The sequence below is a fragment of the Mesoplodon mirus genome (genome assembly GCF_964341445.2).
Source record: "Mesoplodon mirus genome assembly, chromosome: 19".
Taxonomy (NCBI): Eukaryota; Metazoa; Chordata; class Mammalia; order Artiodactyla; family Ziphiidae; genus Mesoplodon; species Mesoplodon mirus.
This window is the reverse complement of record NC_138995.1, coordinates 37791902-37863653: the sequence shown is the minus strand read 5'-3', so window position 1 is coordinate 37863653 and position 71752 is coordinate 37791902. Positions and strand designations below refer to the sequence as shown.

At 46.0% G+C, this 71752-nt stretch overlaps 2 pseudogenes across 2 annotated transcripts in view; both read left to right on the top strand.

Annotated features, from left to right (window-relative positions):
* Window positions 1-31883: 31883 nt before the first annotated feature.
* Window positions 31884-67314, top strand: LOC309794758 (zinc finger protein 541-like; annotated as a pseudogene). The gene is made up of 16 exons: window positions 31884-35057; window positions 38982-39225; window positions 40886-41321; window positions 41795-42733; window positions 44472-44530; window positions 44739-44898; window positions 45056-45223; window positions 46116-46440; window positions 59041-59104; window positions 59698-59840; window positions 60246-60349; window positions 61588-61663; window positions 62223-62311; window positions 65907-66047; window positions 66231-66412; window positions 66530-67314. The product of its transcript is annotated as a zinc finger protein 541-like (transcript).
* Window positions 67315-70139: 2825 nt separating this feature from the next.
* Window positions 70140-71752, top strand: part of LOC309795684 (zinc finger protein 541-like) — a 141490-nt pseudogene continuing 139877 nt past the window's right edge. Inside the window, exon 1 of the transcript XR_014296230.1 lies at window positions 70140-71752. This exon is cut by the window's right edge and continues 896 nt beyond it. The product of XR_014296230.1 is annotated as a zinc finger protein 541-like (transcript).

Below are 71752 nucleotides of genomic sequence, written 5' to 3'. Positions count from 1 at the left end.
CCCTGGGCCAGCCGCTGACTCTCATTTAAACCTCAATTCTAACTTTTTTGTGTGGAGAAACCAGTACGGGGAGGGTAAGAAACCGGATCAATGTCACACAGCCGGGGAGTCAAACCCAGCTCTGTTTCTCCCGAGTCCAGACGTTATGAAGGCTATGGAAAGGATGAAATGGGACGAGGCACATAGAAGCTCTTATGGGACAGGGACAGAGCAGCATCCAGATGTGAGAAATTAGGTCGGGAGAAGATGCACCCACCTTTTCTCATCTACCAAATACGCTCCACCTCTGTGCTCAGCTGGGCTCTGGACACAGGGTCCTTGCCTGCCAATAGGGAACTTAATCCCATATAGGTCATGATATTTTCTCTCTCCTAACATAGGTCTGGGCAGGAGACAGACACCTCACAAATATTTGCTGAATGAGCTTGGATTTCTGGACCCCTCATCTCAACGTTTAATGGACTGTTTTAATTATAACCGTGCAGCTGAAAAGGAACAGCAGGAAACCCATTTGCTGTGGAAAGTCCAGGACACTGGAGAATTAACCTGCCCTCTCCCAGGGGCTGTGATGCCTTGTTCCACTTTTAGCCCACCGGCTCCAAGTCCCCCTGGTCCTCCCAACCCTCCAGCCCAGAAACCTCCCCTCTCCCACCCCCAGTACCAGCGCATTTTCTAACCCCTCAAATTTCTAGTCCCCTCCAATTTCTAGTCCTTCCCCACCCCACCCTCAGCTCTCCCAACCAGATCCTAATACCCTTTATCTCTGACTCCTACACCTCCTACCCGTCCAACAGCCCAGTTCCTACCCTGAGGGAGCCCGACCAGAGCCTGGCCTGATTCCCGGTTCTCTACAGAGGCGTGGTTTTCCTTTTGCTCCCTCCCTCCCTCCCTCCCTCCCTTTCTTTCTTAACAAGTCGTTTGTGCCTCTGAAAGTCAAAAGAACGGCCTTCGCGGCTCCTCCGTCGCACCTGCAACTGCAAAGTCTAAAACTTGGCCAACCCAAGTTCTGTTTCTTGATCTGGCAAGATGTTTCCACGGGTGTTTTTCGTTTTCAGTTGAGCAGCACGCTTAGGATCCGTGCACTTTTCTGGAGGCATGTAACACTTCAATAACAAGAAGGAACAAAGCAAGAAAAAGCCTTGCCCAAAACACCCCTGCTGGTCCCTCCACTTCTCGTTCAATCCGACTTCAGGGGAAAGTTTTCATCAAAGACCTCTCCAGGATCCGAATTCTAGCCGCCAGGAGGGGAAAAATAGGAGGACTAGGAGAGCACTGCCTCCGGAGCGACCTGCGCCCTCTGACCTCGCCCTTTAAAGATGGCTCATAGAGCGGGACAGTGCTACTCCAGCACGCAGCTACGCTGGCTCGCCTGGAGCGCCAAGACCGCGAGCGGCGGCAAATCAGGCAGCTACAAGCCCACCCGGACCTTGGGTCCTCAGAGCGGCAGGGGCGGGGGGCGGGGCCTAGTCGCCCGTTGGCCCACGCCGGGGGGCGGGGCCACATCTCCGTCCCGCCCCCATCCCCCGCCTAGTTAAATAGGCTTCGCGCCGGCCCGGGGAATTATTCATCGTGGGGCGGGCCTGGGTTTGTTTACACGCTGCCATTGGCTGGATTTGAATCGGCCCGACTGCGGGCCGGCTGCGGGGCGGGGCGCCAGAGGGCCCCGGCCTGCGCCTGACAGCTTCAGCTAGGCAACCCACATAAGACGCGCCGCCCAAGCACTGGAACCCTGGAGATGGGGATACTCTAAGTGGAGGCTGGCAGTGGGGGCGGGCAGGTTGAGGCTTCCGCAGGTTTCTTGATAAATGCTAACCAAGGGGGTAGAGAACATTGTTTCTGTTTTCATAAAAAAGTGGTAAGGATAAACAAACCTGAAAACAACCTAGCTGTCCATGGATAGGGGACTCATTAAATAAGCTGTGGTCTGGCCCACAGGGGGACATGAACTAACCGTAAAACGAGGAAGTAATACATGAACCGACGCGGAATAAGCTATGAATTCAGTTAAGGGGGAAAGGCAATGAAGGAAGAAGAGTGTATAATAATTTAAGGGGGAGGTGAGAAAATCTAAGCTGCTGCTCGCTAAACGCACAGAATATCTTCGAAAGCAGAAACAAACTGGTAACTGCAGCGTCTGTGGGGAGGGAGACCGGGGTGCGTGGAGGGTGGATCTATTTGGACCTTTGTAAAGTTAGAAACTTGTAAACAAATAGTAAGTTCTGAGAACTCTCCCTTTTCATCCACGTACCTCGAAGCAACGGCCCCTAGGAAAATTCTTGACTTGGCTATAGAGGCCATGGACCCCCGATCTGCGCCCCCTACAACCCACAATGGTATTTGGGGAATTGAGCTGCTTCACGTACTCAGGACCAACAGAAGTCCAGATTCAATGAAGAGTGGCTTTATTTATTAGTAATCACTGCAGGATTTAACATCCCAACGGAGAGGGAGGGGCCGCTTCCTGAGAGATGCTAAGTCGGGGATGAGGAGGAGAAACCAGCCAGGCCCTCTTAGGAGAGAGAAGAGAAAGTCAAAACTAGGAGAGGCCCCTTTAAGAAGGGAAGCCTGCCTCCTCCGGACAACGACGCTGGCGGAATTGACCTGCAGAAGGGAGAGTTGTCCGGGTTTTGACTTTTATTATTCCTCTGTGTTCCGGGAGATCTGGAGCAGAGAATGAGAACGACTTCCTGCAGCTGACATTTGACCTGTTATGGATCTTACTTGTTAAGACTTCCTGTGTGTAAATTCGCTACAGGATTTGTGAAACATTGTTTTTAGATGGCTGGGAAAGTCACCCAGGCCTGGAGTGAAAACTTGACCGGCTATGAGATGTTCTAAGTTAACGCCTACCAGAGCTGGAGCTGCCGACCCAGGTACATAGATAAACTCGGTGAATGCCCAGAAAGATCCTAGCAGCTTCTACCAGCCTCCCGTTGTACGCCTGTGGAAACTGAGGCACAGAGAGTTATAGAATTGCCCACATCAGGCGTCACAGGGATTCGGACCCAGGCAGCCCTTCTCCAAAGTCATACTTTTTTTTTTTTTTTTTTTTTTTTTTTTTTTTGCGGTACGCGGGCCTCTCACTGTTGTGGCCTCTCCCGCCGCGGAGCACAGGCTCTGGACGCGCAGGCTCAGCTGCCATGGCTCACGGGCCTAACCGCTCCGAGGCATGTGGGATCTTCCGAGACCGGGGCACGAACCCGTGTCCCCTGCATCGGGCAGGCAGACTCTCAACCACTGCGCCACCAGGGAAGCCCCAAAGTTCATACTTTTAACCACCATATGACACTTGCCCCTAAAAACTTTTTTGTCTTCTGATGCATTGTTTTAAAAGCTATAAGAAGCTTAATGCAGATTTTTTTTGAATCTTTGAATTTTATTTATTTTTTTATACAGCAGGTTCTTATTAGTTATCTATTTTATATATAGTAGTGTGTATATGTTAATCCCAGACTACTAATTTATCCCTACCCCCCTCCCCTTTCTCCTTTGGTAACCATAAGTTTGTTTTCTATGTCCGTGAATCTCTTTCTGTTTTGTAAATAAGTTCATTTGTATTTCTTTTTTTCTTTTTAGATTCCACATATAAGCGATATCATATGATATTTGTCTTTGTCTGACTTACTTCACTTAGTATGATAATCTCCTGGTCCATCCATGTTGCTGCAAATGGCATTATTTCATTCTTTTTTATGGCTGAGTAATAGTCTTGTGGGGTTTTTTTTAATAAAAGAATTTCTGATGGTGTTTCCTAAAATTCTGTATCACGGCTAGCTTTTAAATTTTATTTTATTTTTTCACCCTCCAGCCTTTTAATTTTTTTAAGTACCTTTCACGAGGAAATGTTCAGCCCTCAGCCCTCCTACTCCTCTCACCATTAAATAATTCCCTGATCGTTACTAGGTAATCATCAGGCACACTTCTAAGCTCATTGAATTGTTACAACAACCAAGAAGTCGAAATAGTTAGCGGTCTCATTTCACAGATGAAAAAACCGAGGCACAGAGAAGTTAAATAACTGGCTCAAGGTCCCACATCTCTCTCCAGAAAAAGAAGAGGAAGACCAAGAATGGGTAGGTCATGGTGGGAGAGAGAGGAAGGCCTCCAGAGTTGCTGAGAGACAGGAAAAAATGGGAATTAAGATAAGCCAGTGGATAAACAACAAGGTCCTACTGTATAGCCGAAGGAACTATATCCAATATTGTGTAATAAGCCATAACGCAAACAAGTATGAAAAAGAGTATATATATATATATATATATATATATATATATATATATATATGTATCACTTTGCTGTACAGCAGAAATTAATACAACATTGTAAATCAACTATTCTTCAATAAAATAAATTTTAAAAAAATTTTTTAAAAAGGGAAGCCAGTGGACTGGTGAATATGGGGAAAATGGCTTTAGCAAGGTGATAGGAGCTGAGGTCAGTTTGCAAAAGGTAGTGAGAAAATGACCAAGAAGCACATAAAAAGATGTTCAAGGTTATTAGTTATTAGGGAAATGCAAGTCAAAACCATGAGAGGCCACTTCGCCCTTGCCAGAATGGCCATAATCCAAAAAAGGGACAATACCAAGTGTTAGGAAGGATGTGGGGAAATCAGAATCCTCACACACTGCTGGTGGGTAAAGGGGCCACCAATATGGACAACAGTTTGCTGTTTCCTCCATAAGTTGCACCTGGAATTACTACATGGCCACACCTATGTGTATACCCAGAATAGTTGAAAACAGGTGTTCAAACAATAACTTGTACATGAATGTTCCCAGCAGCATTATTCACAATAGCCAGAAGGTGGAAACAACCCAGATGTCCACCAGCAGATGAATGAATCAACAAAATGTGGTCTATCCACACAATGGAATATTATTCAGCCACAAAAAGGAACGGATCCATGCTATGACATGGAACCTCGAAAACATGATGCTAAGTGTAAGAAACTAGATCCAAAAGGCCACATATTGGGTGAGTCCATTATATGAACTGTCCAGAAGAGGCAAATCCATAGAGACAGAAAGCAGAGGTGGCCAGGGCCTGGGGGGAGGGGGGAGTGGCTAGTAACTGCTACATGGGCATAGGGTTTCCTTTGGGGGTGATGGGAAATTTCGAGAATTAGATAGTGGTGATGGTGGTACAACACTGTGAATGTGCTTAATGCCACTGAATTGTACATTTTAAATGGTGACAACAGTCAATTTCAGGACACAAAAATTGTTTTTAAATTTTAAATGGTGAGAAAGCAGTGGTGTTAAGCACACGATTTTAAAAATAATACACAGGGCAGTGTATACGAGGAGAGGATCCAAATACAGCTAGGGAGGGACTGGTGGAGGAAAATAATGGAGGGAGATCTGGGGACATGGCAGTGGAGAGGGGTCCAGTCAATGCACCTGCTCTGGAGTGGTTCCTGAGAGCCTAGGGCAGAATTGTGGAGATCTCACAAGTCTCTGGAGGATACAGACCCACCCCCAGGGTAGACAGGGCTGTGATGGGGGAAGGTGGGGGATTGTGGATGTCCAGAGCAGGCACCTGACCCAGCCTGCAGTTCAGGAAGGCTTCCTGGAGGAGGAGAAGGGTAAAGAGGAGTCTGATAGGAAAGGTCAGACGGGGAGGCATGTGGATTTTCCGGGTGCAAAGTAGAAAGGGGGCCTGGAATTTGTAAAGCACAGATCAACCTTGACACTCCCCTGATTGAAACCCTCCTAAGGCTCCCTAGTGCCCTTGGGGGTAGTCCACAGTCTGGAACAGCTTGGCCTCAGTTTATTCAGCACACCCTGTCTGAGCACCTGCTCCATGCCCCGCCCTGCGTGGGCAGTGCTAGGGAAACAGCGGGGAAGAGCCAGGCCCAGCCCTGCCTTCATGGGACTCACACCCCAGTGCGGGAGACAGACATAAAACAAATCATTTCGCAGTGTGACAGATATTAGCCTGATGGCTGCTATGGAAGGTCAGGTGGAGTTAACTCAGCCCCCCGGGGTTTCCCCACTTCTATTATTCCTAAAGGTCTATTTCACAACTTTTGCCGAGTACTGCCTCTATTGTCTGTACCTTGAGAATGTGTTCTCTCATAAACAACAAGGTCCTCCTGTATAGCACAGGGAACTATATTCAGTATCCTGTGATAAACCATAATGGAAAAGAATATGAAAAAATATATATGTATCACCAAATCACTTTGCTGTACAGTAGAAATCAACACAACATTGTAAATCAACTATACTTCAATAAAATAAAATAAAATTTGTTCCTTGTTCATTCAACCAACTTTTTTTCTTCCTTTGATGGGTTCCCCTGGGGCTACCTTAGGCTGATCCCAGGGAACAATAGTCATGAAGTCACAGGTGTGAAGGGCCAGTTCCTTTTTTCCCCAACGTGCTTTAAAATACATGCATAACAATTAAAATGTCACCTGGAGGGCTTCCCTGGTGGCACAGTGGTTGAGAGTCCGCCTGCCGATGCAGGGGACATGGGTTCGTGCCCCGGTCTGGGAAGATCCCACATGCCACGGAGCGGCTGGGCCCATGAGCCATGGCCGCTGAGCCTGCACGTCCGGAGCCTGTGCTCCGCAACGGGAGAGGCCACAACAGTGAGAGGCCCGTGTACAGCAAAAAAAAAAAAAAAAAAAAGTCACCTGGAAATCATCCCAAATGCTACTTTGGGAACCCGGTGACTTAGACTCTGGGGATTAAGGGGCAACATCGTGAAGGAAGTCAGTTGTAAGCTAAGACTTGCGAGATAAATAGAGTAAGTCAGACAAGGTTGGAGGGGAAGGGCAGGTGCAAAGCCCCAGAGGTGGCAGCGGCAGGGAAAGAAGGCAGGTTGGGCTGCTGGAGTCTTGAGAGCTTGGCTGAGAGAGGCTTAGGGACTGGGTGACCTTACACCGGGGATTTGGGGTTTGATCCCAAAAGCCATACACAGTCATTGAAGGGTTTTTTGTCACTGTCGTTATTACTTTTAACTGCTATGCAATTCATATACCATAAAACTTATTCATGTAAAGTGGACCATTCCATGGTTTATTGTATATTCACAAGGCTGTGCAACCATCACCACTATCTAGTTCCAGAACATTTTCATCACCCCAAGAAGAAATCCTGTACCATTAGCCGTCCTTCCTATGTCCCCCTCCCCACCAACCCTAGGCAACCACGAATCTGCTTTCTATCTCTATGGATTTGTCTATTCCAGACGTTTCATATAAATGGAATCCTACAATATATGGCCTCTGTGTCTGGCTTCTTTCACTTAGCATGATGTTTTCTTTTTGACCACCCCTCATGGCTTGTGGGATCTTAGTTCCCCAACCAGGGATTGATCCCAGGCCCTTGGCAGTGAAAGCGCAGAGTCCTAACTATTGGACTGCCAGGGAATTCCCAGCACAATGTTTTCAAAGTTCACCCATGCTGTAGCATGAATCAGAACTTCATTCCTTTTTATGGCTGAATAATATTCCCCTGTTGGGTCTCCCAAGGCAATAGAGATAAAAGCAAAAATAAACAAATGGAACCTAATCAAACTTATGAGCTTTTGCACGGCAAAGGAAACCATAAGCAAAACAAAAAGACAACCTATGGATTGGGAGAAAATATTTGTAAATGATGCAACTGATAAGGGCTTAATTTCCAAAATATACAAATAGCTCATACAACTTGATAACAAAAAAACAAACAACCCAATCAAAAAATGGACAGAAGGCCTAAATAGACATTTCTCCAAAGAAGACATACATATGGCCAATAGGCACATGAAATGATGCTCAACATTGCTCATTATTAGTGAAATACAAATCAAAACTACAGTGAGGTAGGGGACTTTCCTGGCAGTCCAGTGGTTCAGACTCCACACTTCCAATGCAGGGGGCGTAGGTTCGACCCCTGGTTGGGGAACTAAGATCACACATGCCACATGGTGCAGCCAAAAAACAACAAGAACAACAACAACTACGATGAGGTATCACTTCACACTGGTCAGAATGGCCGACATTAAAAAGTCCACAAATAATAAGTGCTGGAGGGGTTGTGGAGAAAAGGGAATCCTTCTACACTCTTGGTGGAAATGTAAATTGGGACAAGCACTATGGAGAACAGTATGGCAGTTCCATAAAAAACTAAAAATAGAGCTACCATATGATCCAGCAATCCCACTCCTGGGCATATATCCAGAGAAAACTGTAATTCGAAAAGATACATACACCCCAATGTTCATTGCAGTGCTGTTTACAATAGCCAGGACATGGAAGCAACCTAAATGTCCATTGATAGAGGAATGAATAAAGAAGATGTGGTACATATATACAATGGAATATTACTCAGCCATAAAAAAGAATGAAATAATGCCATTTGCAGCAACGTGGATGGACCTAGAGATTGTCATACTGAGTGAAGTAAGTCAGACAGAGAAGGACAAATATCGTATGATATTGCTTATACGTGGAATCTAAAAAAATGGTACAAATGAACTTGTTCACAAAACACAAATAGGGTCGCAGATGTAGAAAACAATCTTTTGGTTACAAGGGAGGAGGTATAAAACGGGATATTGGGATTGATATATACACACTACTATATATAAAATAGATAACTAATAAAGGCCTACTGTATAGCACAGGGAACTCTACTCAATACTCTGTAATGACCTATATGGGAAAAGAATCTTAAAAAGAGTGGCATATGTATATGTATAACTGGTTCACTTTGCTATACAGCAGAAAGTAACATAACATTGTAAATCAACTATACGGCAATAAAAAATTTTTAAACATAAAATAGATAAACAACAAGGTCCTACTGTATAGCACAGGGAACTATATTCAATATCTTGTAATAACCTATGATGGAAAAGGATATATATAAAACTGAATCACTTTGCTGTGCACCTGGAACTGACACAACATTGTAAATCAACTATACTTCAATAAAACAATATTTCTACTGTTGGGATACACCACATTTGGTTTATCCAGTCATCAGTTGATAGACATTTGGGTTGTTTCTGCTTTTTGGTTGCTGTGAATAATGCTGCTTTGAACCTTCGGGTACAAGTGTCTGTGCGGACATAGATTTTCCTTTCTCATGGGTACCTACTGAGGAGCAGAATGAAGAGTGTGTTTTTGCTGATTTGTTTTTCACCTGAAATAAGATCAAACTACAGAACTCTTTGACAGTTTACTCTTCTCAAACAAGAAGAGTAAAAAGAACCCCATCCTCCTAGGTTCATCAGTCAATAATACTTAACCACATGTGTTTTATCTCACTCTTTTCGGAACATTTGAGAGGCAGCGGCAGACATCCTGTCCCTTGATCCCTATAAATACTTCAGCATGGAGCTACAGAACAAAGACATTCTCTTCAAAAACCCCAGGACAGTTATCAAAATCAGGAACTGTAACACTGATACAGTAATACTGTTGTTTAATCCACAAATTCAAATCTCTCGCTTCCCTTCAGTAACGTCCTTTATAGCCATGTTTTCGCCAGTATAGGATCCAATCTTGGATCATGCATTGGACTGAGTCATGTTGCTGAAAAATCTTAGGAAGGGGGAGCCTTGATTAGCTTGACCCCTTCTTTGCCTCCCTTTGGCGGACTGGGGAGCAGAGACTGGGGGGTCAGAGGGGAAGCGGGGAGACAAGGGAGAAGCCGGTGCTCACAGTCAGAAAGAGAAACTTAGGAATCAGATGGATCTCAGTTCAAATCGTGGCCCAGTTATTCAGTAACCGTGACCTTGGGCAACCGTGACCTTGAGGCTCTCTGCGCCTCAGTTGTCTCATCAGGAAAATGGAACTGACCCCTAGGCTCACTGGGAGGACCAGTGACATACTGAGCACAGACCTAGTACATCGGATGGAATGAATCCCCCCACCCCCATCCTATCATCGCCATTTATCCCTGTCAATTTCCAGGACCAGAAGAGTCCCAAGTGCTTCAGATCTTCAGATGAGGTTGCTGTTCGGATCCTTACAGCAAACAACCTTATAAGCAGATACTATTATCATCACTAATCTGTAGAAGTGAGGTGTCTTATAGAAGAGGTATTTTAGTCTGTTCAGGCTGCTGGAACACAATACCATAGACTGGGTGGCTTGTAAACAACAGAAATTTATTTCTTACTGTTCTAGAGGCTGGGAAGTCCACGATCAAGGTGCTTCCTGGTTCACAGACAGCCATCTTCTTGCACGTCCTCGCGTGGCAGAAAGGGTGAGGGAGCTCTCTGGGGTCTCTTTTCTAAGGGAACTAATCTCATACATGAGAATGCCACCCTCATGACCTAATCACCTCCTAAAGGCCCCATCTACAAATACCATCACTTTGGGGATTAGGTTTCAACATATAGAGTTTGAGGGCTGGGGGGGAAATAAACATTCAGTCTCCAGCAGGAGGAAACTGAAGCACAGAGAGGCAAAGTCAGGTCCCTGAGGTCACCCAGCAGATCAACAGCAGAACCAGGATTAAAAACCAGACACCGGGCTTCCCTGGTGGCGCAGTGGTTGCGAGTCCGCCTGCCGATGCAGGGGACACGGGTCCGTGCCCGGGTCCGGGAAGATCCCACGTGCCGCAGAGCGGCTGGGCCCTTGAGCCATGGCCGCTGAGCCTGCGCATCCGGAGCCTGTGCTCCGCAACGGGAGAGGCCGCAACAGTGATGTTAGTCTAGGGCAACACATAATGGTGGGGCCTGGACCGGGATGGAAACGTGGGGATGGAAACAAGAGGACTGACCCACAGGGAGGTAGAAGGGTGACTAACTTGGGGCTGTGGGGAGGGGGGAATCTGAGAAAGTGGGAGGAGTCCAGTTTGAACCCCTCCCTCATGAGCATTCAAGAACAAACACCTCCCACAGGAGATGGAAGAAATAAACAAAAGGCAGGGAAGCTGGAATCGGCCTTATCCTGAAGTAGGAGGGGGATTCATCAGCCTCCAATGATGGGTGGAGGTGGGGTTGGGGGCTTGGAGAGTAAGGAATGGGATAGAGCTGCCCCAAAAGAGACCTAAGGGACTCACAGAAAGAAGTGAAGGTTAAAGTCAGATAACAGGACTGTGGGGCAGATGAGGCAACTGTGGACAATGGGAATCAGACTTTCATTGGCTCATGGGAGAAGCAGAAATAAGAAGGACCACTCTTCCCTGCCTTGAGGCTGCCCTTCTCCACCCCTCCCTTTATCCGGGCGCTTTGCGGTGTGCTTTCGCAGCTCCTCCCATCAAGACATGGAGTCTCTTGGGACTCCCCTTGTGGTCCAGTGGGCAGGACTTCGCGCCCCCAATGCAGGGAGCCCAGGTTCGATCCCTGATGGGGGAACTAGATCCCAAATGCATGCCGCAACTAAAGATCCCGCATGCTGCAGCGAAGATCCTGCATGCCGCAATTAAGACCCAGCAGGGCCAAAATAAATAAATAAATATTTTTTAAACATTAAAAAAAAAGAGAGATGGAGTCTCTTTTCCCATCCCCTGAACTGAAACTTACAACTTGCTTTAGCCGGTAGAATACAGCAGGAGTGCACAAATTCCAAGGCTAAGCCTTAAGAGGCTCAGAGTATTTCTCTTCTCTCTCTTCTTCTCCACCTTTGCCATGAGAACATGCCTGGGCTAGCTTGCTGGAGGGATGTGGGGGAGAGGTAAAGAAGAACTGAGTCATCCCAGCTGAAGTAATTCGAAACCAGCCAGCCTCTAGTTAACCTGCCAGAGGATGATGGCAGCTTCACGAGTGAAACCAGCCAAGGTCAGCCAAGCCTGGCCCAGATTAGCAGAACTGTCTAGACGACCCAAATACACGTGAGAGAAAAAGAAAAAGTTGTTGTGTTAAGCTACTAAATTTCAAGATGGTTTCTTACACAGCTGTAGCTAACTGAAACAAAGGAGAGGCTAAGCGCTAGGATGAACGTGTGGGCATCCCCAACACCCAGTATTTTAGTATTTATTGAATGGCAAAAGAAATCCAAAATTATCTCTCACCTTTCCCTCAACAACTTCCTCTTGAAACTCTTATTCTGATATTCAGCTTGTAGCTTGCTGCTAATAATACAAAATATGTCCCTTCCAGGGATGCTGAATTAACATTTCAAGAGAGAATGGCAGGGACAAAGAACAACAGCTTTGAAACTTGGACCATGTTTTGGTGAGAGCTATGATTATCATTGCAATCAAGGAACAATGGTCTTGATTTCAGAGCAGTTGATGATCTTGCTGAATCTCAGGAAATAAGGTGAGAGGTACTAGTGGAAGGGAGAGAAGCACACTTCCTCCTCAGCCGCCCACGTCACCTGCGCAAAGATGGCTTTGGCCAAATTGCCTTTGTTACACCCTTTCCTCTTTTCTGGACCCCACACAGGGAAACTTCAACGACTTTGGTTAAGGAAGGGACAGTATCTGTGAATCTGGAGTTTTCTGTTAGGAAAATGAATATCCTGGGTGGCCTCAGACATAGGACACACTTGAATTTTTTTCTTCATGGAAGGAGCTGCACTTTGGAATCTTGGAGCCTTGTGCCCTAAAGGACCTGGCATGGCAGAGCAGGGACCCATCTGCCAGGCTGGCCCAGTGCTACTCGTGCTCAGAAAACGCATTCTGTGAAGGCTGGACGTTTCCCATCATTGAAAAAAAACCCAGCAAACAAGACAAGAGTCCCCCTTTAAAGGATTTGAAGTAGAGGGAGCTGAAATGACCTGGAACACATTTCCCAAACTCCCCACCCCCCATCCTCTCCACACCCTGCAGCGTTAACTCATTCAATAAATTTTTACTGCAGTTTCTTCTGTTATTTGCTTTGTTTTGTTTAAGGAGAATATCTTTATTATTATAGTCTCAAAGGATTTCTTTTTTTATTGAAGTATAGTTGATTTACAGTGTTGTGTTAATTTCTGCTGTACAGCAAAGTGATTCAGTCATATATACATTCTTTTGCACATTCTTTTGTGATAAACTCTCATGGTTTATCACAGGGTATTGACTATAGCTCCCTGTGCTCTACAGTAGGGCCTTGTTGTTTATCCATCCCCTATATAATAGTTTGCATCTGCTAATTCCAAACTCCCAATCCTTCCGTCCCCCACTCCCCCTCCCCTTTGGTGACCACAAGTCTGTTCTCTATGTCTGTGCATCTGTTTCTGTTTTGTTGATAGGTTCATTTGGGTCATATTTTAGATTCCACACATAAGTGATATCTTATGGTATTTGCCTTTCTCTGTCTGACTTCATTTGGTATGATCACTTTTAGGTCCATCCATGTTGCTGCAAATGGCATTATTTCATTCTTTTTATGGCTGAGTAGTACTCCATCGTGTATATGTATTGACACCACCTCTTCTTTATCCATTCACCTGTCGATGGACATTTAGGTTGCTTCCATGTCTTGGCTATTATAAATAGTGCTGCTATGAACACTGGGGTGCATGTATCTTCTCGATTATGGTTTTCTCCAAATATATGCCCGGGAAAGAGATTGCAGGAACATACGGCAATTCTACTTTTAGTTTTCTGAGGAACCTCCATACTGTTTTCCAGAGTGGCACTGCAGCTTCTTTCTTTCTTCTTTTTGAATTTATTTATTTTATTTCTATTTTTTTGGTTGCATTGGGTCTTTGCTGCTGTGCGCGGGCTTTCTCTAGTTGCAGCGAGCAGGGGCTACTCCTCGTTGTGGTGAACAGCCCTGTGGTGGCTTCTCTTGTTGCAGAGCACGGGCTCTAAGCACGTGGTCTTCAGTAGTTGTGGCTCGTGGGCTCTAGAGCGCAGGCCCCGCAGTTGTGGCGCACGGGCTTAGTTGCCCTGTGGTATGTGGGATCTTCCCAGACCAGGGCTCGAACCCGTGTCCTCTGCATTGGCAGGCAGATTCTTAACCACTGCGCCACCAGGGAAGCCCTGCAGCTTCATTCTGAAGCCAGAGAGTATGATTTCGAAGAGTGCAGGCTCTGGAATGAGGCTTCCAGGTTCATATCCCAGCTCTGCCACCTACTGGCTCTGTGCCTTGAGCAAGTTAGTCTCCTCTCTGTGCCTCAGTTTCCTCATCTGTACAATGGGCATAGCAGCAACCCTCCTTGCTCAATGAGGGAGTGGATGTGAAGTGCTAGAACACTACCTGGTGCTTTTATATTATTGTTACTGGAAGGTCCTCTTAGGTACTGGAGACACAGTGACCAAGACCTGCATGGCCCCCATCCTCATGGAATGAGCAAAAGAGATGCGTACTTAGTCATTACTTACACAGTGAGGGATTGATTTCATTGCAATTAAACCGAGAGTCATCATCTTTGTCCATCTCCATTCTGACTACTTGACTTCAGGCTGCTATCATCTCTGACGTGGTCAACTGCTGGGAAACGTTGTTCCAGGCGAAAGGCAGAATGACATGCCAACATCCCTGGGGAAAGGTTGGTGGGGTGCAGGATGCTCACACGGTCTCAAAGCATCACGTCTCAGATTGCTGTTCGCCAAGGAGAAGAGATTCCTTTACTACAGAGGGAGCTAACAGTCACCACCTAAACACATTTAGACAAGACAGTAGCAGCTAAATCTGCCCGCAGTACTGTGACCCTTCTTCCCGCCAAGAGGTGGAGGGTCCCCATCTGCCTTTTAGAAAGGATTGCAGCAGCTGGCATGGGGCCAGATTGTACAGGAAGCGGGGAGGAGGAGGAGAGTTAGAAGGAGGAGAAGTAGAAGCAGCAGCAGAAGAGGAAATGGGGAAGGAAGGAAAGAAGGGAAAGAAGAAAGGAAATAACCTCAGTCCTTGAGAAACAGGATGGAACCCAAGGGTTGCGGGACTGGTAACCAACGGGAAAATGAGGGGGCTTGGGCTCTCGGGCTAGGCAATGAGGGGGTTCCCTACTGTTGGGTTCAGTTTGCACAGAGAAGCACGGGACATGGCCATCAGCTGGATGGCAGGGGTGGGTGGGTGGGAGGCCTGGAAGGAAACAGTCCTATTGTGATGGAGCGAAAGCAAGCTCCCCAGAGACACAGAGAGAGTGCCCTGTGCCCCCTTGAGGTCTGTGATTTCTGTGATTCAGGTAAAACATGCCAGGCTGGCTGGGTGGTTTCCTTTCGCTGTGTTCAGCTGGCTTGGGGGGCAGATGGCGGAGTTTGGCAACGTGCCTACTGCAGATTGTGAGGGGCATGGGCTTTGAGGATGCTTGAAGGAAGTGACTCAAGGGATGAATGTGAGGAAAGGAAAGCAGGGTGGAGAGCAGAAACCGGTGGCCAGGGTGGACCCCTCATTCCTTCTGGAGAGCATCTTTTTCCTTCGCTTCACCAGGGCTTACTTTTTCATGGTTTTCCTTCCACTTCTCTGGTTCTTCTTTTGCAGTGTCCTCACTGATTGACTTCTCCTCAAATGCCTGCACTTTTACGAGTGCAAATCCGGGCACCCCACCCTCATCCCCCCCCCGACCCCTTGACTCTCCTTTTCTGCCTGGGCTTCCTAAGCATTCTCACGCCTTCCAAAGTTTCGGTGACCAGATGACCTTCCTGATCCCAGTATCAGAAGCACTGTCATGACCTGTTGAAAAAAGCAGGTGGGGGCTTCCCTGGCGGCGCAGTGGTTAACACTCTGCCTGCCAATGCAGGGGACACGGGTTCGAGCCCTGGTCTGGGAAGATCCCACATGCCACGGAGCAACTAAGCCTGTGAGCCACAACTACTGAGCCTGCGCGTCTAGAGCCCTCAAGCCACAACAAGAGAAGCCACGACGATGAGAAGCCTGAGCACCGCGATGAAGAGTGGCCCCCGCTCTCCGCAACTAGAGAAAGCCTGCGCACAGAAACGAAGACCCAACACAGCCAAAAATAAATAAATAAATAAAAAATTAAAAAAAAAAAAGTAGGTGGTCTGCATGCAGGTCAGGCAGTGGTGGGAGGCGGAGAGGACCCCAGGGGCAGCTTTATCCACCAACATGCCAGGGAGAGCATGGTGAGGATTTGACTTCTGAGACAGGCAGGTTTTCCTGCAGCCACAGCAGTGATTCCCAAACCAGGATGCACGCTGGGACCACCTGGGGAAGCTTTCAAACCAAACAATGCCCTTGTCATGGGCTTGTCAATTCATTCACAATCTCCAGGCATGAGATGTGCATTTCCCATCACACCATTCCGTTTAGGGCTGGTTGTGTAAAATCTGGTCACTCCAAGGGGAGAAACCATTGGAAGATGCTGTTTGCCAACCCTAACAAATTTTTTTTTTTGCCATTATGTATGATCAACCTTAGGACAGCTCTAATTGTCACGTGGAATATTATTCATCTTAATATTATTAAGGTGAGATATTTGCACGATGATTGGGAAATCTGAACATGGATTAACATTAGATAAAAGTCACTGAATGAGGGGCTTCCCTGGTGGCGCAGTGGTTGAGAGTCCACTTGCCGATGCAGGGGACACGGGTTCGTGCCCCGGTCCGGGAAGATCCCACATGCCGCGGAGCAGCTGGGCCCGTGAGCCATGGCTGTTGAGCCTGCGCGTCCGGAGCCTGTGCTCCGCAACGGGAGAGGCCACAACAGTGAGAGGCCCGCGTACCGAAAAAAAAATAAAAATAAAAAATCACTGAATGAATCTTAATGTTGTGTGGATTTCTCCTCTGGCCAAGCCTAACCCAGACCATATATGGAAGGGAATTCTGAGAAATGTGGTTCCAGCTTAGCTAAGTTGTCACAGTATGAAGTCCCTCAGGCCCAGAGGGACATTTTTGTAAATGCCCATCAGATTGTGTCTCTCTTCGCATATAGCTCTTCAGTGGATTCTGTTGATTTCACATGCTATCCAAACTCCTTTCTAGGGCCCACCAGGCTCTGGTTGGCCCTCAGCCACTTCTTTAACCACATCAGTATCCTCAACTTGCTTGCCATAGCCACACGGGTCCTCTTTGAGCTCCTCAGACCTCTACTTGGTATAATGACCTTTGTACTTGAAGTTCCCTTTGCCTGGAATTCTTGCTCCAGACCTCTGCTTGACAGCCTGATTCTTAACCTTCAGGTCTCCATTCAAATGCCACCTCCTCTGAAAAGTCTTCGTGGATCATGCGTCTAAGGCAGTTCTTTTCAAAATTCAAGGTACACATGAATCCCATGGGAATGTTGCTAAAATGCAACAATTCCTGCCTTAGGAGGTCTGGGATAGGGCCTGAGCTTCTGCATTTCTAACGAGCTGTTGATGCTGCTGGTCTGGGTACCGTGCTTTGAACAGCCAGGTTCTAAAGCACCCAGACCCTCTCTATCACACTGTCGTGTTCATTTCTTTCATAGCTCTCACCTCATTTTGGAGTTAACTTGTTATCTCTTTCCTTGTTTATTGCTTGTCTTCTGCACAAGAACATAAATTCCATGAGACCAGGGAGATTTTCTGATTGTTTACTGCGGTATTCTGGCACAGAGCAGGTGTTCAATATTTGTTAAATGTTAGACTGCAGGAGACTCAAAGATAAAAAGAGATGGTGTCCATCTAGAAGATACTGAAGGGCAAATGCACTTATAAGATGATGGAGGTGTGGCAGAGTACAGCAAAGACTTGCCTAGTGTTATTTTTAATCATGGCCAATCCTAACCTTGATCATTGTTCTTTATTATTTTATGTGGCTCTTTTTACTTCTCCAACCTTATCTGACAACAATTGTGAAGCTGGAAAGGGTGTGTCTTAGTCCATTCAGGCTGCTATAGCAAATATACTACAAACTGGTGGCTTATAAACAATAAACATGTATTTCTCATAGTTCTAGAGGCTGGAAAGTCCAAGATCATGGTGCCGGCAGATTCAATGTCTGGTGATATTGCTTCCTCATGGACAGCTGGTTTTTTTTTTTTTTTTTTTTTTTTTTTTTTTTTTTTTGCTATAACATCACATGGCGGAAGGGGTGAGGGAGCTCTCTAGGGTCTCTTTTAAAACGGTACTAATCCCATTCATGAGGGCTCCACCCCCATGATCTAATCGCGTCCAAACATGGATGAGCCTAGAGATTATCATACTAAGTGAAGTAAGCCAGACAGAGAAAGACAAATATACGATACTGCTTATATGTGGAGTCAATAAAAAGATACAAATGAACTTACATACAAAACAGAAAGAGACCCACAGACGTAGAAAACGAACTTATGGTTACCAAAGGGGAAAGGAGAGGGATAAATCAGGAGTTTGGGATTAACATGTACACACTACTATATATAAAATAGATAATGAACAAGGACCTACTGTATAGCACAGGGAGCTATACTCAATATTTTGTAATAACCTACAAGGGAAAAGAATCTGAAGAAGAACATTATATCTATCTATCTATCTATCTATCTATCTATCTATCTATATATATATATCTGAATCATTTTGTTGTACACCTGAAACTAACACAACATTGTAAATCAACTATACTTCAATAAAAAAAATTTAATAAAAAATAAATTAAAAGGGCACTAATCCCATTCATGAGGGCTCTACCCCCATGATCTAATCATATCTCAAAGGCCCACCTCCTAATACCATCACATTGGGAGTTAGGTTTCAGCATATGAATTTAGGGGGGGACAAAAACATTAAGACCTAACAAGGTGGGACAATTTCTTGGGTCTTTGTCTATAATCTCCTTTGGTGCTTAGCTTACTGGAGATATAGTAGAGACTTAGGAAATACTTGGTTGAATCATTTATTCAGTAAAATGGCTGAATGTCAAACTTAAAAATAATTTAATAGCATGGCGGTTGTTGTTTACTGTCAAGGCAAGCACCACCCAATTCTCCTTTAGTGTAATATGGCTGGCAGCTCCCCTCCCCTGCTCCCATCTGTTCAATTCATGTGAATACCCAGATACTCCCATACACAAAGCTGGGGGAGAGGGAAAAGCACAGGTCCGGGAGTCAAGATAGCTGCATCTGGCCCTGTTTCTGCCACTGACTTGCTGTGTAACTTTAGGCAAGTCCCTTGCCCTCTCTGGGCCTCAGTCTCCTGACCTGCGTATATTGAAAGGGTTGGACCAGATGACATCTCTGGTCCTTTCCAGTTCTACAACCTATTTCGCTTTCCTAAATTGAGGTGAGTTTTCTCTGGGGGTTTGGGGGGAATTCTGAGACTCCACCGGAGATAATGGGACATGTCTTCAGGGTGGGAGGCCCTGACCCAAGGAGCTGATCCCCCTCAGAGTCACACTGCCCCCACCCATGGGAACCAGCATTACCAGAAGAGTGCCCCGCCCTGTGGCCACCAAGTGGCACACTCACTAAGCACCAGAAGGAAGAAGGCTGCTCCAGGAGGCATCCAGGATTCAGGCACAAACACACCTCACTCCCCATCTCCTGTAGCAACTTCCACACAGCCATACTGGCCCGGCCTTCAAGGTGAGGCCTCAGTACTTTTGCTCCTGCCTTCTTCCCTGCCAGGAGTGCCAGCCTCCCTCCTGGCTCTTTAATCATTCACATATGTTCCGCATATGTTAGGATTCAGTGAGGGCTTTCTTCCAAGTATTCCCATTTTCTCTTTGTGACCTCCAACACAGTGGGTCTCTGTCCTCAATCTGTGGGGCAGAAACTGAGGTTCGACTGAGGCCATATAGCTTGTGGGTTAGGCTGGGTTCAAATCCAGGTCTTTGGATCCTGACTCCTCCATTGATTCGATGAGTGTCTCTGTGCCTCAGTTTACTCATCTGGAAAACGGGGATAAGAATACTATCTGCCTCATAGGGTGCTTATAAGGATTCAAGTGAGTTAATATATGTAAAGGGCTTCAAACAGTGCCTGGCACATGGCAGGGATGCTGCTGCTTCTGATAAATATTTGATTCAGAGCTCATGCTCCTTCCACCATGGCGTGCGGTCTCTGGCAAGAGGTTAGCATCCCCAGCTTCTAAGCCTGAGCTCACGTCCTACCTCGAAACTCACCCATCAGAGCATCTCCCATGCACCAGGCCCTGCGTTTGGTACCTCCACACACATGTTGCATGAATTCCTTCCATTGTAGAATTAAAATTGTAAAACATCATCTACGGAAAATGTAATTTTATAATTTAAAATTTAATTTTAATTCACTGTTTACTTTTATTTACTACATTTTAATCAAAATTTAGTAAAAAAGGATAATCTAATCACTAACATTTAAGTTTAATGTGACTACCGAATTTTAGTTTAACTTTCATCAATAATTTAATTTTTTTTTCTTGTTTGCCTGCGTTGAGTCTTCGTCGCTGCACGCGGACTTTTCTCTCGCTGTAGCGAGCGGGGGCTACTCTTGGTTGCGGCGCGCAGGCTTCTCATTGCGGTGGCTTCTCTTGTTGCAGAGCACAGTCTCTAGGTGCGTGGGCTTCAGTAGTTGTGGCACGTGGGCTCAGTAGTTGTGGCTCGCGGGCTCTAGAGCGCAGGTTCAGTGGTTGTGGCACACGGGCTTAGTTGCTCCGCGGCATGTGGGATCCTCCCAGACCAGGGCTCAAACCCATGTCCCCTGCATTGAATTTCAGTCTTTAAGATTTCACTAGTTTTTCCACTAATGTCCTTTTTCTGTTCCAGAATCGTCCAATCCAAGTTGGTTTTTTTGTTTGTTTTTATTACAAACCTTGCTGCTTATGACTATTCTTGTGCACATCTCCTAGTGCATATGAGCAAGTTTCTCTACCGTCAATCCCTGGATTGCTGGGGCATGGGACACATCACATCTTTTATTTTATTCAATATCTTCAATTTGTACTCCACTGTGATTGTACCAAGTTTACCCATGACCAGTACTGTGAATTCCCCTTGCTCTGCGTGATAGAAAAAAGGTAAAAATTTGCCAAACTGGTGGGTGTGACCTAATATCTGTGGATTTAATTTGCATTAAAATCTTGCTACAATTAGGCCCCTTTTCCTATGTTTCCTCTTGTACGAAGTGCCTCTTCATATCTTTTATTTGTTCATTGGGCTGTCGCATTAACTTGTAGTCTTCTAAAATAATTTCTGAATGCTACTTCTTTGTGTTATGTGTTGCAAGGATCTTGTCTCTGTCCATAAAGTGATCAATGTTTGTCAAAGGACAGGAAAATGTCAGTTTCCTTCAGGAGCTTAAGTCCTGTTCTTTAAACTCTCATCTACCCATTGGCCAGGGTCCTCATTTCTTCCACCAAGAGATCACACTGCTGAAACTCAGTATTTTTTAGTGTTTGCTGTATAAATGAAGAATCCCTCCTAAAACGAAGGCAGGTTTTTAATCCCTGTCTTTGCATAACCTACAAGGCCCTACATAATATGCCCCTAGTTTACACTTTCCTTTACTCACATCGTTCTAACCACACTGGTCACTGCTGTTCAAATGGGTCCCACCTCTTCCTGCCTCAGGGCCTTTGCACTTGCTCCTCCCCCAGATATTTTTATAGCTCCCTTCCTCATGGCTTTCCAGTCTCTGCTCAGTGTAACTTTGCCAGAGAGGCTTTTATTGACCTATATAAAATAGAATCCTCGGACAGTCTCTACCTTCTTTCCTTACATTTTTCAAAAAGGATAAGCACATTGCATTCTAAATGTATTTGCCTGTCCCCCACTAAAGGTATGCTTGCTCTTCAGTACCAAAGCCGTTAGCTGCATTGGGCTATGGAGCCTTTGAAATGTGGCTGGTCTGAACTGAGATGTCCTGTAAATGTAAAATATACACCAGATTGTAAAGTCTTCCCCAAAGTAAATTATCTCATTAAAAATTTTTGTATTGATTACCTGTTGAAATAACATTTAGGGTTAAATTGTATTATTAAAGTTAATTTCACTTTTTTTTAACCTTTAAAAGATATGCCTACCAGGAAATGTAAAACTTTGTGACTGGCACTTGGGGCTTGTATTCTATTTCTACCAGACAGCGTTGCTCTAGAACATAAACCAGAGCAGGGATGTTTGACTCATATACTGCGGTATTTCAGAACAAAACGGAAACTCCATAAACAATATTTGTTGAATGAAGGAATCCAAAAGTGGAATGCCAGTCCTGTTCCTCTCCTCTCTGCTCTACCTACCCCAGGGATCAATTTTTTCAAACATCAAAACTTTATTGGGATAGAAGTTACATGAAAGTCACCCATTTGAAGTGTAAAATACAAGGATTTTTAGTAAAGTCACCACGTTGTGCGGCCATTGCTACAACCCACTTTCAGAATAGGTCCATCACCCCAATCAGATCCCCTCGAGTTTGTTTACTAGTCGATACCCATTCCCGCCCCCAGGCAACCACAAATCTGCTGTCTCCATAGGTTTTCAGTGCGCAATTTCTAAGGAATGAATTCCCCTTCGAAGTCGTTCCACGGTTCAGACTTCTTGGCCGATCAGCACGCCCCCACCTTCCACCCCGGGCCATTGCTCTTCCCGGTTTCCTTCTGTCCGGCGGCACAGCTCAGGACATAGCCGGACCCACAGGTGCTTCAGGGAGGGTTTGCTTAAAGAAAGGCGGAGCAGATCGCGTCCCGCTTTGTGCTTCTGCAGCCCCACATCTTCCCAACCCACTGCCAGGAAGGCCTCGGTGGCCCCTCGGGAGCACGGGGGACTGCCTCGCTAGGCCCCACGACAATGCGAGGGCGGCCCCTACTCTCAACCCCCTCCCCTGCATCGCGGGAGGCTGCAGCTCAGAGCGGCCCGCGGGGAGCCGCAGCTCCCCATGCTGCGTCCGAACGACGCTCTCAAGGAACAATGGCCGGAGCTGCCCGACTCTCGGCCTCGGTGTGTGGGTCGTGGGGGGCCGGCCCCTCCCCCCGCAGCTCCTTTCCCGCTGCCCCTTCACACTCTCCCGCCTTCAACCGCCCTCCTTCCAAAATGGCGACCAACCGCCTCCTTTCCCGCCCGCCACTGGTCACCTGACCACGCCAAGACACGCCCCCCGCGGGGCCCCGCCCCTCGGCGCCGGCCTAATAGCCTCAGAGCATGCGCGGCCGGGCGCCACGCGCCGGAAGCTCGGGCGCTGCGAGGCGGCCAGCGGCCATGCATGCGCGGCTGTGCTGCGGGTGAGCGGGCAGCCCCAGGAGCAGGCCCAGCTGCGGCCGGCCGGCGGGCGGCGAAGGGAAGGCGGCGGATGCCGGCAGGCCCGCAAGGCACGAGGCCCGGCGCGCGAGACCCCAGGGTCGGGTAAAACCCGGTTGCTGCTGCCCCTGCCCCCCTCCCCTTCCTCCCTACCCCCCTCCCCTTCCTCCCTACCCCGTCCTTTCCCGCCCCTTCCTCATTCTTCAACCCCTCCCCCCCTTTTAAAATCGAATGCGTTTATATTTCTTCTTCAGGGGGGCCCAATCTCCCTTTCGAGGGGCGCAGCAGGCGCGGCGGTTGCCCGTCGCACCGCGTCACGCACCTTCTGCATCCCCGCAGCCCCTTCCCCCTTGGAGAAGACTCTCCTTAGAGGCCCGGGCCGACTTTTCTTTCCTATCCCGCCCCGCCCCCGAGGCCCCAACTGCCCCCTCACAGCTCCCCAGCTCGCGCCGCGGGCCCTACCCGACCTCCGCACTTTCTGCATGTCGGCCTTGCATTCGCCCTCTGCTTTCTAGGCCCCTGGTGCTAAAATCTCCTTTCCTTCTGAAGAGACCCCCTCCCTTTAGGGGACGCAGATTTGTTTCCTTTTAGGATCTTCCAGCAAAACCAAAGAGCCCTCCCAGACTCCTTGATTACGCCCCTCCCGCTCCTTTTAGGAGCTTCCTCTAGCAAAGAAATTACTTTTTCTTTCCCAGATTTCTCCTGCATTGAGGATCACTTTCCAGCAAAAATTCTTTCTTCCCACCAAGAGTCCCCCTGTTTGGAAGATGTTTCCACTGATAACCAACCAGCTCAGTCCTTCCATTTTCTCTCTCGTCTAATATTTATTTTTCCAACCGCCTTCCCCAACTCTCCATCGAAAACCCCTTTTCCTCACCAGTTCCACCCCTATTAGGCTTCTCCCAGCAAAGCTCTCCAGGTTCCTTCCCAAGGGAGGAAAAATACGGAAAGAAAGAAGATAAGTCCTCTAACAACAAAATCCCTTTTCCTACCTAGATCTCCCCAGTTCAGTATTGCTTTCTTCTTTCTTCCCCAAATTGCCAATCTCCCCCAGTTTTACACCTGTGCCCTTGCTTTGGCGACCCAAGTTCTGATTGCCCCTGCCTTTCCACCACCTGCTTTCAGGGCAAAAGAAGTTGGATGAGTGTCCCGAATTGATTATCCAGCATTCCAGGAGGAAATATCTAATGGTCTGTCACCTGAACCCCCTTCACTGTGCGACCTAAACTGGGCCCTCCTGTTCCCTCGAGGTTCTTTCATTCACTCGCACTTCTCCTGGTGAGTTTCCTCCCTTTGCATTTGTCTGAGGACATCCACTTTGTCAGATGGATTCCTTTCTTTCGCAGAAGGGTTTCTCATCAATGCAAGGGTCTCTGTACCAATGGTGAAACCATTAGAAGTTGCTGCTTTGGGAGGTCAGATGAGGGAAAGGGTTATTTCTCATACATGTTGACTGCTCTGTAGGAATGCAGACATTTATTCGATTGGTGTATGTGTTATCATTTATTGCAAAGAAACCCTTTTTTTCCCTCTAGCTCAGCAACTTAGATACCTGCAGGGGATGGGCAGGTAAAGGCCCAGACTGGCAAACCTAAGATTGTGTTCCCCATCTAAGCGATGCCAGCCAGTGGAAATGGCCAAGTGGAAATGTCGGGGCAGTGTTGCCAGAACTTTTACTTTCTTTTTTTTTTTTTTTCCAGAAGAAACCAGAACACTGTCTTTATGTGAAGCTTTTTGATCTTTAAATGTTGACAACCAATTTAATAAGTATTTAAAGACCTTTATTTAAATATTTAATATATTTATTAAAATTATTAAATTTTAAATTATTAAAGTATTTAAATATAAGTATTTAAAGACCTTATTAAAGACCACACCAAGGTGTGGGAGCTTGCAAAACACGTTACTGGCCACCAGTTTGGAATTTTGGTTTTAGGTTAGACACATATACACACCTATTTGGACCCATGCAGCCATGCTGGACTTTTTCTCTTCAGAGCAGCAGTTCTCAGACTTTTTTATCTTAGGACCCGTTTACACTTAAAAATTATTGAAGACCTCAGGGTATTTTTGTGCATGTGAACTGTATCTGCTGATATTTGCTGTATTAAAAGTTTAAACATAAATTTTTAAAAATTAATTCATTTAAAAATAGCAATAGTAAACCCATTATATATTAACATAATTGACATTTTAATTAAAAAACTATATTTCAGAAGATAAAAAATTTAGCAAGAATAGTGGCATCGTTTTGGGGGGTGCTGCGTTCGGTCTTTGTTGCTGTGCGCAGGCTTTTCTCTAGTTATGGTGAGCGGGGGCTGCTCTTCATTGCAGTGAACAGGCTTCTCATTGCAGTGGCTTCTCTTGTTGCAGAGCACGGGCTCTAGGCACATGGGCTTCAGTAGTTGTGGTTCACGGGTTTAGTTGCTCTGTGGCATGTGAGATCTTCCCGTACCAGGGCTCGAACCTGTGTCCCCTGCATTGTTAGGCGGATTCTTAACCACTGTGCCACCAGGGAAGTCCCGTTTTACATTTTTAGAGTGATCTGGAGTCTTATATCTGCTTCTGCATTCAGCCTTTTGAGATAAGTCCTGTAGCCCCTGGAAAGTTTCACTGAATGGGAAGGGCAGATAACATCTAAATATTGTTATGAAAATAATTTTGACCTCAGAGACTCCGTGAAAGACTCTCGAGGACCCCGGGGGTCCTCTCATTGTCCTCACTACGAAAATGTCTATTCTAGATTTTAACGATTGTCTGCATTTTCTGGTAGGAAGAGCTTGTGGAGTGAGAAACTTTGATGTCTCTTTTCCTCGTTTAGTTAATTCTATGTAAGAAGTCTCTCTGGCAAGTGCAGTCATAGCCTTCTGATTCCTCTATGTCGTTCTGTTTTCCAGCATAAGCTTTATATCTGCTTTTTAAATGAGCGATCAGAGGAAATGAGTGAAACTTACGGTTAAAATTATATATTGGTTCCATGGCTAGAGAAGGAGTTTTCCTTGGTTGTTCAACTGAAGAATGTAAGTGCAGAGTATAGGGCAGGAATCCCAGCGTCAAGCGTGGAATCACAGCAGAGTGAGTGGTTAAGGGTGAGGGCTTTGAAGTCAGACTTCCCAGGGTTGAATGCTAAGCTTGATTTGGGACAAGTTACTTGTGTGGACTTTATTCACCTCATCCATAAAATCGGGTCAATAATACAGTTTATGCCTCAAAGGGATGTTGTGGGAATTAAATGAAGTGATATATAAGTGATTGCAGTGATGCTTGAAACATGATAACGCTTTGGTAAATGTTTGCTGCTATTCTTAGTCTTATGATGGTGGTTATTATGGGGGCCAGGCTGGAAGGTAAGTGGGGACTGTGGGACCTGGAGGCCATTGCCCCATCCAGAGATGGCCGTTGTCCCTCACTCTATCCTATTATTACCTATCCGGGAATATCAAATCTAATCATTTTCAAGAGAAGCCAGAAAGCCATATCTCTAGGTGTAATCTCCCCATTAAAAAAAATGTTGGTGGCTGATCCAATTTTTATTTATTTTTTATTTTTGGGGTATTCAGGCAATCTGATCCAATTTTTTTTTCTTTTCTTTTTTTTTTGATCCAATTTTTTAAAACCCTGTGTAGGTTAAACAAAAGAAGCCTGTAGTTTACAACAATGTTTGGAGTGGGAAAATAAGGAAAGAATTGGCATCGGCGGGGTAAAAGCTGCAAGTCTCTCCTACCTCCCAGCTCCCAACAACCTGATGTTACTGAGACATGATCACTGTCTCCCTGGTAACACTGATGCACAGAGAGGAAGAGAAGGTGGCTCTTGGTGGGGAGGGGGAGGTGGCAAAGCTGACACACCAACAGGTTAGGGCTGCTCAAAGAGGAAGAGAGGTGGCCCAATGGAATCCTGTCACTCATAAGGAAAGGGATGCTGAGAGCCTTCTTTGATCAGAGTGCTGTGACCAGCAAGATGCTATAAGAAGTATAGACACATAAGGTAGAGTCAAAGTCATCCTAGAGCTTATAGTCCGGGGGAAAATAGAAGAACCTGAAAGATAATTAAAATTTGAAGCCATTCAGGATGAGTGTTACATGGATTTTCAGACAAGTGCTTATCAGAGTTCAGAGGAGGGGGAAATAATCTCAGACTTAGTTATGTTGGGAGTATTCTCTGCAGTAGAGGGGGCGTTTCGGTCTTATTTGGAAGCGTTTCATTTGGTAAAGCCGAGTGAAGAGAAGGTGGTCAAGGGCAACGGCACAAATCCGTGTCATAAATTCAGATGTCTCGAGGGGCTGGGCAGGGCATATAGATGAGCGGTATGGCCAGGTGTGAGAGGTTAGGGAGTGGTGAGGACTGTGGCAAACTGGAGAGTGCATGCTGTGTCTAAAGGCAGCTGTGGCTTCTCAGCTCCAGCCAGTTGTTGCTTTGTGGACTCAGTGTTGACAGAGCATCAGATATTTTTCCCCAGGTTTTTAAATAGAATTTGGATAACCTTATTTTCAATGCAGTGTCCCAGGTGGTAGCCACAAGCCATTTGTAGCTAACTTAATTAAAATTCAATAAAATAAAGAACTTAGTTTGTCAGTTGCACTAGCTGCATTTCTAGCTGCTCATTAACTGCATGTGCTGAGTGGCTGTCATTGGACAATGCAGATTTAGAACATTTCCAGCAGCTCAGAAAGTTCTTTTGGACAGTGATACTCTGTCCAAAGAAACTCTGACAGATTTTTCAACTTGGTAACTAATTGAAAAATATTGAAATTTACTGCAGGCTGAGTAAAACATTTCTATAGAACAGGTAGATATTGAAATTGTTCTCTCCCTTCCCTCCAAACAAGGCCTCAGTAAATATTATTTACCTAATTGTGGATTTATGGCTGCGGTCTAGAATCTATGGTGGGTTACTTTCCCACGAGGTTGTAGCATTTCACAGGAGAATCTCTTTCTCCTCCTACCCCACCAGTCGTGGAATGATAGGCCTTTTTATTATTTTTATTTTTATTTATTTTATTTTATTATTTTGCAGTACGCAGGCCTCTCACCGCTGTGGCCTCTTCCGTTGCGGAGCACAGGCTCGGGACGCACAGGCTCAGCGGCCATGGCTCATGTGCCCAGCCGCTCCGTGGCATGTGGGATCCTCCCGGACTGGGGCACGAACCCGTGTCCCCTGCCTCGGCAGGCAGACTGTCAACCACTGTGCCACCAGGGAAGCCCCGATAGGCCTTTTTCAAAAGAAAAAAAAAATTGCTTTGGATCCTCAGTGTTGACTTAAACTGTTTTTTAAACTATTAAACAAGGCTTAAATGATGCTAAAATGAGGCACAAGTTCCTAAAGCTTACAGCTCTCATGCCACCATAAAGCCAGTCAATTTGCCAATCAAATAGAAACAAAGCAACCAAACTAATGTAACTCAAATTACAAACATTAATTTAATGAGAGGGCTGCTATTTTGCTGGAATTTAACGGCTTCCTTGAAACAAATACTTTGCAGACTGCCACACCGGGCCCTTTTGGGTTTAACAGCCCCTGTGGTATCTCAGATCTCCCATCCCTTTTTCAGTTTGAACTGCAGCAAAACCTCCACTTGTACCATGATGTCCACTGGCTTTAGTTGAGCCCAAAAGCATTATCATGAGCTCAGTCCACCTCTGTCCCCTTCTCATTAGCCTGCGGCAATTAAAGTAGTCCTAGTCAGCGTCAGTGGCATTAGTGCAATCATAAACAAAGCCCGGGCATTGAAACCAAATGGTCGTATTACTGGGTTACAAAGTGGTAATCCAGTAATCCAGATCTACAGATTTTCTTGTTTAGATTGTTCTCAAAACGAAAGCACAAAATTACAAAATTCTTGTAAAGAGTAGTTGGACGCTTGGGAATGTCTCCCGGGGACCAGAAACCCTGCCCTACAGGGAGTAGCGGGGAGCTCTGTGCATAGAAGGTGCTAAAACTTGTTGAATTGAATGTATCTGTTGACAGAACAAGAGCAAGTTCAGTACTGGTTGAGCGGGGGGGGCGGGGGGGTGTTGTTTTACTATCTGGAAAAGGATGTAAATGTCAAAGCCCAGCCTTTGGACTTCTGGCGTGCCTGCCTGAGGTTGTAACCGGACCAGTTTGTTCTATGGACTGTAGGAGTATGTTGGAAGGAAGGCGATTTCGGCATTGGGGAAATCCCGAGACATAATCCTGTGTTCCACCCCGCCCCCACTGGCACCTTTTGTGTTTTCTAGTATAATTGGTGCAGTGCGGTCTACAGATTAATTTATAGGGAGTCAGTATTGTGCAGCGGGTAAGAACACAAGCTCTAAAGTCAAGATATCTGGGTTTGGGCTTCCCTGGTGGCGCAGTGGTTGAGCGTCCGCCTGCCGATGCAGGGGACACGGGTTCGTGCCCCGGTCCGGGAAGATCCCACATGCAGTGGAGTGTCTGGGCCCGTGAGCCATGGCCGCTGAGCCTGTGCGTCCAGAGCCTGTGCTCCGCAACGGGAGAGGCCACAACAGTGAGAGGCCCGCGTACCGCAAAAAAAATATATACAAAAAAAATAATAATCTGGGTTTAAGATCTGGTTCAACTACCTGTTAGTTGTGTGGCTGTGGACAAATGATTTACCCTCTCAGAGTCCCTTTTCTTCTCTGCAAAGTGGGAGTAATGATAGAACCGACCTCGGGGTCGTTGCGAGGGGTGAGTGAATTAAGGCCCGAAGAGCACTTGGTGTGCTGCCTGACCAGGAGAAAACGCTTACAGCTTTACTTTAGAAGACGTTGCTTTATGTTCCTTTTAAGTAATGCTTTATGTTTTATATTATTTGCTTGTTTTTATAGTCGGGAGGTGAAGGAGATGGGCTCTTTTCCCCTTGGAGTGCTGGGAACACTTTAGAGCAGCACTGTAGAAGAAACTTTGGAATTGGCAGAGAAATTCACTTTGCCTTAAAATATAAACTTCTGTCATCCACATTCCCTTGTCTGCAATTTAGAATTCCCAGAAGCTCTGAAAATGCTGAGGTGGCTCAGACCTCTTTGTGGCCACACCTGAACTCACATATTGCTCGTTCCTGTCTTTATTTATTCTGTTTACTCTGAGCTGTCAGGGTTTCAATGCAGAAAGAATGACTTGGTCACCAGGTGCTGCCCTGGACCCACTGGCGGTTACTTACAGTGTGGCGTATGCATTGATTTACCTTTCTGAATCCCTCAGATTGTGAATTCTGAAACTCACTTGGGTCCCGGAGTTCTGGTACAGGATTTCAGACCTGCACTGAACTTTAATTTGAGCCCCCTCAGTAGGCTACTTAACACAGACACACAGGTGGACACATAATGTGACACTCAGACGTTACACTTGCAGCTAGTCTATTCCATTGCAACATGAAAGGTTTAAAAACAGTCGAAACCTATGGCCTAGGAAACTAGCCCAAACTCCAGTTATTCTAGGATCCACTCGATTTATCAGTGAGTCGTCAAGCGTTTATTAAATGTCTCGCTATGGACAGAATTACGCGTGATAGCCCAGAATGGAAACAACCCGAATACTCATCAGCAGATGAATGGATGAAGAAAATGTGTTCTATCCACACAGTGGAATAGTGTTCATCCATAAAAGGGAATAAAGTGATGATATGTACCCCAAGGGGGGGATCAAACTCGAAAATGCTATGCTTAGTGAAAGCAGCCAGACAGAAAAGGCTGCATATTGTTTGATGCCATTTATGTGAAATGGATGGCCCTCTCCATACTTTGCATACGTCATAACTTTTTGTTGAAAAACTGGACATTTTGAATATTATAATATGGTACCTCTGGGAATCAGATTCTCCCCCGCACCTCCACCCCAGGCTTTGCTGTTGTCCAGTGTGGGTTCTAATTGTTTGTTCGTTTAGTGACTTCTCTAGGCTATTTTTAGAAAGACTGTATTTTTTGTCACGTGTGGTCAGTGAAGTCTCTCTTCTGAGATTTGACAGAGATTTCCTTAAGTGTCCAAAGAGACATTTGACAGAGATTTCCTTAAATGTTCAAAGCAAAACAAACAAACCCCACATCAGACAACTCAGTCTCTGCAGTTGACCTCTGGGTGAGTGTTGGGACAGGCCTTCAACATTCAGCAGGCAGCTTACAGCTTACATCGGGTCTTCATTGCTGTGCGCAGGCTTTCTCTAGTTGCGGCGAGCGGGGGCTACTCTTCATTGCGGTGCACGGGCTTCTCATTGCGGTGGCTTCTCTTGTTGCGGAGCGTGGGCTCCAGGCACGCGGGCTTCAGTAGTTGTGGCACGTGGGCTCAGTAGTTGTGGCGCACGGGCTTAGTTGCTCCGCGACGTGTGAGATCTTCCCGGACCAGGGATCGAACCCGTGTCCCCTGCAGCGGCAGGCGGACTCCTAACCACTGCGCCACCAGGGAAGTCCAATAGCTCTTTGCTTTTTATTGCTGGATAATATCCCATTATATGATGTACCGCAGTTCGTTTATCCATTCTTCTGTTGAGAGACATCTTGGTTGCTTCCAGTTTTTGGCAGTTATGAATAAAGCTGCTATAAACATTTGTATGGACATAAGTTTTCAGCTTATTGGGGTGGATACCTAGAAGTGCGATGGCTGGATGGTATGGTAAGGCCCTGTTTATGTTTAGCTTTGTAAGAAACTGCCAGTGTGGAGCCCTTTCAGAGCCCTTGTTCCCCAAAGCATCTCACTCTCCAGCTTTTCTCCCTGTCTTTCAGTGCTGTCTGTTGTCGGCCTCAGTTAATATCCTTTGCCCCAGGCTGCAGTGACTGGTTGGCTGCCTTGAATGTTTTTGACAAATGCCTTCCCCATGGCCACTCTCTGCTCTGAGCAAATTCTGAGTTAGACACAACTCAGAAGGCAACTCCCAAAGGCAACACCTTTTCATTAGACCTTCAGCAGCTATTTGACAGGTCAGGACAGACAGCCTCAGTTCTTTGAGAACAAGGTCCTGTCTGCTGCCTTCCACACCAGGAACCCACAAGAGAAGGGGGGTGCTGTCTTCAGAATCACTGCTGAGCTGGAGAGTGGGGAAGCGGGGGTGGTTCATTCACCTTTCTCTTGATAAGTGTTTGCTTGGTTGCTGTAAACCTTACTATTTTCCACAGTTCAGACAAGGTAGATTGTTTTCACTGTTTCTAGGCTGGCATGGGTGGGAAGTTTTTCAATTAGTAATTCAAGCTTTTTACCCTTATAGGTCTTTTCAGATAGTCTGTTTCCTCGAGTCAGTTTTGGTAATTTCTATCTTTTCTAGAAATCTGTCCGTTTTTCTCTGAGTTGCCTAATTTGTTGGCATGCAGTTGTTTATAGTATTCCTTTACAATCCTTTTAATTTTGTAAGATCATGAGTGATGTCCCTTCTTTAATTTCTGATTTTAATATTTTGACTCTTTTCTCTCTTTTTCTTTTTAGGATCAATTCTACTAGTTTACATGTTACATAGTTTATTCCTTTTGTCTGGCGGTTACGGTTAGATTCTTTGAGTGTGAATACTTAAAGTATGAAGTTAATCTTCATCTTTCTTTTTGTTTTTACTAAATGATTCAAAACCTGTGGTAGTGTTTGAGCCAAAGTCTACAAGGTACAGTCTTATGCCTTGTCTGGAAAAGTCTGTGTAGACTCTTGAATACTGGTTTTCCTGTGCATTGAGTTCTGCGCTGACTCCTGCCTTTCCTCAGTCTGCAGGTGGTGGTAGTCCTTGTCTTCTAGCCTCGTTTCTGTTGAGAAGTTGTAAAGGATCTGCCTGGTCTTCGTGGTAGTCTTTAGGGTTTTCTCTTGGTCTTTAGGGTTCTGCAGTTCTGCTTGTGTGTCAAGGAGTGAATTCATTTTTTTTTTGTCCTGCTCTGGCCTTGCAGTGCTTGTTCATGATTAACCATATACCTTCAAGAATCATATCTTTAAGTCTGGAGCCCTGTGTTTCCGCAGTTCTGGAAATCCCTCCGCCATCCTGAGGTACCATGTCTTCTCCATCCTCTCCTCTTCCCTTTCAGGACCCCGTTTAGGCATATGTTGGGCTTTTGCATTTGCTTCTTCATTTGTATTTTCCATTTGTTTCTCTCTCTGCACTGAATTCTGGGGGAGAATTATCTTCAGATTGCTCTGCCCGTTCGTTGTCTCTTCAGCACTGTTTATCTGCTGTTTAACCCTCCCAGTGAGTTTTAAATTTAAAAGTCTTTCATTTCTAGAAGTTTCATTTGTTTCTTTTAAAAAATGTCCTTGCCCCTTGTGTCTTCTTCTTTTCTCTGCTAGGTTTTGTTGTCTCTCGTCCTGTTTTGAACTAGTTCTTGTGATGCTTTTCAAGGCTTGTGTGCGGTGTTTTTCTTTCATTTATTTAGTTTTCCTGTGGATGGCTTGGCTCTTCCAGGGTCCCAGGTCTCCCTTGCCTGTGAACTCAAGTCCCTGTTTCCTTTTCCATGTGTTTGTTACAACCTCAGGTCCCAGCCTCCAGGGTAGTGCCCTTTAAGAGAAATATAATATGAGCCATGTATATAATTTAAAATTTGCAGATAGCCACATTAAAAAATAAAGAGGTAGATGAAATTAATTTTAATAACATATTACATTTAAGCCAGTAGATCCGAAATATTCTCATTTCAACATGTAATCAATATGAAAATGAATTATTTGGGGTACTAAGTCTTCCAAATCCAGTGTATTTGACACTCACAGCAGGTCTCAATTCGGGGCCACATTTCAAGTGTGTCATCACCACATGTGACTGGTGGCCGCCATATTGGATGACAGTTCCAGGCCCTGTATTGGAGTCTGACTTTCCCCTTGGGCCAACTTGTGCTCGCACCTGTGGCTTTGAGTTTCCTCATTGTTGCTGGCACTTGGGGTCTTACCTGTCTCTTGAGCTTGACTCTGTATTAAAAATGGTCTTTTCTCATATCTCTATGTGTTTATAGTTGGAGAAAGAGGTCAGTTTAGTTCACCATGTTGCCAAAATCCTTTCATTTATTCCTTACAACAATCTTTTTTTTTTGTTCTTCTTTTTTTTTTTAAATTTTTATAGGGGTATAGTTGATTTACAATGTTGTGTTAGTTTCAGGTGTACAGCAAAGTGAATCAGTTATACATATACATACATCAACTCTTTTTTGAGATTCGTTTCCCATATAGGCCATTACAGAGTATTGAGTAGTTACCTGTACTATACAGTAGGTTCTTATTAGTTATCTGTTTTATATATAGTAGTGTGTATGTCAATCCCAATCTCACAATTTATCCCTTCCCCCCACCATCCCCTGGTAAACATAAATTTGTTTTCTACATCCATGACTCTACTTCCGTTTTATAAATAAGTTCATTTGTATCCCCCTTTTTTTAGATTCCACATATAAGTGATATCATATGATATTTGTCTTCCTGTGTCTGACTTACTTCACTCAGTATGACAATCTCTAGGTCCATCCATGTTGCTGCAGATGGCATTAGTTTGTTCTCTTTTATTGCTGAGTAATATTGCATTGTATATATGTACCACATCTTCTTTATCCATTCGTCTGTTGATGGACATTTCGGTTGCTTTTTCCTTACAACACTCTTATGATGGAGGTACTCTTACGCTCAGTTTACAGATGAGGAAACTAGGGCTCATGGACCTTAAGTGACTTGCCCAAGGTCATGTGGCTGTTAAGTGGCCGAGAACAAACCCCCATACAGGTCTGTTTGAATTCCAAGTCCACGCTCTATCCACCATGTGTGTTGCCATCTCATAATTGTGATTCCTCCTCGTTCATTCTCAGGAAATAAACACCACCAAGAGCTCTCTCCTCCCTGACTCCTTACACAGCCTTGCTTGTCTAGAGAGTAGCTGTTGGCTGAGACCTGGTAGTGGAGAGCCATGGACCAGTGCAGCCTGGGGGACAAGGGCACCCTTCCATCCGAGATGCACCTCCCTTCGTTTCCCGAGAGCCAGGCGCTCAAATGCAGCGACACCCTCAACCGGGATCTGGGGCCTGGCTCACGAGACCTGCTGTACGACGGCCTGAGCCACTTGGACCTGGAGCCCAGCCTCCTGATGCCTGACGCGCCCAGCGAGATGCTGGAGGACAACTTGGATGCCCTGTCCGTGTATTCAGGGAAGGACAGTGACTCCATGAAGCCGCTGGTGGAGTATGCAGATCCGGAATCTCAGACTGCCTTACAATAATACCCACTCTGCTTTCCCCCCAGAGTGCCAGCGGTAAGAAGCAAAAGAAGAAATGAAAGTAAAAGCGCTTTGCAGGCTGGGAAGCACTGGACAGATGGTAGTGATTTTTACCACTACTGTTAGAATACCTTCCCACAGTCCATTGATGCAGTTCTAAGTCTTTCTCTTCCGCAGCGGAGGAGCAAAGGGAGAACTAGTGGAACAGTCAGAGACGTTGGTTACATCACCTTTTGGTTTACCTTCAGACTTCCGCCATAGGATAAATTTGATTTTTGTTTTTAACCCACTTCATGGGTTCTTGGGTAAGTTGCTTAGAGCTCCTTCGTATTTATAATCACACCACACGCATGGAAGGCCACATCCGGAACAGCCCTGCAGAACAAATGTCAATGTTAATTGGGATCAGCAGCTCAAGAACTGTCCTGCATACTCGCTAGAATGAAAGACTGCCGAGGCCCGCACTCCACACAATGTAGACAAGCCGTTAGCCTTGTCCCCGTGTTGGAACCATGGCTAAATGTGAAATCCTAGAAACCAAGGCCATCCTTGGTATTGCAGGTGCTGGGCCAGGCCTGGTTACAGTAATTCAGGTTCTCAACCTGAACCACAGAAATTACCTAAAAATGCTGCTAGGGTGAGTACGTGTGCGTTTTGCTGGGCAGAGAAACTGTGATATTTCACCAGATTTTCATATGGGTCTGTGCCCCCCAGTGAATGTTACAAAGCATTAATCTAGTTCAATTTTTCCTAATTTGTTTTAAACTTGAGGATTTTTTTTTTTTGGTTACCTTGTTAAAAAACATCCACTGAACGTTAAATTTTAACTCTTTACACTTCTCTAACTTAAATTCAGATTCATAGAAATAGATATGCTTATATATTTTAATTAGAAAGTGATATATATTTATATAGAAAAGTTAGAAAATAAAGAAAAGTAATAACAATTAAAATCCCCACCATGGCTCCCACACGTGGATTTTTAAAAAACGTAGGTGAGGCCACTAGGGTACACATGGTTTTGCAGAGATGTATTAAGTGTCTAATTCATTTGAAGTTTCTAAAACTTAGTGAGTCTGCTTTCTTATATGAAGGTAGACTATTCGGTTGTCATTGTAATGGTTATTCCATTGTATTGTCGGACCATATTCTTGCCTGATAGACTGTTAGAGTGGATCTGTGAATAACTTTTCCATTGACTTTTTCTCTTGGATGAGTTCTTCGCACATATTCCTCCCTGTAGGCTTGCTGGTCGGAGAACACACACAGTTTTAGAGCTTGTGCACATGCTTTCTGGGAAGAGCAAGTGGCTTCCCGGGCCAGTGACTCAGTGTGCCTGTTTTTCAGTGTCCCTGCCAATTTTTTTGAAACCACATTTTGTTCTCTAGTTTAACAGTTGCTTTAATAAGCATTTAATTAATTTATTTATTTTTAGAGAAAACCTTCTGTTTGTTTATTTAGGCTGCGTTGGGTCTTCGTTGCTGCACGCGGGCTTTCTCTATTTGTGGCGAGCGGGGGCTACTCTTCTTTGCGGTGTACGGGCTCTTCACCGCGGTGGCTTCTCGTTGCAGAGCACGGGCTCTAGGTGCACGGGCTTCAGTAATTGTGGCACGTGGGCTCAGTAGTTGTGGCTTGCGGGCTGTAGAGTGCAGGCTCAGTAGTTGTGTCGCAGGGGCTTAGTTGCTCCGCGGCATGTGGGATCTTCCCGGACCAGGGCTCGAACCCGTGTCCCCTGCATTGGCAGGCGGATTCTTAACCACTGTGCCACCAGGGAGGTCCTAATGAGCATTTGATTTGATTTGATTTGATTTTTATTTATTTATTTTAAATACTCATCTTTTTTAAAAAAAATTATTATTATTTATTTATTTGGTTGCACCAGGTGTTAGTTGTGGCAGGCGGGCTCCCTAGTTGTGGTATGCGAACTCTTAGTTGCCACATGCATATGGGATCTAGTTCCCTGGCCAGGGATCGAACCCGGGCCCCCTGCATTGGGAGCGCGGAGTCTTATCCACTGTGCCACCAGGGAAGTCCTCTAATGAACATTTTAAAAGTAAGTTATCAAGGCAAGGACTTTCCCACATGGGAGTCCTATTTTCCCTCATTTAAACTGTTAGAATCATTCGACCACTCAACACAGCAGCTTTTCGTATGAAGAAGATGTAGACCAGACAGGTTAAGTGACAAATGGCCAGAGACAGAGTTGGGATGAGAGTCGAGGTTCCTTTCTGCTGTGTCTCTCAAGCTACATCTCAGCCACAGAGAATTAGCATTTGGGGTCCTTTAGTGCAGTATGCACGCCCTGACCTGTTGGATTCTTGGGTCCAGCCTCTGCTGCATCCTAGATGAAGGGCAGTTTTTAAACTTGCTATCACGTGAGGCAGTCTAATCCATCTTAAGGGGTAGAAAACTCTTCCATGATTCATCCATCCAATAGTTACTGTGTGCCTACGAGTACAGGAATGGGAATCCCAGGAGCTAGGAACACAGCAGCAAGCCTGCAGAGTTCTTAGGTCTTGTATCCACTGTCCTTACGTCTCTAGTGATTTAAAATCAGCTTCCCTATACTTTTTTTTACACATCTTTTTAATATAAATTTATTTATTTATTTTTGGCTGCATTGGGTCTTCGTTGCTGCATGTGGGCTTTCCCTAGTTGCAGCAAGCGGGGGCTACTTTTCGTTGAGGTTCACGGGCTTGTCATTGAGGTGGCTTCTCTTGTTGCGGAGCACGGGCTCTGGGCGCGTGGGCTTCAGTAGTTGTGGCTCGTGGGCTCTAGAGCGCAGGCTCAGTAGTTGTGGCGCACGGGCTTTGCTGCTCCGCAGCATGTGGGATCTTCCTGGACCAGGGCTCGACCCCATGTCCCTTGCATTGGCAGGCGGATTCTTAATCACTGCGCCACCAGGGAAGTCCCTCTCTTTACCTTTTATTCATCAAATCTAGCTCTGCCCCTTGTAGCAAGACAGAAGCAGTGTGCTCCCTCCTCCACATCCTGGCCCTTCAGCTACTTGAAGACATCTCCCTCTCCCACATGGACATTCCCAGCCTCTTCACCTGTTCCTCTGATGAGGTGATTCGTGGAAATACCTTTTATCATTTACCCAAGAAGTACATAAACATGGAAAATTCAGATATACAGGAAAAGGAAAATTAAGTTGATCCATGATGCTACCAATGAATCCCATTCTGTTTGTTTGTATTCAAATTTATTTGTCCCTTCTAAAGACTAGATCATTCCGTTTTTCAGCAATCCTCTTGTTAGTGGCACAGCACTTAGTGGTACAGCATGAACATCCTTTCACGTCATCAGATATTTTCCTACAGTTGTATCTTAAATGCCTGAGCCATAGACCATTGAGACCAGAATGCAGTCACCCACCTGCCCTCGTGTCAGTTATTAGGTGGTTTCTCACATTTCACCAGGAAAAACAATGCTGCAGTTAACTCGCTTGCAGTTCACTGCAAGATCTCCGTTAATTTGTACAGATCGGCCTTAATTTCCTTAATTAAAAAACCCAGAGTGGAATTGGCTGGGAGAAAGGACTTAAACTTTTCTAAGATTTTGCATTGTGCATTTCTGGATTGCACTTGCAAGTGTGCTGTTGATGTTACCGTCATGAAGTCCTGCCTGTCGAGTCACTCTGTCCTGGAAGCACTCAGACTGTTGCTGTCCCCTCCCTTACCCCCCAAGTGTGGCTTGAAGATTGGGTGCTGCCCTGGAGGGGTGGCCTGACCAGGGTCCCTTCTCCCCCTCACCTGGTGCTAAGCCTGGTCTTCTCTGCGAGTGAAGCTGCTGAAGTTGGGGTTCTCGGCCAACTCCCTGAGTTGGACTCAGCTGCTGAAGTTGGTCCGAGGGTGGTAGAGTGCTTCCTCCCGGGCTCCGATGTCCCCGGATGTCATAACCTGTGCTTTCTCCCTCTGTCTAGACCTGGGGCTAGGCGTGTTCAAGGTGCCCAAAGAGGCTAACGAAGGAGACAGGGCCACGTCTGGGAGCACAAGGAAAGGAAAGCGGCAGCACAGGTACCCTCAGAACCCACTCCTGGACTGCAGCCTCTGCGGGAAGGTGTTCAGCAGCGCCAGTCCTCTCAGCAAGCACTACCTGACCCACAGCCAGGAGAGGAGACACGTGTGCAAAATCTTCAGCAAGGCCTTTAAGCGTCAGGACCACCTGTATGTAGGAGTCTGGTCGGGACGTCTGTTCAGGGGGTTGCTGGGGGCTGGGCGTGTTCCTGGTTCTTTTGCATCCCCTCCCATCCACCTGCACCGCCCCCCACCGTCAGGTGTCCCAGGTGTGTGCGACCTGTGCTCCTACCACGGTCAGTGTTTGTGGGGGGCAGGGCCTACACTGCCCCGGACAGCCCGCCCTCCCCAGCCTCCAGATTCACTCCAGTGAGGAGAGTGCCGCTGCGATTTGCAGACAGGACCCTTGTGCTTTAAAAACACACTCCAGAGGCTATTTTGTCATGGAGGGAGTTTAGCTAACTCTGTAGAGAACTTTTCAGAGTCCCTGGTAGGTGTCTGAGCAGAACAGATATATGCACTCCATGAGGAATATATGTTGGGATAACACCAGGGCATAAGGGGTTCTGAGATGCCTGTTTCTAGAACATGGCAATGGAGAGTTCACTCTTTTTTTTTCCGTTTTTAATTCCCCCTTTTATTAACTCAGTTTTTGTTTAAACTTGACTTTACAAAGCAAGATCAGTGCAAGAGGAGCAGAATTCCATTTGTTCTTCATGTCTTAGAAATGATAAGCTTTTCTTGCTGCCGAGGGAGGAGAGACAGACTTTCAAACTGAGAGACTGGTACGTGGGAGAGGTCGATCCCTTGCATGTTTACAGCTCGCCCAGCCTTTACTGACGCTTCGATGGATCCCGCTTTCATTGTATCCTCTCCCCTCTCGCCATTAAGGATGGGAAATGATTTACTCCTGTCACAAGCTGGTAACAGTTAGGGCTAGAAAGTGGGTCTCCAGATGCCCTCTCTGCTGCTTCCCTCAGATGGAGGCCAAGGGTCCACGTTTGGGAAAGGGTTTCATTATTTACTTGGTTCCATTGATTAGAACCATCTGGAGTAGGATTGTTGGGAACCCAGAGGGTGATTTACACATTTGTTTATATTTATAATATATTAATGCAGGTATAAGTATGATGTAAATATAATACATACTTGCATTCGTTTATATTTGCATAAATTATAGGCACATTTGGCTTTTTCTTTTCCTTTTTTTTTTTTTTTGCTGTGGGGCTCCCAGGTCACTGTCTAGAGGACTCCTGTGGGAAGGCAAAGACTCTTTGTTCAAGGAACGATCATCCCCAAGTTAGCATTTCCTCAAGTGCGTTCTCAGAACTCTGGTTCTCTGGTTCTCGGGGATGCTAAAAGGGTCTATTTAAAAAAATGGTTTTGTGGGCAAATAAGTTTGAGAGACATGGAAAGTTCAACAGATCTTCTCTTTATCTGCTGTGTGGCTTTTCAGTTTGCTCCTAGGAACCTCCAAGAAGTAAAGAGTGTTTTTCCCAAACTTATTTGCCAGCTGAGCCCAAGTCCTCAGGGAGGAACTCTGGAGACTGGTGTTCCTTAGGAACCCACTTTGGGGAACTCTGACTTGGCTCCTACTGATTTTTTTAATCTCAGATTAGGGGTTTGCTTAGGGGTGAGGGCAAGAGCTCCCCCTTCCAGACGGCTTTGGCCGTAGCAGGGGTCTTTCCTCATAGGGTCTGAGCACAGTTTCTGAGTTGCGATGCTACTGCCCCCTGGGGACACACCTGGGTTCCTGCAGTTAGTGACCCACGCCAAGACACCCACTAACTTTCTCCTCATGTGATTCCAGGACTGGGCACACTCACCAGAAGTCCAAGCCCTGAGCAGGGCTGCAGCAAGAGCTACAGCGACTACCGCTCCCTGCACTGGCACTACGAGGTCCAGCACGGCCTGTGCATCCTCAAGGAGGCCCCCCCCCGGAGGAGCCCTGCGGGAACTCACCCCACGCGCACGAGTTTGCCAAGCAGCCCACACCCACGAGCCTGTGGTCCCTGGTGCCCCCGGAAGCCCCATTCCCCAGCTCCCTCTTGCCCAACCGAGACCTCCTGTCCTGTATCATGAGCAGCATCGTCTGACAGAAGATCCCTTCTCCCGGGCCAGCCCTGGGAGGGCCTTCAGACAGCGGCGAAGGGAGGATCACGGCCTGTTCCTCCCTGCCCTCGTCAGGGTCCTCCTTCTGTGGCCCAGCCAGCACCCCGGCGGCCCCAGGAGCCCTGGGCACTGAGGTTCCCTAGGAGCCCCGGCCCCCCCGGAAGGAGCCGGGCATGGACGTGTTCACAGCCATCCACTCGTGGGCAGCGGAGAACAGCGACCCAACCCAGCTGAGCCGGAGCTGCCCCTGCTCCAGCCCCCATCATCCCTGGAGGGCTGGCCCGAGGGCGCTCCCTGCCCACCTGCCTGCCTCTGTTCCGTGGCCAGACTGTCCCCGCCAGTTCCCAGCCATCAAGCCACAGTTTCAAGTGGCTCTGAAACCTGTCGGGCTGCCCTAAGAGCAAAGGAAACAGTATGTTTGTCGTCCACAAGCCCTGTGCAGTGCCGTCCCGGGAGGGCTCCGAGCCTGGCCCCGGGCTCAGCAGCGACTCCCCTGCGGGGGAGCCCTCACCCAGTCGGGGCACCTGTCTGGAGGCCATGCCGCCCTTCCCTCTCACGCTCCTGAAGGCACCAGGGGAGGCCGCCCTTCCCTCTCACGCTCCTGAAGGTACCAGGGGAGGCCTGGGCTTCCAAGAGGCGCAAGTTCGACTGCGACTCCTCGTGGCAGAACCCTGGTGAGCCTGGCCCCCAGCGCAGCCCAAAGTCCAGCGGCCTCCAGTCCGATGCCAGGCCGCTCTTCCGGCAGCTGTTCCTGAGGTCTCAGGAGTCTCTGGTGAGCCACGAGCAGATGCAGGTGTTCCGGATGGTCACCAAATCCCAGCGGATCTCCTCCCACACCCAGGTGCCGCCGCCTACTCCCAGCTTCCCACACCCGACGGCAAGCAAATTGCCCTGAAGTCACTGCAGGGGCCGTGGCCACAGTAGCCCCCGCCTATGGCGCCCACTCTTGACTCTCTCCATGCTGGCCCCGTGAACCCTGAGCCAGAGGGATCCCTAACCCGCAGGAGAAAATCCAAACCTGCTTTCCCCACAGAGGCCTCCCCCAGCAGAGTGAGCCAGGACACAAAGGGAAGACCAAAAGTGGCTGCTGCTCCACCTGCCCTCACAGTGTCGTCCCTGGAGCCTCCTGGGAAGCCAGACATCTATCTCCTCTCTGGCCAAGCAGTTGAGATCCTCGAAAGGGACCTTGGGCCTGTGGGACATCTTCTCCCCCGGGGCCCTGCGTCAGACCCAGTTAGGAGGAGAGGAGCCATCCAGAGCCCACCTCCCAGGGAAGCAGTCCCAGGCTGAGAATGGCATGGCTTCCGGGGCGACAAAAGGTGAAGAGGGCCCGGCCTGCTCCAAGGGCCGAGGATATAGGCTCATCTCTGGCAACTCCAGGGCCCAGCACTTTTCAGGCTTCCGGAAGGAGAAGGTGAAAATGGATATGTGCTGTGCGGCTTCTCCAAGCCAGGTAGCCATGGCCTCGTTCTCGTCGTCGGCCGGGCCTCCAGTGGATCCCCCCTGGGACTCCAAGTCCAAGCTGATGATACTCAACAGGATCCAGGTACCAGGGCCCTCTCACGGGAGCTGACCATGCAGGAGGCAGAGTCTCGTCCTTACCTGTGTCCGTGTTTCTGACTTGTCCAGGCACTGTATTTAACCTCAGCAAATCCTCAGATGCAGTTTGTTTACACAGGGGGGAATGAAGGTCCAGAGAAATGATGGTTCCTCCCATCACCCTCCGCCCTGCAACACACACACACAAAACAGAACAGGGCTTTAGAGTTGTCAGAGACACTTTGCGTCATGTTTCTTCACTAAAGTTTTTCTATTTGCTTTCTTTCTGCCTTTCGCTTCCTTTTGGATTTGCCTCCTTCACTTCTTCAGAGCATGTAAAGGCAGAGCTCCTTTGCCCTTGATATTTGTACGTGAAATGCTGTGTCTATTCTGGTTGTGAATCACAGGTCCACAAGTCCGACTTGGCCCCTACTGCAGGCCTGGCACTGGTCCGCCCTTTTGGAGCAGCTTGGGTCCTCCCACATCGTGCCCATGAGGTCCTGGGTGCAGAGAGCTTGGCCACGTCTCTTCGTGATGTTCCGAGGTCCAGCATCCTTCCTGTCACACCACAGCTACCTCCTCCTCTTTTTTTTTTCACAGCTTTAATATTCACGTGCCATCTAATTCTCTATCTTGAAGTGCACCATCCAGTAGTTTTTAGTTTGTTTACGAGGTCGTGCACGTATCGCCACTCTTTGCCAAAACACTTTCATCACTGCAAAAAGAATCCCCACACCATTGGTTGTCACCCGCAATCTCTCCATCCCTCCCAGCCCCTGGCAACCATGCATCTACCTTCTGTCTCCATGGATTTGCCTATTCTGGACACTTCATGTGATTGGAATCCTAACGCTGCGTGGCCTTTTGTGTCTTTTGCTTCTTTCACTTAACCTGATGTTCTCAGAGTTCCTCTGTGCTGTAGCACGGGTCAAAACTTCACTCCTTTTTATCGCTGGTAACTTGTCCATTGTATGGATACACCATATTTTATTTATCCATTCATCAGCTGATAGATATGTGGGTTGTTTTCCCTTCTTGGCCATTGTGATAACGGTGCTATGAACATTTGTGTACAGATTATTGTTTAGACATATGTTTTCATTTCTCTTGGGAAATACCTTGGAGGGGAATTGGTGGGCTCTAGGGTAATTCTATTGGAGGAAGTGCCAGACTTTTCCAAAATGCTGTGCTGTTTTATATCCCTACCCAGAGTGTATGAGGCCTCCAGTTTCTCTGCATCCTCACCAACACTTGTTATTGTCCAGTTGGTTCACCTTAGTGGGTGGGAAATGATAATCTCATTATAGTTTAATTTGCATTTCCCCGATGGCTAATAATCCTGAGCATCTTTTAATGGCCACTTGTATATCCTCTTTGGGTAAGTGTCTATTCAGACCCTTTGCCCATTTTTATATTGGGTTGTGATTTTACTTTTGAGCTTGTGAGAGTTCATTATGTATCACAGATACATAAATCTACATAGTCCCTTATCAGATACGTGATTTGCAACTTCTTTCTCTTATTCTGTCTTTTCACTTCTTGATGATGTCCTTTGAAGCACAGAAGTTGTAAGTTTTGATGAAGTCCAATACGTCTGTCTTTTGTTTGGTTTTGGAGTCATCCAAGAAACCACTGCTTACTCCAGGGTCACCAAGAATTATACCTGTGTTTTCTTCCAAGTCTTATAGTTTTCACTCTTGCATCTCATTTCTGATATGTTGGCTCAGATGTATTTTCGTCTTCAGGGTGGAAATATCTACCAGCTCCCCCACCCGATGAAGGAGGAGAACATGGCGTGTGGCTGGTAAGTTCCGAAGCCCCTCGGGAATCCTCTGGTGGCTTTGTTGTGCTGGCCCTGGGTGAGAGAGCTCTGGATGCTTCACTCCTGAAGGGGCGAGCACCAGGTCACGGAGAATCGGGGGCATCATCTCCATTTCTTTAGGGTTCGTCCAAATCTGTCAGAGGATCAGTGTTTGGGGATGGATTCCCATTCTCCCTTTTCTTCCCCACAGTAACCAGCACAATGGTGGTCCCACAGACTGGGCAGAGCCAAAGAGCACTTACGTCTGCAAGAATTGCAGCCAGATGTTTTATACAGAGAGAGGGCTGAGCAGCCACATGTGTTTTCACAGCGACCAGTGGCCGTCACCTCGAGGGAAGCAGGAGCCGCAGGTGAAGGGGCTCGAAGCTGCCATTCATCTCAGGATGGAGCTGTGCTCCTGCGGGGAGCCTGGCTGGGGGCCGGGAGTCAGGGCTGTGCTGCTCTGGAGGGGCCCCTTGCTCCCTACGTACTGTGTCTCTTAAAGGGCTGGCTCTTCTCTGTGTGTAGGTGTGTGGCATGGAGTTTTGCAAGCCACCAAGACAGGTGCTGAGGCCAGAGGGGGACAGGCAGAGTTCCCCGGGAGGCAGGAAGTCCTTGGACAACATGACCGCAGCCCCTTTGGTGGTCCCAGTGTCGTTGCCAGTGGCTCCAGCGAACCATCCCCCGGGGAGCAAGGTGGGTGCACTTCCTTCCAGCTGCTTTCCAGCTGCCAGTGGGAGCTGTGAGAAAAGCCCCCAAATCCTGACTCCAGAAGAGCTTGATTTGCGTGTTCCTTCATCCCTTCAACCTCCAGTGAACTTCGTTTGTGTCTGGCCCTGTGCTGGGCAGGGCTGGGGACACTGCAGCGACCACAACAGGCCTGCCCCCGTCTCCTGGGGCTCCCAGCCCAGCGGAGTAGATAGACCCATCCCCGGACACTGACGACCCAGAACGGGCCGGGCTGGGAGAGTGAGCTGTGGGAGCCCCGAGGGCACCAGAGACCCTGCCTGAGGAAGGGGGCGTTGCAGCTGAGAGCTGCAGGATGAGGAGGGGTAAGATGGGCAGAGAGGAGGGGAGATTGTGTGGAGGTAAGAGAGAGTGTAGCAAGGTCAAGCCGTCGTCTCTTCAGCCTGTGCTGGAAGACCCCACCTGGAGAAGTCCATGCTGGACTCGGAGACGGGGTGCATGGAGCCCACTGTTTGTCTCGCAGGAGCTGCTGTCCTTTTGAGGGCAACAGGTTTTCCTTTTGTCATGCTGTTGCATCCGTCTGGCCCCCACTCTTTAAGTGCCAGTCACTTTAACAACGGACATGAGTTTCCAAAATGGTCTGAGTGAGGGCCTCTCCTTGGGAGGTGTGGGTGCCTGAGAAGGCCCCAGCCTCTACCATCGCCCGGCTTAGGGTCTGGAGTCTGGCTCAGGCGTGGTGGCCCTGCCTGGCTTCCTGCACTGAGGACTCTTTGCACGGCCATGCTGGGTGTGCGTCTGGCTGGTCAGTACCCTTTCCCACTCTCAGGCCATCTTGAGGACTGAGCTGTGGGGCCGGTGGCCTCAGGTGACCCCTGTGGTTCTGAAGTCTCTTCTTCTCCAGGGACAGGAGAAGGACGGGGAAGAGAGAGACAGCAAGGAGAGCAGCCAACACAGGAAGCGGAAGAAGCTCCCACGGCCCAAGGCACTGCTCATCCCTCCTCCGCCCTCCATGTCTGGAGAGCCGGGCCCGGGAGGATGCCGCCAGAGCTGCCTGTGCTCGCCCGTGTTCCTGGTGGACCATCTCCTGAAGGGACTGTTCCAGTGCTCTGCCAACACGCCGCCCCCGATGCTCAGCCCCATCCGGGAGGGCTCTGGGCTGTATTTCAACACTCTGTGTTCCACATCTGCCCGGGCCCGTCCCGACAGGCTCATCAGTGCCATGCTTGGTGAGTGAGCTTGATCACCCCATGATAGGCCTGCGGGGGGCCAGACCCCCGCCCCCTGTAGAATTCGGTCCAGCCATTCCATCTGGCCTACGCTTGGGTCTGGTCTGGGTGTCCTGTTGCTGTTCAGAACTATCCCTGGACCATCTGGGACCAGCAGCCTTCTAGGTGCTTATAACTTTGTAGCCAGAAAGAAAATAGATGCCATTTAGCCTAACCACCCTTCTGCCTGCCCTTTCGAGTAATTGTTTAAACAGCTTTATTGAGATATAATTCACATGCCATATGAATCACCCATTTAAAGTGTACAGTGATTTTTTAGTGTATGCTTAGGATTGTACACCCATCCCACAATCTAATTCTAGAGCATTTTCATCACCCCAGAAGATTATATCCACGAGCGGTGACACACAGGCCCTGTAGCCCCCAGCTCCTCTGCCCTGGGCAACCACCAGTCTACCAACCTACTTTTTCTATGGGTCTCCCTATTCTGGACATTTCATATACTTGGGATCATACAATATGTGACATTCTGTGTCTAGTTTGTTCACTTAGAATAATGTTGTCAAGGTTCATCCATGTTGTACTATGCCTCAGTGCTTCATTTCTTTTTATGGGTGAATGATATTCCATTCTCTGGAGAGACAACATTTTATTTATCCATTCATCAGTTGAGGGGCATTTGGGTTGTTTTCGTCCTTTGGCTATTGCAAATAGTGCTGTTAAGAACATTTATGTATAAGTTGTTTTTGGACATAAGTCCTCATTTCTCTTGGGTATACAGCTCAGAGTGGAATTGCTGGGTCAAAGGGTACCTATGTCTAACCGTTTAAGGAACAGCCGGACTGTTTTCCAAAATGGCCGGGTCATTTTAAATTTCCACCAGCATTGTATGAAAGTTCCAGTTTCTCCACATCCTTGCTAACACTTCTTATCCGTCTTTTTCATTATAACCAACCTAGTGGGTGTAAAGTGGTAGCTCATTGTGGGGTGTTTGTTTGTTTGTTGGTTTGTTTTGCGGTACGTGGGCCTCTCAGTGTTTGTGGCCTCACCCGTTGTGGAGCACAGGCTCCAGATGCGCAGGCTCAGCGACCATGGCTCTCGGGCCCAGCCGCTCCGCAGCAAGCGGGATCCTCCCGGACCGGGGCACGAACCTGCGTCCCCTGCATCGGCAGGCAGACTCTCAACCACTGCGCCACCAGGGAAGCCCCCTCATTGTGGTTATGATTTACATTTCCCTGGTGGCTAACGATGTTGAGCATCTTTCCATGTGCTTATTATCCATTTGTATATCTTCTCGGGAGAAATGTCTGTTCAGATCCTTTGCCCATTTTTTAAATTGAATTCTTATCTTTTTATTATTGAGTTTTCTCAGTTCCTTATATAGTCTGGATGCAAGCCCCTTATCAGATATATGATTTGCAAATTCTCTCCAATTTTGTGGGTTGTCCTTTCATTTTATTTATGATATGGTTTGCAGTACACAAGTTTTTAATTTTGATGAAGTCCAACTTATTCTTAGGCCTGCGATCAATCTTTCGTTAACTTTTATATACTGTATGAGGTAGGAGTCCAAATTTATTCTTTTGCATGTATGTATCAGTTCTTCCAGCACTTGAAAATACTGTTCTTTTCTCATTGAATAGTCTTGGTACTTTGTTTTGTTTTGTTTTCTTTTGCGGTACACGGGCCTCTCACTGTTGTGGCACTCCCGTTGCGGGGCACAGGCTCCGGACGCGCAGGCTCAGTGGCCATGGTTCACGGACCCAGCTGCTCCGTGGCATGTGGGATCTTCCCAGAACGGGGCACGAACCCATGTCCCCTGCATCGCCAGGCAGACTCTCAACCACTGCGCCACCAGGGAAGCCCTGTCTTGGTACCTTTGTGGAAAATCAGTTGACCATAAATGATTTGAGATTTTTCTTCTTTTTTAATACAGGCATTTTACAGCTATAGATTTCCTTCTGAACATTGCTTTAGCTACATTTTGTAAGTTTTAGTATGTTGTGTTTTTATATTCATTCAGCTAAAGTATTTTCTAATTTATGATTCCACTTCTTGTTTAATACACTGACTATTAAAGAGTGTGTTGCTTAATTTTCACATATTTGTGAATTTTCCAAATTGCTGCCTTTTATTGATTTGTAATCTAATTCTCTTGTGGTCAGAGAACATACTTTGTTTCTTTTTCAATTTAATTTATTTTATTTTTTTTAAATTTGTTTGGCTGTGCTGTGTGGTTTGCAGGATCTTAGTTCCCCCACCAGGGATCGAACCCATCCCCCCTGCAGCGGAAGCGTGGAGTCCTAATGACTGGACCGCCAGGGAATTCCCTTAAATTTATTTTAAAATTTAAAATTTATTGAGGCATGTTATATGGGCTAGAATCCGGTCTGTCTTGAAGAATGTTCCATGTGAGTTTGAGAAGAATGTATTCTACTGATGTTTGGTGGAATGCTGTATTTTGTCTGTTTTGTCTAGTTAGTTTCAATTTCCTTGTTGATCTTCTGCCTAGCTGCCTTATCCACTGTTGAAAGTATTGAAATCTCCAACTATTATTTTTTAATGGTTTATTTCATCCTTCAGTTCTGTCGTTTGTTGCTTGGTGTATTTTGGGGTTCTGTTTTTAGGTGTGTATATGTTTGTAATTATCACATCTTCCTCACGGCTTGACCTTTTACCATTATGATGTGATTGTGACTTCATTTGTCATTACTACAATAATTTTATCATTATCTCTGGTAATATTTTTTTGTTTTAAAGTCTAATGTGCCTGACATTTGTATAGTCATTCCATTCTCTTTTTTGGTTGTTGTTTTCTTGGTATATATTTTTCTCTTCTTTTACTTTCAGCCTATTTGTGTCTTTGAAAATAAAGCATGTTACCTCTAGACACCATTAGTTGGATCATGTGTTTTTTTATCCAGTCTTAGAAACTCTGCCTTTTGGCTTGGTTTGTTTAATCCATTCTTGTTTACTGTTATATTGATATGGTTGGATTTACATCTGCCATTTTGCTTTCTATTTTCTATATGTTACATGTCTTTTTCTCCCTCTGTTCCTCCTTTCCTGCTTTCTTTTGTATTAAGAGAGTATTTTCTAGTGTAACATTTTAATTCTGTTAATTTTTCACTTTTTCTTAGTCATTTCTTAGTGGTTGCTCTAGGATTTAAAATATATGTCTTATCAGAATCTGTTAGGATGTGTAATAACTCACTAACAATGAAATATAGAAACACTGCTCCTATCTAGCTCTCTTCCTTCTAACTCTTTTGCTATTACATGTGAGAGACCCAGTAATACCTTACTGGTCATGTTTCTTGCTTTATATACTTTTATTTCGTGTAAAAACACTGAGCGGATAAAGGAAAGCAAGCATGATTTATAGAGGTTGTTATATTAACCTTCTTATTGACCATTTCTGATCTCTTCATTTATTCTTGTGGATTTGAGTTACTGTCTGAGGTGATATTCCTTTACTCCAATGCAGCTGTGCTCCTTGTGCAGTTACTGTCACATATATTATATTTCTATGTTAGAGGCCTACAATACATATTGTTTTATGCAGTTATTTTTTAAGGCACTTAAGAAAAGAAAAGAAATATGTAATCATACTGATTTTTATAGTTACCCATATTTACTAGCGCTTCGCTTTTTTTTTTTTTTTTTTGGTTTGGATTCAAGTTACCATCTGATGTCATTTGCTTTCAATCTGAAAGACTTTCTTTACTATTTATTTTTATTAGGCATGTATAATTCACATACCATACAATTCATCCCTTTAAAGTATAGAATTCAATGGTTTTTAGTATATTCACAGAGCTGTGCAACCATCACTACCATCCGTTTTCAGAAATTTTCATCATCCCCAAAAGAAGCCCTGTACTTATTAGCAGTCCCTCCTTTCCATCCTCCCCATCCCCAGCCATGGGTAATGACTAATCTACTTTGTCTCTATCGATGTGGCTATTCTGCATATTTCATATGAGTGGAATCATACAGTATGTGGTCCTTTATGAATGCCTTCTTTTAATTAGCATGATGTTTTTAGGTTTCATCCACGTTGCACTATGTATCAGTACTTTGTTCCATTTTGCGGGCTGAATAATATTTCACCTTTAATATTTCTTGTAAGACAGGTCTGCCAGCAACAGGTATTCTCAGTTTTTATTTATCTGGGAATGTCTTTATTTTACCTTCATTTTTGCAAGATAATTTGCTGAATATAAGATACTTGGTTGACACTCTTTTACTTTCAGTAATTTGAATATATTTTCCCATTGCCTTGTAACCTACATCGTTTCTGTTAAGAAGTTAGCTGTTAATTTTACTGTAGTGCCCTTGTATGTAACAAATTGTTTTTCCCTTTTTGCTTTCAAGATCTTATCTTTATTTTTGCTTTCCAGATTTTGCCTATGTTATGTCTGGATGTAGATCTCTTTGTGTTAATCTTTCTTGGAGTTTATAGAGTTTGCTGGATATACATATTGTTTTTCATCAACTTTGGGAAATTTTCAGCCATTAATACTTTAAATATTCTGTCCCTTTCTCCCCTCTTTCTGGTACTCCCACTACATATATATTGTTGCATTTAATGACATCTCACATTTCTCTGAGGCTCTCTTCACTTTCCTACATTTTTTTTCTCTCTGTTCTTCAGATTTCATAGTCTCCATTGTTCTATCTTCAGGTTTGCTGATCGTTTCTTCTGCCAGCTCAGATGTACTGTTGAGCCTTATTTTGGTTATTGTACTTTTTTAACCCCTGAATCATTTCCATTTGGTTCTTCTTTTTTTTCTTTTTTGACTACATCGCACAGCATGCAGGATCTTAGTTCCTCGACTAGGGATCAAACCCATGCCCCCTGCAGTGGAGGCGCGGAGTCTTAACCACTGGACAGCCAGGGAAGTCCACATTTGTTTTCTTTTAGAAAAATAATTTCCATCTCTTGATGGCATTTTCTCTTTGATGAGAAATTTTTATTTTATCTTACTTTAATTCTTTAAGCATGGGAGCCAGGGGAAGAAGCCCCCATCTCCTTGGCTGTACCTACCTGGGTAGAGCTTCGGTTACAAAGAGCTGGGGGCTAGGTGGGTAAGGGAGTGGGCCATGGCTCCAGTGCCACAGACTCTCAGTGTTCTTCCCAAGATTTAGTAGATTTTCTTGAATGAGTATTTCTTAAAATGCTGTATGCCTTTAGGACAACTTGCAGAGACTTTTGCTTACTGTTTTTTTTTTTAATGATTTTTATCAGTAAATTTGTTGTTTTGCCAAGTTCCTTACTCTACTTTTTCAGAAGTCTTATCCCCCTTCCATGCAATCTTTTTTTAATGCAGATATTTTAACAGCTTTATTGAGATATAACTAGCATACTAGAAACTGCACATCTATAAAGTATAGTATTTTTTTTCTTTATAACAAATTTAATCAGTTATACATATACATATGTTCCCATATCCCCTCCCTTTTGCGTCTCCCTCCCACCCTCCCTATCCCACCCCTCCAGGCGGTCAGAAAGCACCGAGCTGATCTCCCTGTGCTATGCGGCTGCTTCCCACTAGCTATCTACCTTACGTTTGCTAGTGTATATATGTCCATGCCGCTCTTTCACTTTGTCACAGCTTACCCTTCCCCCTCCCCATATCCTCAAGTCCATTCTCTGGTAGGTCTGTGTCTTTATTCCTGTCTTACCCCTATGTTCTTCATGACATTTTTTTTCTTAAACTCCATATATATGTGTCAGCATACAGTATTTCTCTTTCTCTTTGTGACTTACTTCACTCTGTATGACAGACTCTAGGTCCATCCACCTCATTACAAATAGCTCAATTTCATTTCTTTTTATGGCTGAGTAATATTCCATTGTATATATGTGCCACATCTTCTTTACCCATTCATCCGATGATGGACACTTAGGTTGTTTCCATCTCCGGGCTATTGTAAATAGGGCTGCTATGAACATTTTGGTACATGTCTCTTTTTGAATTATGGTTTTCTCAGGTTATATGCTCAGTAGTGGGATTGCTGGGTCGTATGGTAGTTCTATTTGTAGTTTTTCTTTTTTGTTTTTTTTTTTGCGTTATGCGGGCCTCTCACTGTTGTGGCCTCCCCCGTTGCGGAGCACAGGCTCCGGATGCGCAGGCCCAGCGGCCATGGCTCACGGGCCCAGCCGCTCCGCGGCATATGGCATCCTCCCAGACCGGGGCACGAACCCGTATCCCCTGCATCGGCAGGCGGACTCTCAACCACTGCGCCACCAGGGAGGCCCTATTTTTAGTTTTTTAAGGAACCTCCATACCGTTCTCCATAGTGGCTGTACCAATTCACATTCCCACCAGCAGTGCAAGAGTGTTCCCTTTTTTCCACACCCTCTCCAGCATTTATTGTTTCTAGATGTTTTGATGATGGCCATTCTGACTGGTGTGAGATGATATCTCATTGTAGTTTTGATTTGCATTTCTCTAATGAGTAAAGATGTTGAGCATCCTTTCATGTGTTTGTTGGCAGTCTGTATATCTTCTGTGGAGAAATGTCTATTTAGGTCTTCTGCCCATTTTTGGATTGGGTTGTTTGTTTTTTTGTTATTGAGCTGCATGAGCTGCTTATAAATTGTGGAGATTAATCCTTTGTCAGTTGCTTCATTTGCAAATATTTTCTCCCATTCTGAGGGTTGTCTTTTGGTCTTGTTTATGGTTTCCTTTGCTGTGCCAAAGCTTTGAAGTTTCATTAGGTCCCATGTGTTTATTTTTGTCTTTATTTCCATTTCTCTAGGAGGTGGGTCAAAAAGGATCTTGCTGTGATTTATGTCATAGAGTGTTCTGCCTATGTTTTCCTCTAAGAGTTTGATAGTGTCTGGCCTTACATTTAGGTCTTTAATCCATTCTGAGCTTATTTTTGTGTATGGTGTTAGGGAGTGATCTAATCTCATACTTTTACATGTCCCTGTCCAGTTTTCCCAGCACCACTTATTGAAGAGACTGTCCTTTCTCCACTGTACATTTCTGGCTCCTTTATCAAAGATAAGGTGACCATATGTCCGTGGGTTTACCTCTGGGCTTTCTATCCTGTTCCATTGATCTATCCTTCTGTTTTTGTGCCAGTACCATACTGTCTTGATTACTGTAGCTTTGTAGTATAGTCTGAAGTCAGGGAGCCTGAGTCCTCCAGCTCCATTTTTCGTTCTCAAGATTGCTTTGGCTATTCGGGGTCTTTTGTGTTTCCATACAAATTGTGAAATTTTTTGTTCTAGTTCTGTGAAAAATGCCAGTGGTAGTTTGATAGGGATTGCATTGAATCTGTAGATTGCTTTGGGTAGTAGAGTCATTTTCACAATGTTGATTCTTCCAATCCAAGAACATGGTACATCTCTCCATCTATGTGTATCATGTTTAATTTCTTTCATCAGTGTCTTATAATTTTCTGCATACAGGTCTTTTGTCTCCTTAGGTAGGTTTATTCCTAGATATTTCATTTTTTTTGTTGCAGTGGTAAATGGGAGTGTTTCCTTGATTTCACTTTCAGATTTTTCATCATTAGTATATAGGAATGCCAGAGATTTCTGTGCATTAATTTTGTATCCTGCAACTTTACCAAATTCATTGATCAGCTCTAGTAGTTTTCTGGTAGCATCTTTAGGATTCTCTATGTATAGTATCATGTCATCTGCAAACAGTGACAGCTTTACTTCTTCTTTTCCGATTTGGATTCCTTTTATTTCCTTTTCTTCTCTGATTGCTGTGGCTAAAACTTCCAAAACTATGTTGACTAAGAGTGGTGAGAGTGGGCAACCTTGTCTTGTTCCTGATCTTAGTGGAAATGGTTTCAGGTTTTCACCATTGAGGACGATGCTGGCTGTGGGTTTGTCATATATGGCCTTTATTATGTTGAGGAAAGTTCCCTCTATGCCTACTTTCTGCAGGGTTTTTATCCTAAATGGGTGTTGAATTTTGTCGAAAGCTTTCTCTGCATCTATTGAGATGATCGTATGGTTTTTCTCCTTCAATTTGTTAATATGGTGTATCACGTTGATCGATTTGCGTATATTGAAGAATCCTTGCATTCCTGGAATAAACCCCACTTGATCATGGTGTATGATCCTTTTACTGTGCTGTTGGATTCTGTTTGCTAGTATTTTGTTGAGGATTTTTGCATCTATGTTCATCAGTGATATTGGCCTGTAGTTTTCTTTCTTTGTGACATCCTTGTCTGGTTTTGGTATCAAGGTGATGGTGGCCTCGTAGAATGAGTTTGGGAGTGTTCCTCCCTCTGCTCTATTTTGGAAGAGTTTGAGAAGGATAGGTGTTAGCTCTTCTCTAAATGCTTGATAGAATTCGCCTGTGAAGCCATCTGGTCCTGGGCTTTTGTTTGTTGGAAGATTTTTTATCACAGTTTCAATTTCAGTGCTTGTGATTGGTCTGTTCATATTTTCTATTTCTTCCTGATTAAGTCTTGGCAGGTTGTGCATTTCTAAGAGTTTGTCCATTTCTTCCAGGTTGTCCATTTTATTGGCATAGAGTTGCTTATAGTCATCTCTCATGATCTTTTGTATTTCTGCAGTGTCAGTTGTTACTTCTCCTTTTTCATTTCTAATTCTATTGATTTGAGTCTTCTCCCTTTTTTTCTTGATGAGTCTGGCTAATGGTTTATCAATTTTGTTTACCTTCTCAAAGAACCAGCTTTTAGTTTTATTGATCTTTGCTATCGTTTCCTTCATTTCTTTTTCAGTTATTTCTGATCTGATTTCTATGATTTCTCTCCTTCTGCTAACTTTGGGATGTTTTTGTTCTTCTTCCTCTAATTGCGTTAGGTGCAAGGTTAGGTTGTTTATTCGAGATGTTTCCTGTTTCTTAAGGTGGGATTGTATTGCTATAAACTTCCCTCTTAGAACTGCTTTTGCTGCATCCCATAGGTTTTGGGTCGTCGTGTCTCCATTGTCATTTGTTTCTAGGTATTTTTAAATTTCCTCTTTGATTTCTTCAGTGATCACTTCGTTATTAAGTAGTGTATTGTTTAGCCTCCATGTGTTTGTATTTTTTACAGCTCTTTTCCTGTGATTGACATCTAGTCTCATAGCATTGTGGTCGGAAAAGATACTTGATACAATTTCAATTTTCTTAAATGTACCAAGGCTTGATTTGTGACCCAAGATATGATCTATCCTGGAGAATGTTCCATGAGCACTTGAGGAAAATGTGTATTCTGTTGTTTTTGGATGGAATGTGCTATAAATATCAATTAAGTCCATCTTGTTTAATGTATCATTTAAAGCTTGTGTTTCCTTATTTATTTTCATTTTGGATGATCTGTCCATTGGTGAAAGTGGGGTGTTAAAGTCCCCTACTATGAGTGTGTTACTGTCGACGTCTCCTTTTATGGCTGTTAGTATTTGCCTTATGTATTGAGGTGCTCCTATGTTGGGTGTATAAATATTTACAATTGTTATATCTTCTTCTTGGATCGATCCCTTGATCATTATGTAGTGTCCTTCTTTGTCTCTTGTAGTAGTCTTTATTTTAAAGTCTATTTTGTCTGATATGAGAATTGCTACTCCAGCTTTCTTTTGGTTTCCATTTGCATGGAATATCTTTTCCCATCCCCTTACTTTCAGTCTGTATGTGTCTCTAGGTCTGAAGTGGGTCTCTTGTAGACAGCATATATATGGGTCTTGTTTTTGTATCCATTCAGCCAATCTGTGTCTTTTGGTGGGAGCATTTAGTCCATTTACATTTAAGGTAATTATCGATATGTATGTTCCTATTCCCATTTTCTTAATTGTTTTGGGTTCGTTATTGTAGGTCTTTTCCTTCTGTTGTGTTTCTTGCTTAGAGAAGTTCCTTTAGCATTTGTTGTAAAGCTGGTTTGGTGGTGCTGAACTCTCAGCTTTTGCTTGTCTGTAAACGTTTTAATTTCTCCATCAAATGTGAATGAGATCCTTGCTGGGTAGAGTAATCTTGGTTGCAGGTTTTTCTCCTTCATCACTTTAATTATGTCCTGCCACTCCCTTCTGGCTTGTAGAGTTTCTGCTGAGAGATCAGCTGTTATCCTGATGGGGATTCCCTTGTGTGTTATTTGTTGTTTTTGCCTTGCTGCTTTTCATATGATTTCTTTGTGTTTAATTTTTGACAGTTTGATTAATATGTGTCTTGGTGTATTTCTCCTTGGATTTATTCTGTATGGGACTCTCTGTGCCTCCTGGACTTGATTAACTATTTCCTTTCCCATATTAGGGAAGTTTTCAACTAGAATCTCTTGAAATATTTTCTCAGTCCCTTTCTTTTTCTCTTCTTCTTCTGGAACCCCTATAATTCGAATGTTGGTGGGTTTAATGTTGTCCCAGAGACCTCTGAGACTGTCCTCTGTTCTTTTCATTCTTTTTTCTTTATTTTGCTCTACAGCAGTTATTTCCACTGTTTTATCTTCCACCTCACTTATCGGTTCTTCTGCCTCAGTTATTCTGCTATTGATCCCATCTAGAGTATTTTTCATTTCACTTACTGTGTTTTTAATCGATGCTTGATTCATCTTTAGTTCTTCTAGGTCCTTGTTAACTGTTTCTTGCATTTTGTCTATTCTATTTCCAAGATTTTGGATCTTGGGAATAGAATCTTGGATCATCTTTACCATCATTATTGTGAATTCTTTTTCAGGTAGACTGCCTATTACCTCTTCATTTGTTAGGTCTGGTGGGTTTTTATCTTGCTCCTTCTCCTGCTGTGTGTTTTTCTGTCTTCTCATTTTGCTTATGTTACCGTGTTTGGGGTCTCCTTTTTGCAGGCTGCAGGTTCGTAGTTCCCGTTGTTTTTGGTGTCTGTCCCCAGTGGCTAAGGTTGGTTTAGTGGGTTGTGTAGGCTTCCTGGTGGAGGGGACTAGTGCCTGTGTTCTGGTGGATGAGGCTGGATCTTGTCTTTCTGGTGGGCAGGTCCAGGTCTGGTGGTGTGTTTTGGGGTGTCTGCGGACTCTTTATGATTTTAGGTCTCCTCTCTGCTAATGAGTGGCGTTGTGTTCCTGTCTTGCTAGTTGTTTGGCATAGGGTGTCCAGCACTGTAGCTTGCTGGTCGTTGAGTGAAGCTGGGTGTTGGTGTTGAGATGGAGATCTCTGGAAGATTTTCGCCGTTTGATATTATGTGGAGCTGGGAGGTCTCTTGTGGACCACTGTCCTGAAGTTGGCTCTCCCACCTCAGAGGCACAGCACTGACTCCTGGCTCCTCAATTTGGGATGATTTGTTGTCTATTCATGTATTCCACAGATGCAGGGTACATCAAGTTGATTGTGGAGCTTTAATCTGCTGCTTCTGAGGCTGCTGGGAGAGGTTTCCCTTTCTCTTCTTTGTTCTCACAGTTCCTGGGTCTCAGCTTTGGATTTGGCCCCGCCTCTGTGTGTGGGTCGCCGGAGGGCGTCTATTCTTCGCTCAGACAGGACAGGGTTAAAGGAGCAGCCTCTTCGGGGACTCTGGCTCACTCAGGCCGGGCGGGAGGGAGGGGCACGGAGTGCGGGGCGAGCCTTTTGGGAGGTCTGGGGTCTTCTGCCAGCGTTCAGTAGGTGTTCTGTAGGAGTTGTTCCACGTGTAGCTGTATTTCTGGTGTATCTGTGGGGAGGAAGGTGATGTCCGCGTCTTACTCTTCCACCATCTTACCCGGAAGTTCATAGATTCCTTTTCTATTCCATGCAATCTTTTTATTTTATTTTATTGTGATGTGAACAGTTAATCTGTGATCTGTTCTTTTAACAAAGATTTAAGTGTGCAATACAGTATTGTTGACTATAGGTACAATGTTATACAGCAGATTTCTAGAGCTTGGTTAATTGAAACTTTATGCCCATTGATTAGTAACCTCCCATTTCCCACTGCCCCAACCCCTGGTAACCCCTATTCCACTCTTTGATTCTATCAATATGAATTCAACTACTTTAGGTACGTTATATAAGTGGAGTCATGCAGTATTTCTCTTTCTGTGACTGGCTTATGTCACTTAGTATAATGTCCTCAATGGTCATCCATGTTGTTGCATACTGCAGAATTTCCTTTTAAGGCTAAATGGTATTTCATTGTATGTTTATGTCACATTTCCTTTATGTGCTCATCTGTCAGTGGACATTTAGGTTGTTTCCACATCTTGGCTATTATGAATAGTGCTGGAGTGAACATGGGAGTTCAGATATCTTTTTGAGGTCTTGACTGCAGGTCTTTTGGATGAGTACCCAGAAGTGGGTTTGCTGCATGATATGGTAGTTCTACTTTTAATTTTTGAGGAAACTCCATACCGTGCAATCTTTTTTTTTGTCATTTTCAATTTTACATTGGATTAGAGTTGATTTACAATGTGTTCGTTTCAGGTATACAGCAAAGTGATTTTGTTATACATATTCACATATCTATTCTTTTTTAGATTCTTTTCCCATAGAGGTTATTACAGAGCATTGAGTATAGTTCCCTGTGCTATACAGTAGGTCCTTGTTGATTATCTATTTTATATACAGTAGTGTGTGTATACCATGCAATCTTGAAGAGCCTGCTTTTAGCTGCTCTGGAAAGGCAGGCAAAAAGGGCCTCATGGGTCAGTTGTGGCCAGTCTTCTTGAGGCTCTTCTTTGGGTGTTTTCCAGATCACATGGACGGCTCTTTTGGCATCTATGTGGTGAAGGACAACAGCGAGATCAGCACTGAACCGTGAGTTGGAACAGACTTAGAACCTGAGGGTCCTTGCAATGTGGGGATGCTTTTACCCTCCTTGCATTCCAGTGTCGGTTTTTCCCAAGGGAGCCTTCATCACGGGAAAGTCAGGTCTAGATCCAGAGCCTCCCTAGGAGAGAAGTAGTGGATTTTTCCAGGCATTTCCCCAATATTCCTTCTGTCCAGACATACCATAGTTGGATCTCTGGGGACAGAATGCCCAGCACCCTGGGGTTCTAGATAGAATTGATGATGGCACAATGAGATACTCTTTTGTAGCTTGGATGTTACCTTGGATACAAAAGAAGGCCAGGTATCAGCACATACCTCCCCTGTCCTAGACCCCAAACGCCTGAAGCCAGAAATCTGGCGAAAAAGCAAATTGGAGGAAGGAAGGAAGTATCCCTCAAGAGGTCTCTGGAATACCAGTGCGTGTCTACTGGGCTGATGAGCACTCCCTGTGTCTGAGAGATGGCCAAAAGGTGGGTTCCACAGCCCTGGTGAGCAGGGCTCACCGCACATCTCTCTTGTATTTCCCATCTTGGTCACACACATATGTCTCTATGTCCGTGTGTGTGGCCTCATTTCAGACACATCAACATAGGAAGCCAGTTTCAGGCTGAGATCCCAGAGCTCCAGGACAGATCACTGGCTGGAAGTGACGAGCATGTAGCTACTCTGGTCTGGAAGCCATGGGGAGATGTGATGACCAACCCGAAAACACAGGATAGAGGTGGCTGAGACTTTGGGGCCAGGTTCCCGAGGGCCCTCCTCCATCCCCAAGGGTTTTCTCCTCCCAGTTCTCACCTTGACCAAGCAGCAGTGATCCCCAGGCGGGGGTGGGGTGGGCAGAGCTGGCCTTCAGCGCAGGACTGCTTTGCTGTGCTGCAGTCCCTTGCCCCACCTCTCCTCTCACCCAGTAGCTGGGCAGGCCATCCAGAGCAGGTGCCAGGAGCAGGGTTTCTGCCCATCCTCCTTGTCCCTCCCTTCCCTCAGCCTGCTTTTAGCAGAGAGATGAGGGAGATGGTGACAGGAGCCCCCCGCCCCATCTGTGCTGTTGGGGAGGTTTCCTCTCTGGCACTTGCTGACCCTCTGTGTCTCCTCTCCTTCCCGCTGCCGGGCTGCCTGCTGGAAACAGTGACTGAGCTCTTCAACGTGGCCTGCTCCAGCGTGATGCCGGGCGGGGGCACCAACCTGGAGCTCGCTCTGCACTGTCTGCATGAAGCCCAGGGCAACATCCAGGTGCGGTGCAGGCGAGGGGGGGCTCAGAGGAGCTGTGGGAAGCTCCCTGTTCTCTTAGGACCAGGGGCTCTAGGCGCAAGACACGTGCCTTCTACTTGGGGCTTTGCAGCTCACGAGAACCAAAGGCTGGCCACCCACCCTTCTCCCTGGTCGCTTTGGGACTGGTGGTATCCTTTTGAACGTAGGGGAAATGCACACATACGGGCTCAATCAGTTATTTCTCTGGGGTGACAGCAGAGCACCAGGGTTCCTCCAGCGTTACCTCATCTCAGCGCGGCACTGGGGAGGCGGTGCTTAGCAGAACCAACTCAGGGCCTGCATTAATGTGGTTTATTTACTGAACATTAACTTTTGGATTAAAAATTGTGTATGCAAACCTCTGATGCAACAGAAATGCCTCTGCCTCCTCCAAGGACCCTCCTCACAATCCTGAAGTTTAGACAATGAAGAAGTCCAACTGTGTGTAGTGGGAGAGGAAGTCACGTCACCCGAGTTGGAGACCCAAGAGTCAGGGCTACATGGTGCTTTTTCTCAAGCTGAGAGGCAGTGGCTGGCACGTGGTGGGTGCTCAGCAGAGTAATCAGCACACATTTACTGGGTCCTCCCGATACCTGGTGATGTCATGGTATCAGGCTGGGGCCAGCTCAGGGGCCCATTCTTGGTTTAATGCTCTGCTGCCACCATCTTGAAATTCTTAATAGTTTCTGAGCACAGGGCCCCGTGTTTCCATTTTGCGCTGGGTCCTGCAAACTGCATAGCGAGTCCTGACGGGGGTTACGCTGTTGAGCAAGACAAATGCCCCCTCTTTGCAGGGCTTACATTTTAGGAGAGTGAGCACATGAAATACATTTTTTAAAAGTGATAGATAATGATGAGTGCTATGAGGACCATAACATGGGGTAGGGCGGGGGCAGTGCCGCTCCAAATGCTGCTCCCTGAAGAAATAAGGAGCTTGTGCCAGAATAAGTCCACACACTGTTTCGTCATCAAGTAAATCTTGCTATGAAAAAGGTAACGTCAGCTGCACTCAACAGTCCGCTTAGTGCTGTAGGCAATGTGTCCCAAGTGGTTCACAGCTGGTGGCCAGTCCACAGACCGACCACACTTTGAGTCGCCCTGGGGTAGGGGTGGCTTTAGGGAGGGCTGCACATATTTTCTGAATGAATGAAAGAATGAAGGCGGGCCTCTACCTCACCTTCCCTCCCTCAGAGAGTTGCCCACCACTCCTGTCGTTCCAGGTTGCCCTGGAGACCCTGTTACTGAGAGGACCCCAGAAGCCACGGACTCACCCTCTCGCCAACTATCACTACACAGGTAACGAGCGTGGCTGCCCGCGTGGTTTTGGCCTGGCTGAGGCCCCTGCGAGCCAGTCACTTTCCATGGCAAGCTCTGCACGTGCCTCCCGGAGTTCTCTTGGGGCCTACACCTGCCCTCCCAGAAGGGCCCGTCCTCTCTGGGGGACTCAGTGGGTGCTGTTCTCTAGTTGGATCCAACCTTCCCCTTTCCACTGGTTCCCTCGTGGGCTCTTCCTGGCCAGAAGGGGGGGTGCCAGGTTGGTGTGGGCTCAAGTTTCCCAGTTGAGCACTCCAGCGTTGGAGTCAGGCAACCAGGGGCCCACGGCTGCCCTTGGCAAGTCTCTTAACCAGAGGAAGCCTCAAGTTGCTGCACCTGTCAAGTGGGGATGGTAATAGCCCCTACCTGCTAAGGTTTTTGTGAGGATTGTGTGAGATAAAGCAAGTAAGGGGCTTAGCAGAAATCTTGGCATATAATTGGCGCTCGGTGGCCTGAAAAAGGAGGGGAGTCTGCACTTCAGCCATGGCTGTGGTCCCAGAAGGAGAAACATCCTTCCTCCTCTTGGCTGTTTCTCCAATAGGTTCGGACATCTGGACCTCCATGGAGAAGAGGCTCTTTAAGAAGGCGTTCTGTGCCTACAAGAAGGACTTCTACTTGATACACAAGATGGTAAGGCGAACATGGCAGGCTGGTGTAGACAAGGCTCCTTCACACGGCCGAGGCGCTAGAACTGCAGGGCCTGTCAGGGGCGATACTCTGCTCATGCTGTGAACAGTTGACAACTGAAATGCCATTGCTTTGAACAACCTGAAACGGTACAGAAATGAATCCCATGTTCCAAATAAAGCCCTCCAGGCCCCTCCCCACAATCCTACTTCTGATTGATAACCTGACAGGTATTTACTGCCCATACGGATTTTACACACCTATATGCACTTTCTCAAAAAAGGATGACATCATATACTTAATATCCTGCTGATTAGTTTGCTCTTTTTTTTAACTTGATGTACGGAAAATTGCACATAATCAAAGTGTAAGATTTAATGTTTTTGATATAGTTATATACACTTGTAAGACCACCACCATGATCAAGATAATGAGAATATCTGTCACCCCCAAAAGTTCCCTCCTGCCCCTTTGCAACCCTTCCTTCCTGCCACCCGGGTCCCTAGTCAACTCTTGTCTACTTTCTGTCACTCTAAATGAGTTTGCATTTTCTAGAGGTTTATATAAATGGAATAATCATACAGCATGTGATCTGCTTTGTCTGGCTTCTTACACTCAACCTAATGATTTTGAGATTCATCTATGTTGTCGTGTGTACCCATAGTTCATCCCTTTACTGTTGAGGAGTATACCACTGTGTGGACGGACCACCGTTCATTTAATCATCCACCTGTTGGTGGTTTCCAGTTACTGATGACTACAGATAAAGCTGCTCTGCACATTTACATACAAGTCTTTGTACGGACATGTACTGGGTTTTTTTTTGTTTGTTTTTTTTTTTTGCGGACACGGGGTTGGGATTATAAATACCTAGGAGGGGAATGAGGGTAACTTATAGTAGATGTATGTTTACCTTTTTAAGAAACTGCCAAACTGTTTTCCAAAGTGGCTCTACCACTTCCCATTCCCACCAGCAGGTTATGAAAGGTCCAGTTGCTCCACACCCTCGTCGACACGTGGTATGCTAAGTCTCTTTAATTTTAGCCATTCTAATGAGTGTACAGTAGCATCTGACTCCATTTTCCTAATGACTAATGATGCTGAGCATCTTTGTGTTTTTTTGCTCTATGTGCACCTTCTCTGGTGAGCTGTCTGTTCATATCTTTTGCCTCTGTTTTTATTGGAGTGTCTGTGTTTTTATTGAGCTGTAGGAGTTCTTATTTTGTTCTGAACACCAGTCCTTTATCCAGATATATGCTTTGGAAATATTTTCTCCCAATATGCCATTTGTCAGTCTTCTAACAGTGTCTTTTGAAGAAAGTTTTAAATTTTGCTTAAGCATAACTTACTAGTTTCTCTTTTATAGACTGTGCTTTTCGTGTTGTATCTAAGAAATCTTTGCCTAACCCAAAGTCACAAAGATTTTCCCCTATGTTTTCTTCTGGAGGTTTTATAGTTTTAGGTTTTATTTCTAGATTTGTGATCCATTTTAAGTTTATTTTTGTATGGGGTGCGAGGTGAGTTCATTTTTGCATATGGATATTTATTCCAATACCTTTTGTTGGAAAGACCATACTTTCTCCACTCAGTTGCTTTTGTACCTTTGTTAAGTATCAGTTGGCCATATATATATGCATCTACTTCTGGACCCTGTATTCTGTTCCATTGATCTGTTTGTCTTTTATTAAGCTATTCCCATACTGTCTTTATTACTGTAGCTTTATTCTAAGTCTTGAAATTAGAAAATGTTAGTCCTTCAACTTTGTTATTCTTTTTCAAAGTTATTTTTTGTATTCTACATCCTTTTTAATTCCCTATGAATTTTAGAAATAACTTGTCAATTTCAAAATAAAAATTCCTACTAGGAACTTGATTGGTACTGTTTTTGACTCTATAGGTCAACTGGGGAGAGTTGTTACCTTAACAATATTGAGTCTTCTGACTCGTGAACAGGGTATATCTCTCTATTGCAATCTTTAATTTTTCAGCAATGTTTTGAAGTTTTCAGTGTACAGTTGTTGCATACTTTTTGTCAGATTTATTCCTAAGCGCTTGGTTTTTCTCTGTTTTGTTTTTGGTTTTTTTTTTGCGGTACACGGGCCTCTCCCCATTGTGGCCTCTCCCGCCGCAGAGCACAGGCTCCGGACGTGCAGGCCCAGCGGCCATGGCTCACGGGCCCCGCCGCTCCATGGCACGTGGGATCCCTCCAGGACCATTGCACGAACTCGTGTCCCTTGCATCGGCAGGCGGACTCTCAACCACTGCGCCACCAGGGAAGCCCAGTACTTGTGTTTTTTATGATGTTATAGAGTTCTTTTTTATTTCAGTTTCCAATGGTTTGTTGCTACTATGTATAGAAATAAAATTGATTTTTATATTGATCTTGTGTTCTGAAATGTTGCCAAACTAACTTACTAGTTTTGGTAACTTTTTTGTGGATTCCACTGAATTTTCTACATAGACAGTCATATCATCTGTAAATAAAGACACTTTTCTTTCTTCCTTTCCAACCTGGATGCCTTTACTTTTTTTCTTGCCTTTTTGCACTCTAGAACCACCAGTACAGTATTGAGTAGAAGTGGTGAGAGTGGAAATCCTTGTGTTGTTCATGATATTTGAGGGGAAACCACTCCACCGTTAGCTGTAGGGATTTTGTAGGTATCATTTATCAGGTTGAAGAGAAGTTCCTTCTATTCCTATTGTGCTGAGAGTTTCCATCAGGAATGGACATTGGATTGTATCAAATGCTTTTTCTGCACCTATCAAGATGCTCATATGATTTTTCTTTTAAGTTTAATATGATGAATTACATTGATTTTCGATTGTTAAACCAACCTCACGTTTCTGGGATGAGCTCCACTTAGTCATGGTATATTGTCCTTTATATATATATATATATATATATATATATATATATATATATATATGTATATATATATGTGTATATATATATACATATATATATATATACACATATATATACATATACATATATATATTGTTGGATTCTGTTCGTTAAAGTTTTGTTTAAAAATTTTCATCTATGTTCATGAGGGACATTGGTCTGTAGCCTTCTTTCCTTGTAATATCTTTGTCTGGCTTTGGTGTCAGAGAAATGTTGAACTTATGGACTGAGTTGGGAAGTATTCCTCCCTCTTCAGTTTTTTGGAGGGCTCTGCCTAGCTGTCGCATAAGGCTATGAGGTATCCACCACGTAAGGACACTCTGCTTTAATTAGTCCCTGTCGGTAGACATGTGGCTCCACATGATGTCACAGTGAGCGTCCTCGTGTGTACCTTTGTGTGCGTTTTCCTGGAGAGAAGCCTTCCTGGTCCAGCCTTGTTGCTCAGAGCGTGCAGAGCTTAGATGGTTTTGACTCTGGTGGCTTCTCTCTGAACTCCTTCATCCCCAGGAGGACTTTGTGATTCTCTGTCCCCCGTAGCAGAGGAGCATACGAAGCCGTAGGGGAGAGACGTTTCAGGAGGGCTTTCAAAAAGTGGCGGCTGGCCCCATGGGGAGGGGATTTAGGGCGTCAAGGCCATACTCACTGCTACTCCTGAGGCACTGTCCTTAGCCAGCTTCTGTCTTCCTCCACTAGGTCCAGACAAAAACAGTAGCCCAGTGTGTCGAGTTCTACTACATGCAGAAGAAAATGATCGATTTTGACTGTGGCCGAGCCCCAGTGCCGGAAAAGAGGGTCAAGAGAGAGCTGGGTGAAGCAGACAGGACAGAAGCAAAGGTAGAGGGTCTCGCGGTAGGGCTTCAGGAGTTCAGCACGGATCTGGATGCCCGGTGCTCATCCAAGCTGGGTGGCGGTGGGGGGGTGCACCCCGCGACGTCTGGATGCTCTGGACACCTGCTTCTCCCTTAGAAGGGCGGCGGGGCGGTCAGCACCCTTTCATCACCTCTGCCCCCTCTGCAGGTCACTCGTAGCCCTCGGAGGAAACCCAGCCACCGTCCAACCCCCGAATTACAGAGGCCTACTGAGAGTTCCAGGAGGGAGTCCATCCCCAACTCCAGCCCAAACACCAGCTCGAAGCGGACCCCTGAGCTGCCGGGGAGCAGCAAGGGCCAGGGCTCGTTTCCCTGCCGGGAGTGTGAGAGGTACCGCCCTTTCCCTGAATGCTCCCACACCGCCTGCCCTCAGCCCTCTGGGGTGCCCCCCTCAGGGCTACCCGCCTCCCCCTGCTCTGACCCCTGTGTCCTCTGGTGCCTCCTCAGGGTGTTTGGCAAGATCAAGGGTCGGAATGCCCACATGAAGTGGCACCGGCTTCAGGACCACGTGGATCCCACCGTCAGGGCAAGGTGGCCCGTGGAGCCCTTCCAACTGTAGGAGGAGGAGGGCGAGCTAGGGGCTGGCGTCGGCCCTCTGCGTGGGCAGCTAGTTGGGATGGGCACCTCCAGCCCTGTTGCATCTCCTTTGTTGTTTCTGTACGTTTTCCCTTGTATATAGTATTAAATTTGTTTCTTAAGAAGCTGTCTTCTGGCTTCCCTGCCTGTTGATCCAGCGAAGGCTTTTGAGCCCCTGCTGCTCCCAGAAGCCACAGTGACTGAGTCCCTGCCCTGGAGGACCCTCATACATTAATGCAGCCAGCATTTATCAAGCACCTGCTGTAGCTGTGCCAGACAATGCCCAATCCACGTGATGGGGACATAGTGATGGAGGGACAGGCCCCTCCCCTCACAGAGCTTACATTTTAGGAGCGGGAAGGTAGGAGTGATAAAGCAGCAAAAAGGTGAGTTTAGATATCTATAGTGCATATGCTTTGGGCCGTAATAACAGAGGAGTCAGCGTAGGTTTAAGCTCTCAGGACACGTGGTGGTGCCAGTGGCTCCACGGTGAAGTCCAGGCCTGCCAGCAGTGGCCAGCGTCTGCAAGTCGGCTGCAGCAGCAGCAGCAAGAATCCCCTCTTGTACGCGGAGCACCCAAACCTTCGGAGGGTGCAGGGCAGAGAGCAGCTCCCTCCCTTCCTTGTTCCCCTTTTTAAAAGTGAGGAAAGCTTGTAGCAGCGCCCCACGGAACGCCCCTCACGTCTCCTCGGCCAGAACTGTAGCCCGTGCTCTTTCTGAACTGATCCGTGGCAGTGGAAAGGGAAGTGGCCACCGTTATCCCAGACCCTCAAGATTTGTCTCCAGGACAAAAGCATAAGTTGTGTTCCCCCCAGTTCCAGGAGTGGGGAGAACCAGTGTGCTCCCTCAAATTTGTTGTCACCCGATCCAAACTGGAATCCCATTTGCCAGGAAAAGAAGAGGAAGCAGAAACGGCCACTGGGGAGTCAGACCTTGTGTCCACCACAAAGTGACATGAGGAAAGTACAGCAGCGGGCCAAGTCCGAGGGAGTGACGGAGTGGCAGACGCTGGCAGGTGGATGGCACGGGAGTGGGAAGCCACACTGAGGATGCTGCTGAGGCTGAGACCCACTTCCAGGCCCCGGTGAGGCAAAGCACAGACTCTGCCATGGGAACCAGGGGAGGCTGTGCAAAGCTCTAGCTGCTGTGTGGGGGCCGTGGGCGGCAAGACGGGAATCCTGGAGAGTAGCTGGAAGGCTCTCAGCGGAGATGGTGGCCTGGGCTGGAGTAGCAGTGAAGAGGCCAGAAGCGCAAGGATTAGAGATCATGTTCGAAGTAGATTCAGACTTGCTGATGGGTCTCACGTCACAGGGAGAGCTGGTAAGGAAAAGGACAGATGGAGGTTGGCAGGGCAGGTTGGGGTTTGAGCAACTGAGTAGATGCTGTTAACTGAGATGAGGAAGAGGGACACCTCAGAGGATTGATGGCTTAAGACGTGATTGTGTCTGTAACTATGTGCTGCCTTCGGAGGGACTGGCTAGGGGAGCAGGGCAAACGCTGGTGTCAGGAGGCTTCACAGAAGGGCCAGGTTTCAGCTCAGTCCATCTGAAAAGACGGGGAGGGAGGAGGAGCAGAGGAGGAAGTTGAGTTGGAAGCGGTGCGGGCACTGTGGTTGGGGAAAGGACTCTGGCATCAGATGAACCAGAATCTACAGCCTGGCTCTTCTTCCTTCTTTGCCACCTTGGGCAAGTCATTTTCCCTGTTTGAGTCTCAGTTTTCTCATTCTGTAACAGGGATGGAAAATGCCTACCCACATATATCTGGCTTGTTTGTTTGTTTTTAATACCCTTTAACTTTTTGTTGTTGTTTTGCTGTGTTGGGTCTTCGTTTCTGTGCGAGGGCTTTCTCTAGTTGCGGGAAGCGGGGGCCACTCTTCATCGCGGTGCGCGGGCCTCTCACCGTCACGGCCTCTCGTTGCGGAGCACAAGCTCCAGACGCGCAGGCTCAGTAGTTGTGGCTCACGGGCCTAGTTGCTCCGCGGCATGTGGGATCTCCCCAGACCAGGGCTCGAACCCGTGTCCCCTGCATTGGCAGGCAGATTCTCAACCACTGCACCACCAGGGAAGCCTTGATGAGAAAAATGTAAATCGGATATTGGCAGGTGCCCCGTATGACCTGAGCACTCATGCTGTTGCTGTCACCGTGTGGGTCCCATGCTCCATAACAAGTGAAGCCCGATGACACTGGAAATGAAAGTCTCTGGCTTCATGGTCGGGTGGTATATTAGTTATCTATTGCTGCATAAGAAATTAAGCTGAAACTTAACAGCTTTAAACAAATGGAAACTTTTACAATAGTGCTGCTTAGAGGGGCAGGGAACCCAAACTGTTTGTGGTTATCCAAACTCACCCCCATCTTATCTGGCAACCACAAGTGGGTGGTCCAGAAGAATTTCTGAATGTAAGAAGAGAGTTGGGCAAAGGTTTCTTGTGAATTACCTCCCTCCAGACAAACTCCACCCCCAGAAAACTGTTTTCTCAACCCCAAATTATCTGCATCGTAATCATCTAGGGGTCCTGTAAAAAATGCAAATTCCTGTACCCCACCACAGACTTTCCTAATCTGAATCATTGGAGGTAGCGCCCTGGAACTTAAATTTTTTAAAGAAACTTTCTTAGAAGACTGGTTTTTAGATATGCATAAAAGTTGGGAAGATGGTACAGAGAATTTCCATATACCCCACACTCAGTTTCCCCTATTCTTATCTTACATTAGTATGGTACATTTGTTACCATTAATGAACCAATATTGCTATATTATTATTAACTAAAGTCCATCCCTCATTCAGATTTCATTAGTTTTTACCTCATGTCCCTCTTCTGTGCCAGGATCCTCCCAGGACACCACATTACATGTAGTTGTCACATCTCCTTAGGCTCCTCATGGCTGTGACAGTTTCCCAGACTTTCCTTGTTTTTGATGACAGCTGTGAGAAGTCGTGGTCAGGTATTTTGGAGAATGTGCCTCAGCTGGGGTTTGTCTTATGTTTCTTATGATCCGAGGGGGAGGAAGACCACAGAAGTGAAGTGCCACTGTCCTCACATGGTATTCAGGGTGCACAGTATCAGTGTGACTTGTCACTGTTGACGTTAACCTCCACCACCTGGCTGACAATGTTTGTCATGTTTCTACGCTGTAAACTTAGTCCCCGCCCCCAATACTGTCATCTGTGGAAGGAAGTCACTGTGCACAGTTCATGCGTAAGGTGTGAAGAGTCATGCTTCAACTTCTTGAGGGCAGAATAGCCACATAAATTATTTGGAATCATGCACGGCCATTTATTTCTTTGTTCAGTCATTCATTTATATCAGCATGGGCTCACGGAGATTTTATAGACTGGGTTATTATCCAGTGCTACTTTGTTGCTCAGATTGTTCCAGCTTTGACTATCGGGAGCTCTTTCAGTTGGCTCCTGTGTCTCTTTGACATACCCCGTGTGTGTGTGTGTGTCTATGAAGGAGAGAGACAACGAGATGGAGGCTGAGAGACTTCTGTTCTGGAACTACAAGATACTCTAAGCACATCCTGTATAATTTCCTGCCCAGTCCTAGAACCAGCCGTTTATCCAAGGAGCCCTTGTTACTTTTATTGGAGAACAGTATTAAAAACTAAGATCTGGGCACTAGGTGTGTTTGAACCTGAATTTTTAACAGTCTCACCAGCTATTTAATGAAACCAGAGTTAGAGAACCTCTGCTCTCAGTTTTGACTCCCGTCGCTCAAGTATCAGCATACCTCAGAGGTACTGCAGGTCCGATTCCAGACCACCACAATAAGGCCAATCATAGGAGTTTTGTTTCTTTCCCAGTGCCCATAAGTTATGTTTACACTATACTATAGTCTATTCAGTGTGGAGTAGCATAATGTGTTTAAAAAAAAAAATGGGGCTTCCCTGTTGGCGAAGTAGTTGAGAGTCTGCCTGCCGATGCAGGGGACACGGGTTCGTGCCCCAGTCCGGGAAGATCGCACATGCCGCGGAGCGGTTGGCCCGTGAGCCGTGGCCACTGAGCCTGCGCGTCCGGAGCCTGTGCTCCGCAATGGGAGAGGCCACAACAGTGAGAGGCCCGCGTACCACACACACACACACACAAAAGTACATATGTTAATTTAAGAATACTTTATTGCAGACTTCCCTGGTGGCGCAGTGATTAAGAATCCGCCTGCCAATGCAGGGGACACAGGTTCGAGCCCTGGTCCAGGAAGCTCCCACATGCCGCGGAGCAACTAAGCTCATGCGCCCCAACTACTGAGCTTGCGGTCTAGAGCCTGCAAGCCACACGTACTGAGCCCGCGTGCCACAACTACTGAAGCACGCGAGCCTAGAGCCCATGCTCCGCAATAAGAGAAGCCACTGCAGTGAGAAGCCCACGCACCGCAACAAAGAGTAGCCCCCACTCGCCACAACTAGAGAAAACTCGCGCAGCAATGAAGACCCAATGCAGCCAAAAATAAATAAATAAATAAAAGAAATAAGAGAAAAAAGTCTTCAAGTATTGGGAAACTACAGAACACTCTTCTAAAATAACTCATGGGTCAAAGAAAAAAATCAAAAATGAAATTATAAAAAACAACTGCTGGGCTTCCCTGGTGGCGCAGTGGTCGGGAGTCTGCCTGCGAATGCAGGGGACACGGGTTCGAGCCCTGGTCTGGGAGGATCCCACATGCCGTGGAACAGGTGGACCCGTGGGCCACGGCTGCTGAGCCTGTGCGTCTGGAGCCTGTGCTCCACAACAAGAGGGGCCGCGATGGTGGGAGGCCCGCGCACCACGATGAAGAGTGGCCCCCGCTTGCCGCAACTAGAGAAAGCCCTCGTACAGAAACGAAGACCCAACACAGCAAAAATAAATAATAAATAAATTACTAAAAACTCCTACCCCCAACATCTTAAAAAAAAAAAAAAAAAAAAACTGCTACTCATTTACCCAAGGAGTACAGAAACATGAAAAATTCAGATATACAGGAAAAGGAAAATTAAGTTGATCCATGATCCTACCAATCAATCCCATTCTGTTTGTTTCTATTCAAATTTATTTTTCCCTTTTAAAGATTAGATCATTCCGTTTTTCAACAATCCTCTTGTTGGTGGCACAGCACT